This window comes from Abrus precatorius, unplaced genomic scaffold, assembly GCF_003935025.1.
Source record: "Abrus precatorius isolate BTA unplaced genomic scaffold, Abrus_2018 Scaffold3, whole genome shotgun sequence".
NCBI classification, from domain to species: Eukaryota; Viridiplantae; Streptophyta; class Magnoliopsida; order Fabales; family Fabaceae; genus Abrus; species Abrus precatorius.
The window spans coordinates 31,459,299-31,530,817 of record NW_020874373.1 but is presented as its reverse complement, the minus strand read 5'-3'; the positions used below and the strand labels follow the sequence as shown (position 1 = coordinate 31,530,817).

The 71,519-nt window shown below is 28.5% G+C and overlaps 7 protein-coding genes across 12 annotated transcripts; 4 read left to right on the top strand and 3 right to left on the bottom strand.

The window, feature by feature from the left end:
• Window positions 1-3,854: 3,854 nt before the first annotated feature.
• Window positions 3,855-7,099, top strand: LOC113862793 (ubiquitin-conjugating enzyme E2-23 kDa). Its single transcript, XM_027495996.1, has 6 exons — window positions 3,855-4,024; window positions 4,131-4,210; window positions 4,830-4,944; window positions 5,061-5,113; window positions 5,221-5,349; window positions 6,845-7,099. The coding sequence occupies exons 1-6, from the start codon at window positions 3,981-3,983 to the stop codon at window positions 6,973-6,975; spliced, it is 552 nt and encodes a 183-aa protein (XP_027351797.1). The 5' UTR covers window positions 3,855-3,980; the 3' UTR covers window positions 6,976-7,099.
• A 3,101-nt stretch (window positions 7,100-10,200) lies between these two features.
• Window positions 10,201-22,387, bottom strand: LOC113860595 (ATP-dependent helicase BRM). 2 transcript variants are annotated; one of them, XM_027493015.1, is made up of 15 exons: window positions 22,028-22,387; window positions 21,723-21,913; window positions 19,006-20,319; window positions 17,545-18,858; window positions 17,322-17,434; window positions 16,994-17,081; window positions 16,819-16,905; window positions 16,509-16,601; window positions 16,334-16,417; window positions 16,037-16,240; window positions 14,698-14,940; window positions 13,091-14,629; window positions 12,450-12,992; window positions 11,838-12,089; window positions 10,201-11,240 (listed from the first exon to the last, which is right to left on the bottom strand). In XM_027493015.1, exons 2-15 carry the CDS (start codon window positions 21,888-21,890, stop codon window positions 10,596-10,598), a joined length of 6,687 nt encoding a protein of 2,228 aa, XP_027348816.1. In that variant the 5' UTR covers window positions 21,891-21,913; window positions 22,028-22,387; the 3' UTR covers window positions 10,201-10,595. The 2 variants fall into 2 exon arrangements, with proteins under 2 accessions (XP_027348816.1, XP_027348817.1); XM_027493016.1 differs by lacking the exon at window positions 22,028-22,387 and having other exon boundaries at window positions 16,037-16,237; window positions 21,723-21,890.
• Window positions 22,388-32,733: 10,346 nt separating this feature from the next.
• Window positions 32,734-36,673, bottom strand: LOC113860583 (bifunctional L-3-cyanoalanine synthase/cysteine synthase 1, mitochondrial). The gene is made up of 10 exons (XM_027492990.1): window positions 36,287-36,673; window positions 35,205-35,314; window positions 35,006-35,063; window positions 34,661-34,924; window positions 34,334-34,471; window positions 34,187-34,238; window positions 33,784-33,863; window positions 33,644-33,703; window positions 33,366-33,446; window positions 32,734-33,140 (listed from the first exon to the last, which is right to left on the bottom strand). The coding sequence occupies exons 1-10, from the start codon at window positions 36,467-36,469 to the stop codon at window positions 33,042-33,044; spliced, it is 1,125 nt and encodes a 374-aa protein (XP_027348791.1). The 5' UTR covers window positions 36,470-36,673; the 3' UTR covers window positions 32,734-33,041.
• Window positions 36,674-45,168: 8,495 nt separating this feature from the next.
• LOC113863272 (O-acyltransferase WSD1-like) lies at window positions 45,169-49,424 on the top strand. Its single transcript, XM_027496797.1, has 5 exons — window positions 45,169-45,451; window positions 45,599-46,162; window positions 47,797-48,150; window positions 48,677-48,814; window positions 49,089-49,424. The coding sequence occupies exons 1-5, from the start codon at window positions 45,269-45,271 to the stop codon at window positions 49,242-49,244; spliced, it is 1,395 nt and encodes a 464-aa protein (XP_027352598.1). The 5' UTR covers window positions 45,169-45,268; the 3' UTR covers window positions 49,245-49,424.
• A 2,698-nt stretch (window positions 49,425-52,122) lies between these two features.
• LOC113862488 (O-acyltransferase WSD1-like) lies at window positions 52,123-55,910 on the top strand. Its single transcript, XM_027495572.1, has 5 exons — window positions 52,123-52,331; window positions 52,729-53,301; window positions 54,202-54,555; window positions 54,804-54,941; window positions 55,764-55,910. Exons 1-5 carry the CDS (start codon window positions 52,149-52,151, stop codon window positions 55,908-55,910), a joined length of 1,395 nt encoding a protein of 464 aa, XP_027351373.1. The 5' UTR covers window positions 52,123-52,148.
• A 1,339-nt stretch (window positions 55,911-57,249) lies between these two features.
• LOC113863399 lies at window positions 57,250-59,368 on the top strand. Its single transcript, XM_027496966.1, has 3 exons — window positions 57,250-57,718; window positions 58,400-58,528; window positions 58,822-59,368. The coding sequence occupies exons 1-3, from the start codon at window positions 57,437-57,439 to the stop codon at window positions 58,999-59,001; spliced, it is 591 nt and encodes a 196-aa protein (XP_027352767.1). The 5' UTR covers window positions 57,250-57,436; the 3' UTR covers window positions 59,002-59,368.
• A 2,973-nt stretch (window positions 59,369-62,341) lies between these two features.
• LOC113860776 lies at window positions 62,342-65,997 on the bottom strand. 5 transcript variants are annotated; one of them, XM_027493283.1, is made up of 9 exons: window positions 65,859-65,997; window positions 65,553-65,633; window positions 64,816-64,905; window positions 64,464-64,630; window positions 63,901-63,970; window positions 63,624-63,703; window positions 63,207-63,269; window positions 63,001-63,077; window positions 62,342-62,865 (listed from the first exon to the last, which is right to left on the bottom strand). In XM_027493283.1, the coding sequence occupies exons 1-9, from the start codon at window positions 65,934-65,936 to the stop codon at window positions 62,765-62,767; spliced, it is 807 nt and encodes a 268-aa protein (XP_027349084.1). In that variant the 5' UTR covers window positions 65,937-65,997; the 3' UTR covers window positions 62,342-62,764. The 5 variants fall into 5 exon arrangements, with proteins under 5 accessions (XP_027349084.1, XP_027349083.1, XP_027349086.1 ...); XM_027493282.1 differs by having other exon boundaries at window positions 62,389-62,865; window positions 62,998-63,077; window positions 65,859-65,978; XM_027493284.1 differs by having other exon boundaries at window positions 62,641-62,865; window positions 64,816-64,918; window positions 65,859-65,984.
• Between the last annotated feature and the right edge of the window lie 5,522 nt (window positions 65,998-71,519).

Genomic DNA, 71,519 nt, shown 5'->3' with positions numbered 1-71,519 from the left:
AATTAAGAGTGTAACTTAATTAATTTTTAAACAAATTTTAATTAATAATAAATAATATATTTAAAAAACATTGAATAATATTTTTTTATAAAAATAAATTTAATTTGTTTTGGATAAAAAAACAAATGCTTTAGTATACGACCGATACACTCATACTAAGGTTCACACAAGAAAACAAATTCCGATGTATTGTTTGATCGATTAAATTCAATGATTCTTTCTAGAAAGAGTCTAATATATAATAAAATAACATTATCACTGTCAATTATTTATTTATTTTTATCATATTTCTTCTTAGAATAATAAATTAAATAAGCATTAGGTGTAACAAACATTTCCTTTCTAATAACCCTTGAAACGATCAATCAGTGGACGATGCCTACAATTTTCAATCCTCTTTGATTTTCATAACAAAACGTTAATAGATCGATTCCTACCTGAATAGTTGAATTCTTGAATATTCCATGTTCTAAAATTGAACATTAATATTAATTCTCCGTCATCTTGTATTATTATTATTATTATTATTTGCAAACGTACAAACGAAGGAAAATAAATGTTGGTTTATTGAACAGTTAACCTCTAACATCAACATCACATCTTAAATTCTCAATTTTTGAAGATATGAGTCAATAATTGGATCTATAATTCAACCACATTAATGAATTTAAGAGTTAAATTAAGAGATTAAAATAACATAACAACTTTTAAGTTTACTCGTATAATATAATTAAGATATAATACGAATAAAATATACTGTTAATAGTATTATATTTTTTAATAAAATTTAAATTTATAAAAAAGAAATCTATGAATGTTAGGTCATTATTTATATTATATTATACTAGTCAAGTTAGATGTTATGTAAATATATATTTAAAAAGGAAATTATTAATAAAGGGATCATATATAAAAATAATTTTTAAAAGAATTATTTAAAAATTAAAAAAAAAAGATATAATAAAATCGTAGAGATCAAGACCTCTTATTTAAGCCATTCATCTAAATATAATTTAAAATTCTTCATGTAAGTTCAAGTAGATTGTGGTTAGTGCTAGACTTTAAATCGATTCTTGAAATTAAAATCATATTTTAATTTTTGTGACTTTTATCATATACTTCTAAGTGAAAGGTACACCTGTAACCCAAAATAAATAAATAAATAAATAAAGTGAAGGGTACACTAATACTTTTTGCAGTTGTCACTAAAATATATTGGTGAGTTGACTAAATAAATAAATAATGAATTAGGTTACAAAATGCATCTCACTTTCTTTAGATGACTTATTTCAACTATTCTTGCATAACTAAGAAAATAATACTTTTAATATAATCTATTTTACTGTTTTTGTTTTATTTTATATATTTTTTATTTTCAATTAAATTGACTAATTAACTCATCCTAAAACTCAGTATATTAATTTTTTAAACCAATTTTATAAAATAAAATAATTTGTCTTGCCTATTTTTGGATTGACCAATGAGGAGTTAAATGGGTTAAGCTTTTAAAAGTTATTTTATTTTGGTATGGTCACTGACAATAGAATATATGTGTAGAAGCATTTACAACAACAGTCCATGTTTAATCATTCTTAGTCTTGTGGAATATACAGGTGTAATTGGGTCAGGTTAGATATTAAAAATATACAAATATAATCAAGATCAACACTTAATTAAAATTTATTGATATGCTAATTTATAATTAAAAATAATAAAAAATATTATTAGTATTATAAAAAAATTACAAAAAATATTATTAACAAAAATAAAGGAAAAGCCATATATTGAGTTGTGTCAAGCTGGTTTTAATTTTTAAGTGAAGAGTCCACACAATATTAATCGGATTTAACATAAAACAATTTATCCATCCAAACTGATTTTTTTCACACTAAATATTTTTAAATTTTAAATATAAAATAAAGATATTTTTTCAGATGTATTAATTAATATTTTTTTATATTTATATTTATTGTAAGATTTGATTGACGAAATATTCACTTTTTATTTATAAAAATAAATATATTTATTTGTTTAATATATAATACATTAATTTAATCATTTAATATTATAAGTATTTTTGGATAGAAAATAAAATTATTGCGTTAAATTATTATATATATATATATATATATGTATAATGTAATTTTATGAAATCTAAGAATGAAGTCTGAAATTTAATAAATGAATATAAATAAGAAGATTTTAAAATAAGAATGAAAAACATAATAATTCTTTAAATTAAATATTATTGAAAACTTCATAAATTATTTGTTTTATTTGAATTTAACAATATTTTATAATTAAAATTAAAATAAATATAATTCAATTATATTTTTTAATTTATTTACTTTTAAAATAAGATCGGATTTGCCTTGATTTTAAGTATCTTTATATTTTTTTATTAAAAAAATAAGGAATTCAAAAAGAGAAAATGTTCTGATGGCAAATTAAGTTCGAGAAAACTACTTTTTATTTCTTATTAATAATAATAAAAATATTTCATTCTTTTTACATTTTTTCTTTAAATATAGATGAAATAATAAGTATTATTTTATATATTTTAATACAAAATAACAAATTATTAATTGTTTTAATAAAATATCAAATATTTTCTCAAATTAAATATGAATAATTTTTTTTTACCGTATACAACATCATTAATACAAATATTTATTTTGAAAATGAATAGAGAATGATTACAAACAATTGCTAATTTGCTATAGGGTTATGAGGGATTCGAGGTACACAATCTTTATTAGTTTTTGAGAATTTTAGTTTTCAGAATATTAAAAGTATATTTTATACGTGTTAAATATTTTTAAAAATATTATATTTATTTCAACTCTATTTATAAGAAATAATTATTATTTTTTAGTAAATTATAAAAAGTAAGGATTTATTTTAGATATATTAGTTCCTTGCTTTTTATACCCTTACTTATAATGTGATTTGTGTTAATAAAATATTTATCCATTACCTAAGTTGATATATTCATTTGTTTAGAGTCTATTTATAAGAGTGTATGAATAATTTATGAAAAATAAATTATTACTGTATTATTAGGTTATTTAAATAAAAATTTTTTGTATAACTTATGAAATAAGTTATTTTTAATTTATTTTAATAATTTTTATCATTAAATTTAAGATATTTAAAAAAATTATTAAACAAGTATTTAAATAAGTAATTGTTCAAATGCACTCTTAATTAATTTAACCATTTATTATTATGAGTATTTTTAAAATATATTGTAATTTTATGATATATAACTATTTTTTATTAATCTTAATTTTTTTTCAAAAGAAATTGGAGAGAATATAATATTTTCTAGGAGTGTTTTAATATTGAGTTTAATTAAATTTTATTATTTAAAAATATTAATATTTATTTTAAAAATAATTTTTTAAAATTCCTTTACTCATAATGATAATTAAATTTTATTTATTTGAAAATTTAATTAAAACCAGTGTTAGGAATGTTAATATATACTTAATTAAACTTAAGTTAACTAAGTTTATACTTAAGAATGCTAAATTTTTCAGTTTAGAATATTAGATTTTTAACTAAATGAGAATTTAATATTCTAAATTAAAAAATTTTGAGAGCTCAAAAAAATCTCTTTATCAAACATTTCTTAACAGTAATATTTATTAAAAAAATTAATAAAAAATTTTTTTATAAAAAAATTATTTAAAATATTTTAATCAATATCCAATACCCCGTTAAATACTCCTTAACATTTTCCATTATTATATGTTCCCTGGCGTAACTGGAAATCTACCAGAGCATGTTATTATTATTATTATTATTATTATTATTATTATTATTATCTTGTAGTGGTGCTGGTTGCTGTCTGAACCAAATTTTACTTCCTATGCTGCACACACACGAGTCTCCAATCCCAACTCTCTGTCTCTCTCTCTCCACTTGCTGGAACAAAGGCCAAAGCAAAGCAAGGAACCAAAAATACACACAAAAACATGTCTTCCCCAAGCAAGCGCCGAGAGATGGACTTGATGAAACTGTTAATCCTTTCTCTCTCATTCTTTTAAAGCTTCAGTTTTTTCTAATGTTTTTGTTTATTATTATTGTTTTCATGCTTTTGATTAGATTTTTTTATTTTTTGCTAGGATGATGAGTGATTACAAGGTGGAGATGATTAATGATGGAATGCAAGAGTTTTATGTGCATTTCCATGGACCCGATGACAGTGAGTTCCCTTTTTTTTCCCCTCTTTCTCTGCTCTTGTTTTGGTGCTTCTCATGAACTTATAGTTTTTCTTTTGTGTCTCTGTGTCTTTATTTGCTGTTTCTCTCTGTATATGCTGGTGATAGCTATTTGACTGCTTTGGATTTAGATTTGGGTAGCAACAAGATCACACCTCTCTTGTTTATTGTATTGATTGCTCTGTTAATATCTCTTAGAATTTGGTTTTTGATTTAGCTCAGTAGCAGCTGATCTCACCTAATGGGATAAGCCTATTGTTATTAATGTTGTTGTATTGGTTTCTCTGTGCTTTCTACAAATAGATTTGGGAAAGATGTTGTTTTTGTTTTGGTTCATTTAGATATTACAAAGAAAATTTTGTTACTTCTCTTGTTGATTTCCCTTTTGCTTTTTATGGAGTTCTTAACCTGAATATGAAACTGATATATCTAGCCAGAAAGGGTTTTGTAGGAGCTAAATTTTTGTTGTTTTTTAGTTGTAAAAAAAAATCTAGCATGAAAGCTACTGATTTTCCTTTGATTGTGGTTTTGTCATGGTTATCAATCTTGCTGTATTGTGCACCTTCCTTTGCAACATTTTTTTCATGTGATGGCTTCTGGCAGGTCCTTATCATGGTGGTGTGTGGAAAGTGAGAGTTGAGTTGCCAGAAGCTTATCCTTATAAATCTCCTTCCATTGGATTTGTCAATAAGATCTATCACCCAAATGTTGATGAGATGTAAGCACATAGTAGTATTGCACAGAAAATTGTCTGTTTTGGGTAGTTTAGCTGTGTATTAGTTCTAAGAATAATTACAGGTCTGATCAGATCATCTTGGATAACAATAATTTCAGGTCTGGATCAGTTTGTCTGGATGTTATCAATCAAACCTGGAGCCCCATGTTTGGTAATTAAATTCGTTAAATTTTCTTAGAAACATTGTGGTTTGGTGCAACATTCTGCATTTGACTATTTATGTTCATTTTTTATGTCTCAAAATCTATTTTCTTCCAGATCTTGTCAATGTGTTTGAGGTGTTTCTACCCCAACTTCTTCTGTATCCCAATCCATCAGACCCCTTGAATGGAGAAGCTGCAGCTTTAATGATGCGTGACCGAGCTTTTTATGAACAAAGGGTTAAAGGTGTTCATCCTTTCTGAATTTTAATTTCTTGGTTTTTACTTTTTATGCATTCATCCTGCGTCACAGACTTGCTATGTTTTGCAGTTTTTTATTTTGTTCCTCCTAATTTCATACACAATCAAAATCGAAATCAGGGGGATGCTTGAGTTAACATGTTAGACCTCTGGGTAGTGGATGTAGAGTACCATCAATACCCTACAAATCAGATATACACAACTATTCGGATGTGGCTGTGTGCACATGCACATATACTCCAAAAAGCAGTTTGAAGAACTTCATTCTTGATAATTATTATCCTCATTTGATTATATCTTTATCAAAACAAGCTCTTTTTCTATTGATTGCATGAGTTCTAATCTGCTAATAGAACTGACTTCATTGTCATCTGCTACCAGTATCATTTAACTGCCTTCTATGATGCCATCAAATCCAAAACATAAAATTAGAAAAGTAAGTAATAAAGCATGAAAGGTTGGATTGGAGTACGACAATCTGTTGTTCTACAAGAACATGAGGAAGCTGCTTTAATAGTGATGATATAAAAAATGTTAATATATGAAATGATAGACATTCTGATCTCTGGAAAATGTTAGTATTATAGTTTTAATATTTTCATTTGGAAATTTCAATCTACACCAAGTTTTCCTGGAGTTTGTTTCTCTAGATTTGTATACTTATTGTAGCTAAGATCATCTTTGGGATTGTTTACTAATACATTATCTGGGAAAACTTTGCAGCTTAACCCTTTTCAGAGATGGTGAAACTTGAAATGTAAATTGAACTTTCGGTCTTGTAGTTAGTGAAATTTATAATAGACTAATTTGTTTTGTACTCTTATCACTTTTACTTTCAATTTACATTCCTAGACTGATTTTCTTCTCCTATTCCTTTTCTAGTTTTCGCGAAATTAGATCTATATCAACAATTACAGTAGACTTGTCAAAACGGGCCACGCTAAAATGCATTTAAAAAAATAGGCTGAAATTACGATATTTGGGGTCTTTTTTTCCCTCATGCTATATGCCCTATCATTTAAATATAACAAACTATCAGTTGTCTGCTTTCTTGTGTTCTCAGAAGTTGGGACATTGGAATTAGGGCCATCTCTGTTGACTCTGGCTATCTTTGGACTAATGGAAAGGGATGAAATACAGTGGAATGGAATGGAACGATACTAGGATTCATTGTTTGGGTTGTTTAGAATAGGATTGAATGAAAGGCTGAACCTGATGGCATGCATTTCATTTCATTACATCCAACACCACTCTTTTTCTTCCCCTCCTAATCCAATTTTGGGTATGGAATGAAACTTTTTTTTTGTTCCATCATACAAATATACAAACAATGAAATGTTAACTTCATTATTAGATATCTAAACATAGCCTTTCTTTATCTGACTGGTTTTACAGTATGATTTTGATTTTATTTTTCCAAAACAATTAAATTCCTTTTATTTATTAGAACTTAACTGAAATGTCATTGACTTCAATGTCAGAGTACTGTGAGAAGTATGCTAAACCTGAAGACATTGGAGATGCCACAGAAGAGAAATCCAGTGATGAGGAGATGAGTGAAGATGAATATGATTCTAGTGATGAACAGGTGGCTGGTAAAGCAGATCCTTAGCTTTGCATGCATATCCTGTTCTTAACTTAGTATTTTATTTGTACATGATGTTCTAGTTCTGTTAATTCACCTCACCACATGAACTTATTGTGGAGAAGGGGGAAAATTCCCCTTCCTGTTAGTTTCCTGTCACTGTAAATAAAGTACCATTGATTTCCTGAAGCAATATTATCTCTTGTTTAGCACTTTCATGTGCATGGATTGTGTTGTTTGGCATTCACTTAAGAATGCTGGCACCCGCCATCTGACATGCCTTATATTGAGGAATAATTCTAAGCTTTCCAATCTTTTATTACTCGCTAAATTATTAAATGAAGAAAGTATTTAATATTCTCTCCAATTCTTTTTATAAGGACTTTTTACTAAATTTTGTTAATCCTTAATATAAGACCTTTTACAAAATTTTTGGAGTATTTATTTATTTTTCTTTTGCATATTTGTCCTTTATTTTTGAATTTTTTGAACTTCTAAACAATTAATATATAACCGTTTTTTTTCTTTTTTACATAGTTTGACTTTAATTAGAGGTAACTTGGGATTTTTTTTTCAAAGATAAATACATAACTACTCTAATTTTTCTTAATATATGTGATTTTAGATAAAATTTTCTTATAAAAAGGATTTGAGAGAGTTTTTTTTTTTTAATGTTTTTAAGATAATGAATATATGTATTTTTTATTTATGATATTGTTTTATAAAATAGGAGGGATTATTAAAAAAAATTGTTAATATCAGTTTGAGTTTAAGTATTTATATCTAGAAAGTTTTTATGAAAAATGTATGCATTTATTATATTAAAGTTATAAAAGTATAATAAGTATTTTTTTTAATAAAATTTTAGTTGTTTATGGACTGAATTTAATATTTTCATATAAAAAAAATATGATGGAGAATATACCATAATTCTATATTGAGTTGTTCGTGTGAGTTTTATTAACATTTTTAGGATATTGGTTAAGGAATTGGAAAATTTAGAGTCTTAAAGAATCAATAAGCAAAGTTTTTATTATTATTATTAAAAATTACATTGAGAGTGTATTAAAAATCAAGAGGAAATTGCAATATTATACTTTCCAATAAAAAAAATCACCCTTGATTCTTTGATGACCTTGGTATGCATTGGTCATATTTTTATTAAAAATGCAACATTTAATGTCGTGATTTTAATAATATCTTAATGAGTTGCTTTTTTCACTTTTTTCTATAGTTTAGTAATTTATTTATTTATTATCATTTTATAAATATTTTATTTTTCTTTAACAATTATTAGTTATTTAATAAAAATAAAAAATAAGAAAAATATTAATTAATATAATACTTACACTTAATCTGAGTCTTTATATTTAACAATCAATGAAATAATAAATTATAATCTGTTAAATGTAAGTTAAATAAAAGATTAAGATTAAGTATAAGAATTTTAAAATTTACATTAATGTATATATATATATATATATATATATATATATATATAATATCAATTATTTTTTAAAAATTTCTGTACAAAATTTTAGACATCAAAAATGAAAATAGATGGAGTAGCTCTTTTATCCATAAGACATTCGGTGGTAAGATCCCTAAGAAAAAATAGCTTAAAAGATGGGTTACTAGCATTCCTTTGTAAAATTATAATTTATTGAATATTTAATTTTTAAAAAAATTATTTTTTCTTGTACTTATATATATATATATAAATTTTAAATACTCTTTCAGTTTTATTAGCAAGACATTTTAACTTTTTTTAATGATATACAATAAGACTTTTGACAATGTCTTAAAAATATTAATTATTTTTTATATTTATCCTTTATAAATATTAAACCTTTCTACTTTTTATCATTAATATGTTAGAGTTTTAATTTAAATATGGATATACATAAAACATTATAATTAATTTTTAAAATTATTCAATGACAACGATTCTTGTTCTTTTCTCTCTAAATTATTCATAGTCCGGTGACTTTTGCAGAAGGTTTAGTGTTGAGTGGTGAATACAAATTTGGGTAGAACCTTTTGAAACTGAGCAGGAAATAGTCTAAATCCAAATCCAATTCACGAGGCACTGTTTGTGTCAATATAATTAATTAACAAGGTCTCGTGCCCCATCAAGTTAATTCACAATGGCAAGGGTAACAACTCTTATAATGTTGTCCTCAATAAAAGCGATTTCCCATTACTTTTGGACGCGTGACATTACAATAATTGTAGCAACAATGAACGAAAAGAATTGGTAATTAACATTTTAGTTTATTATCAAGCTTAAGACAATATGTAATATAATTTTCATACTAATTTACTAATAAAATTTACTTCAAATTAATAGATAATTGTAATAGAGTTTGTCAAGTGACAACATTAATGGATAATTTAGATAGTGGCAGTAATCAAAGGTATTCAGTATAATATTAACAATGATAAGAGTTTTGGAAATAACAATAGCATTAAACAAAGGTCGGAGCATTATTTATTTATATTCTCTCTTGTTATAGTGAGAACTAAATTGAGAATTAGATTGAACTTCACAACTAGAGAGATTCAGATATCAAGCAATAAGTTAACTCCCTCTTAAGATAACATTTATAATACATAGCAAGATAAACTTATATTTTTTATTTGGTTAACAAATATTAAATTGAAATAGGATAAAATAATTCCCACCGGCGATCCAAAATTTTTGTATGATTCAAATACTAACATAAATCGAAGCTACATACAATCAAAGTTTGTCACACTTAATATTATCAACTGGACTCGTCAATCTATAATAGATAAAACTTTCAGCTTGTTATTCCAATGCAATGTTCATAACTTCAACTTTTATCAATCCATCATAATGTTAATTTTTAACCATTTCTTGTATAATGTAAAATATTCAAAATAACTTGTATTATACTTCCCTCCCCTAAGTTTAATTCACACTATCTTTTTTTTTTTTTTTACTATTATCCTTTATCTACTTAAATACTAAAATCAATATTCCGGGTAGCAATCGAACACCTGTCGTGAAGAATAAGATATGCTTAAGGGATTATAATTACTCATCACCTCTAATACTTGCATTAAAATAAATTAAAGTGTAGTACATGCTAATATGTTAGAAAAGATAAGTTTAATTTTCAAAACAAGAAAGGAATAAAATCCAGATCTCTCTCTCTCTCTATCTCTGAGTATAATTTACTCTTTAAAATAATAAAGAAAATAAAAATAAAAAAGCAATTTTTTATTGTCAATATCATCCTCATTATTATTATTTGGTTCCTTTTGTTGTTTCCAGCTTAGACGCAAGCCACCAAAGGTTCATAGCTTATGCATTGATATAATCATGACCTTATAGAGATTAATCCTTGAATGGACCAATAATATGAACCAAGAAGTTGCTATACAACAGATTCAACAGCTATCTAAAGAAAAGCAATTCCTGCAAGATACAGCTTCCCAAACAAAAAAATTGGAGACCATTGTTATTTAACGCATTGAGGTAGAAGTAAATACAATGGAGGACCTAACTCTATATTAACAGTATGGGCTAAACTCTACCAAAGGTAAGGGCCACTAAAACTGTTCCTGAAACTAGTTCCAATATTTCCATTATATACCATTCTTTTGTCCCCTTGAAAAATCTACATATGGCTTGGTCTCCTCTTCCCAGAATCTGTTCTTAGGCGCTTCACAGGGTTTGCCCAACCAACTAACCCACCAGACCCATTTGATGGTTGAGATGGTTGGCCACCCCATCCTTGTGCATGAGGAGCTTGTTGAGCCATTCTAACATCCTTTGGAGTTGAACCTGACCCTGGACTTCTCATAGCACTAGGTGGTGAAACAGGACCAACTGATCCAGTCCTAGGCTTCACCAAAGATTTTTCCCTGTCATTTCTTTTCTTCTTGCATACAACAAGTTCACCTGGATGAGTAGGCAGTGAAGGATTATCCTGCTGAAGTTGCTCGCGCGCGCTGCTGCCACCACTTCCAGTTCTTGATTCCTTCTGTGGAAGATGGCCTTTGATCCTGGCACTTTCGCTGTTAGAAGCTGATGTGCGTTGTGGTGGCTTTTGAGAAGGGACTGGATCAGTTTCCATGTCATTTATCACTCTGTGCCTCTTGCCTGTGCCAACTGCCACTTGCCTTGGTGATGCTACAGTATTGGCGGGAATTTGGCTAGAGAAAGATAGTGCACTTCTTGCTTCTCCAAAGTCTGTATCCGGAAATGCAATTTTTAAGATATCAAAAAAGAGACCATGAACCTTCCTCGCTTCAGATCTTACCTGCACAAATAATGACATTCAGAACCTTTAACATATACAAAAATGGAGAACATATAAACAATCCTAGTCTCATTATCAATTTAACAACATTCAACAGCCATCATGAGGGAAAAATCACTTTGGCATAGTGCAACACATTTCTGGCTAGACTTTTTTTATGTGCAAGTTGGATTTGTACTTACGTAGATAGAGGCATGTTGGTAATCAACGGAACCATGGGTTAGCATTTCAACAGATTTTTCATCTATGCTGAAATAATATCATGCCTAAATTCCAATGAACCAATAATATAAAGGTTTGTAGATAGATATCTCTTCGGATCAAATGATGAAATGTATTCATTACGAAACAATATAATTAAAAATAAGTCTTCAAAAGAAATGATTTCTTCCAAGGGTATTATATGGGTTCCAGACATACATATATACAAGATAATACAATGTCAGGTCCTTTGAACAGAAAATGAAACATGCTACATACCTAAAAGTATGCTAACTTGTCTTTGGACACCAATAGTTTCATCCCCAAAAGAGGACACAAATACAATAAGTCAGTGTGTGTTTCCATTTTATATAATAACATGAATAAGAATCTTACCTCATACGAGTTTCCATAGAAATGCATTGCACTCCTCAACATGAACTGCACATCAAACACAAGCTCCATTACCCCACTATAATCCATTCTATCAATCCGCTGGTCAATCTTCCGTAAATCCAACAGACTGTTCCCAGATCCAGCTGCATACCCAGAATTCTCAATCCTCTTCCACAAATCTGTTAGCAAAGGTACGATTTGATGGCCTTCCTTGTCTATTCTCCTTTGGAGCTTGCTAATTACATTTTTGCACTGCAAGCCAATAAGTTGTGAATGTTCATATACTAATAATAAATGAGCAGGCAGACAAAAAACTAGGAAACATCTCCAATATGAATCATTTAACACGAAATGGAGGTGAGATTAAATTCACATAGCCAACAGATAGTTTCGATGAAAAACAGAACTAACATTTTCAGGATTGCAGCTGGTAAAAATTCCTTCAGCAGCTACCTAAGAACTTTATCCTGTTGTCTTATATCAATATTAATATTTTATAATAATTAAGCTACCTAAGTCCTTATTGCAGTGCGATCCACTCCATTCAGGAAAAACATATAACAATCACAGGCAGAACAGAAGACACAGCATTGATTACTTAAAGACACGTACCCCTCTCTGGATGATTTCAGTCATCTTAGTGCCATGAGCTGAAGATTCACTTGGATTGATAGGCTTCCCCTCCCAACTCTCTCTAGAGTGTTGACCACCATCCTCTATAGGAGCAGTTGTGCAATTCAAGCGACTAGATTTAGGTGACCCATGTAACTTGGATGTATTAGCTACTTTCCTCGAAGGTAAATTTCGCTTATTTTTTAATGATGATTCATTCTTATCATGCTTGCTGCTGGCATTGGGATCTCCAAATGATTTTGATTCAGGATCAGTCCTTGCTTGCACTTGATATTTATAATCTGATAAAAGAGATGATTCTCCCCGTTGAAGAGATACCATCTCATTGCCAAATTTGTCCTCAGGCCTTTCTGTGGCATGACGGGGACGGACACGGAGACTTCGTTTACGCTTAATCTTGGGTTGCTGCAACACTTGTTCATCCTCACCTTCATCACGATCATGAATCCAACTTCCCGACTGTTGATGATCCATGTGAGAATCACCGGATACTGCAATTTCCCCTTCCTCTAACTCATCTGCCTGGCAAAAGTTATCAAAAGATATTTAATCAGAATTAAATAGAAGAAAGCCACCAAACGAAGCAACAAAATATTCAAGATACAAAAACATCGACATACCATCCGTTTTGAAATAGAGTTTGGCCTGGCATCCAATGCAGAGAGGGAACCAAATTTCTGAGCAGAAACTGATGGTGACACTGTCTGTGTCAATCTTTGACTGTCAGAGGAAGATCCTGAGGAACCAGCTTCTTCAACCACATGATTATCTCTAGCATGTTCCGAAGACCGAGGGAATTCATATCCAGCATCAGAAGGTGCAGCATCTTCTTCCAATCGATTTCCATCAGCCCCACTATAACCATCATCTTCAGACTCTCCAATTTCCCCTTCTTCCTGTCCAGAATATCCATTTCTGTCTTCGGAGCTTGCTTCAGAATATTCACCATTTTCATCTTCCAATTCTTTATAACAAGGATGCTTTTTTCCCTTGGGCCGACCCCTTCTCCTTTCTGAACCTGCTTCACTGGATTCCACGCCAATACTACTGCTCAATAAAGTGTTCTTTGATGGTCTTTTGGATAAAGCAGCAATAGCAGCATTCACTTCTTTTGTACTGGCTCGAAGCCACTCAGGCACCTCATCATACCGGATCATCTCCCCAGCCCAATCCAGTTCTTCGTCCATTTGATCAAACAATTCAACTTCCTCTTTGCTCCTAGCAATCATGCGATTTACCTCCTGCAGTGAAGGAACATCATGGACAGTTTCTTGATACCTTTCTTCATCATGTAATAATGTCTCCAAAGTCAAACGTCTCTCTTCATGTGTTGTCCGTTGATCAAAACGTCCAGCATTAATAACCTCATCAGCCATATCTATCTTATATTGTTGAATATTGTTCCTTATGAGGCTCTCAATGGATCCGATATAGCGATCCTTACCAGCAAGTTCATCCTCCATATCAACAGTGCCTCCACTTCTCAATTCATCCTCCTTCTGATGGCTAGAGATTTTGTCTACAACAGCTTCCATGTAAATAACTCTGACTTCTCTTGTCTGTCCTATACGATGAGCTCTGGCCACAGCCTGCTCCTCATTTTTCGGGTTTGGATCAGGATCATAAATGACAACTGTGTCAGCAGACTGGAGATTAAGACCTCTCCCAGCAGCTCGAATACTGAGCAAGAAGATGAAACAGTCTGAATCAGGGCCATTAAATTCCACTATAGCTGATTCACGGTCTTCCAAACTAGTTGTCCCATCAATTCTTCTGTACACAAGTCTTCGCCATATCAGATAATCTTCCAAGATGTCTAGGAGTTTTGTCATGGTACTAAACAGCAGAACTCGATGACCAGTTCTTTGAAGTTTGATAAGGATCCTATCCAGGATCCACAATTTTCCACAAGTTTGTACCATTACTTCTTTAGGTATGTCATTAAACATTGGGTAATTAAGCATGGGATGATTGCAAGTTTTTCGTAGCTCCATACATCTGTTATTTAAAGTTTTATACTGTTTTGGCTGGTAGAGTGGATTTTTTTGAATCTTGGATTTCTCACCCTCAGGATCAAGACGAAGGGTACCGGTTGATTTGATCCAGTCATAAATGGCACTCTGGAAGGGTGACATCTTGCATCGTAAAACTATAGAGACCTGCAATGCAGCACAGATATTAGGTTGTGCCAACAGATACAGTAAAAGTTTAAGAGTCATAATAAAACCTTTGGGGGTAGCGAGCCCTCAACATCTTCAACACGACGCCTGAGCATGAAAGGCTCAAGAATCTGATGAAGTCGATGGATGATGATAACTTTCTTCTCTGTCTCAAGCCAATCATCCTCTGTATTTTGAGTGGGACCTTCCTTTTGAAATGGCTTTGAGAACCAGTCATTAAAAGCTTTCTTATTGTCAAAAACCTCAGGAAGAAGTAAATTTAAAAGTGACCACAGTTCCTTCAAATCATTCTGCAGAGATATTTACACCATTAAAATTTTTTATCAAGATATGTATTGCATCATGTATCTAATGATTTTTCAATTGAAAACATGACATCTACATGAAGTTAACATATAGAACAAGAGTCAATATACTATAAACAAATTTATGTATTTTACCAAGAAAGACATGAATTACTAGTCAAAGAACTTTGACTACTTTCCAGCAATGACTAAACAACCACAGCTAGCATAATATGATATATACTTAACCAAAGGTTATGGTTACAACACAAGAGGTCTGATTCAAGATTCTGACTCATAATTGAATTAACATTCAAGCTTCAAAAGAAAGTCTTGGAGTATTTATCTTTGTCATAGTAGTTTATGACTCTAAACTAAATGATTTGTGGATAAATGTTACTTGGCTCTAACCCCAACTTAGCATCAGCCATAAGCCAGGCATGATTGGACTAGGCTTTGAGCCCTGTTAGATCTGAATCTAGCCTTATCAGGTAATTTTGACTCTGACTTGAAAAGGAACCAACAAATTAAAACCATTCATATAAATGGGTCTGATGGAGGTAGGTAGCCCAACAAGTTAAACGGCTCCGCCATACTCATGCACAGAATTATTTTATTAGTGTCTTTGCAAATATTAAAAATGTCAATGAACAAAGAAAATTCAGCTACTGTCAAACACTACTCCTAAAAGCTAAAGGTATTAGGGGCAAACATATGAATGATTTTAATTTCTTTAACACTCCCCCTCATAAAAGAGTTTGGACTCACAGTATAGATATTATTATGCAAACCCCAACTCTACCTGAACAGAGGTTCAATTTTATTTAGAATGGAGGTTGCAAAGATCATATCTACGACCAATTGATCATAAAGAATATAATACAAGCATCATGGACAATTCTCCAAAAAGCTCAAGTTAGGTGAGGTCACATGATTGATTTTAATATCTCTATTAGTTACCAAAGGACGATACAAGCTGTGCAGCAAAATAGGAAACTGCTAACTTCAAGAAATGGTGATGTTTCGTTCAATTAGGTCATAAGAGACATTAAAAGTACACAAGAAACTACAGCAGCAATGTATATTCTATGGCATAATAGACCTGTAAAGGAGTTCCTGTCAGAAGCAGGCGTCTATGACAACGATATTTATCAAGATCACGAGCTAGAACAGAATCTCTATCCTTCATTCTCTGCGCTTCATCAATTATGATATACTTCCAATCAATTTTTGAAAGCTTTGACCGGTCATACATGATGAACTCATAAGTAGTCACAAGGACATTAAATTTCATAGCCATAATCTCCTGCAAATATAACACAAAAGAAAGCTCAGCATTGAACATTAAATTACTTGAAAGTTTGAAACAGTACAAGTCAATAAGCTGTGGCACACTTACTTGAGAAAATACTTTTGACCGGTAATCCTTCCCTCCAGCATAAAAAATGCACGACACAGATGGTAGCCAAGTATACAACTCACTCTGCATGGCGAACAAAAAATTGTGAGCATGCACACACAACACAATCACAAAGAAAAGGAATATTGTTGAAATGAAAGAGTTGGAAGCTCACCTTCCAGTTAACTAAAACAGCATTTGGCACTATTATAAGATGTGGGCCATAGTTTCCTTTAAACTCCATCAAGTAGGCAATTAACGCCATAACCTGAACAGAGAAGAAATGTTTAAGTTTTCCAAAGTATCACATAACCATCTCAGTAACTATGTACTACGTTTGAAATTAAAAGAGAGTAATCTTCTTACATCTCCTATGTATGACGTAACAAAATTTAATATGAAGTGTGAAATCACTCAACTGGAGAAAAAACATTGTATATTTTGTTCCTGTTTTAAGCATAGACATAGCAAAACATAACACTAACCTGCACAGTTTTGCCAAGACCCATCTCATCCGCCAAAATTCCATTTAATTTGTTATTATACAAAGAAAGCATCCATTGCAAACCAACCTTCACAAATAACATGTCAAATCCTTAAAAGCTTACTCTAAAAGACGACAACAAATTATAGATAATTTCATCAAACTTAGCAACCTACAAGTTGATAGTCTCTTAGTGTTCCAGCCCTTAACATTGATGGTTGACTTACAACCCTCTCAGTCACAGCATGAGCAAGGCTGTAATACCTGGTATGTGGCCAATAATGGTAAACATCAGGTATCTGATGCATTATTATGCAATCACTAAATTGTACTAAAACCATCATTTAGATAAACAATATCAGAGCATTAAAAATTACAATAAATATGACTATTAGCACATTTTGAGCCAACACCTGGCACTAAAGATGAACCTGACCTCAAGCATCATTAGACCACAAGCCCAAAACTCGAAATACACAATAAACAAAAATTTACAACACTCACTTGCTGACAGACGAACTGTCTCGAGGAGCATTCATCTCCATAAAACGGTTTCTAATCATCACTTCCTCTCCAGCGCAAGCTGCTGCCACTCTAACTTCTTCTTCAGAAAGACCCTTTAGTCATAAAATACAAAATGGATCAATGAATGAACTCATAAAACATCTTCACTGGATTTTTCTTGTTTTTTTTTCTTTTAATAAGAGAGGATATTAGTGAAGCATGCCTGCAATCGTGCAGCAGCTGCAGCAGATTTTGCTGCCTCCTCCACTTCCTGTTGATTCTTGGCAGCAGTTATCTTACTTCCTAATTTTTGGAGATACTCTTCAGTCTGGGTTAAGAAAGTTGAAAGAACAGCATATCTCTCTGCAGCGTCGCCTGGGATGCTAGTCTGCTGCTCCAGCAACATCTCCCTATATCTGTCAACATCATTGTTTTTTAGGGCTTCCATCCTTTTGTTTCTGTCATCGTCTTTACGTTTTGAGAACTCTCTCAACATCTTTTCATGATATTTGGCCACCCCCCTGTTGCGAGCAGTACGGGCATCACGAATGGCCCAGTGTGTTTCAAGAAGCTTTTTGCGCCACTGAAATATAGATTTCAGTTGCTTCTCCCTTAAAGCTCTCTGAGATGCCTGCACTTGCCTAGTGAGCTCCATCCGCTGACGTTCACATAGCCTAACAAATTTGCGGTATGGCCTATCTGGCATTGCCATTATCTCCTGTTGTTGTTGATCAATCTCATCCCTTAAACGTGCCTGAAGATCTAAAAGCCGAAGCTTTTTCTCTTCAATTTGCAACCTTAACACAATATCTGGCCTAATTCTTTTCCTCTCTAAGTTTACTGCCAGTAAACCTTCAATCTTCTTTAAATTTTCTGTCCTTCTCTTGTTAAGGACTTCCACGCCTTCCTCAAAAAGTAGCTCTTTCACATCATATGCCAATGACAAATTATTGTTGTTTACCATCATTGATGACCCAAAGGAATCATGTTTCCTAGTGAAGAAAGGAAAATCAAATAGGGGTCCATGATATTTTCTTGCAGATCCCACATCGTTTGGCTGGGCAACAGTGCTTGCTTGTGCAGGTTTATTAATTTGGATTGCGTCAGTTACAGATGCGGGGGTTGCAACAGCCTTTCCCTTATCTAATGCCAACTCACTTCTAACAGGAGGTCTGCTAATTCCATGTTCACTTTCCTGATCTGACTTGGCAGAGCATACAACAGACTGCTGCTCTTCCTTTCCAGAAGATTCTTTTGTCATAGGAGGTGTGCCTTGCATATGAACTGCTGTCGCAGTGGATTTTTCATCTCTGACAAAGCCTTCCTGCTTTGAAGAGTTTTTCCCATTAATAGAGGGGATAGGTTGTGAATCATTGGCATTGGACTCATTCTGCTTTGGGTGTTCTGCTACAATATTTACAGCAGATTTGTCTTGATTTTGTGCTCCTGCAGAATGACTTGGCTGCTGCTCTTGTGAATCAAGAGGTGGTGGAGCGATGGCCCGAAGAAGTTCTTGGGGGAGCGCACCTTCTCCTTTCTATCAACCAACAGAAAAAATAATAACAATGAGCATAATCCCTGCTAAATATTATGCAGTACATCTTCATTAGGCCTAAATAAATAGAAACACAAAAGGTAACAGACAGACACAGTGTCACACAAAATGAGAAAGTAGAGATTAAACCTTCAGCCGCCTAAATGCTAATATTTGTGCTTTAAGAACATGAAGCTGTTGTTTGGTAAAACCGCTTCGTTGCTGAAGCATCTGAGATGGTGCCACTTGAGGTTTGGTGTAATTTCCTGATCCACCTTCATTTATCAGACCTCCAGCCTGAGAAGCAGATTGGTTTAATTGCCTGATGTACTGCATTTTAGCCAGTTCTGGTCCAGATGATGAATTTTTAGCATTCAAAGGATGATCTGCACCTAAGTTCATGTTTGCAGAAGACTGTTGTGGATGCACAGAAGGCATTCCATTTCCAATTATAATTGATTGCCTCAAAGATCCTTGAGCATCTCTGCCATGAAGATTGAATTGCTGTGTCGCCATGTCACTAGAGTTCCCAGATATACCAGTACTAATTGGTGGACTCAAATGGCTGGATGGAGCTGTCTGCCTGGCTTTTGCAGAACCTGACTGTGCAGACACATCACTAGATGAATTAGCATGTGCTGAACCCTCACTTGCAACTGCTGGAGAAGTAACCTGCTGGCTTGAAGCAGGGACAGGCGATGACTGCACACCTAAGTTAGTATCATTTGCCGTTGGTGGTTGAACCATCCTTGATTGCATCAGAGGAATGATCTGAGCCATTAAGTTAGCATTTGCAGGATGTGATAGATCAATATTTCGTTCTTGTGCCCATGCCTGCATGGCCCGTAATTGAGCAGACACAGTAATCTGGTTGTTCATAGCATTTGGGATGCTCTGCTGAGTTGACAATGCTTGCACAGGTCTTATAATATTTCCAGGCATTAAGTTTCCAATGGCCGGTCCTTGGATTGAAGTCTTTCCTTCACTCTTCTGACTAGGGGCTAGCTGTTGCCCTTGCTCTAACCGCTTTTCCCCATGAGTAAAATGCTCAGATGAATTCCTAGATGATGATGCATGGGCTTGACTCGCTGCCTGCATGGACATAAGGTCCTGCACTTTCAAATTTCCCATTCGCATTTCCTGATCTTTCACAGATGAAGGACCCAGCATTCCCATTTTCGGTTGCTGCTGTGATTGCATTGCTAAAGCAGATTTTTGTTGAGAAGCCTGCAGAGCATATTGAAAGTACGCATGCTGTGCTGGACTTAGCATTTGCTGCTCAATGCCTTGGCCTTGGTTGGAGCCATGCTGAGCTAAATCAACAAATTTTCGAGACTGCTGCGGCAGCTGCATGGAACTAGGAGATGAGAAATTGTTACTCCCAAATGCTCCTTGAAGACCTGCTTGGTATGCCAAAAATGCTTCACCCCCTTCAGATTTTCTAAGCAGTTGCTGTTGAAATGACTGCATATGTATATAGTTGAAAAAAAGTCATCATTCCATAAGACAAATGACATGGTTAAAGGTTAAATAAAAAAATTTCCAAAACAACATCAATAATTGTTATAAGATCACAATGCAAATTTCATAGATATCAAGACACACACAGGTACTCAGATACTTGCCGTGGTATAACATATGCTAAAATGGTTCCCAAGATCTACATCCCCACTTTTGACTTCATGTCTTAAAAGTACCACAGAAATTTGATAAGATTTATGCAGGCCACTATTAAAATAAAATACAAAGGAAAACACAAACTGTGCCTCCACTGAAGTAACATAACCATGAAAACATAAACGAGAACATAGTTGTAAGTTATGACAGATTCTTAAGTATCACTACCATATATCATAAAGAAATTCAGTCATGTACTAATCATCACACCATTTTGAGAAACAACTTGATACGAAGATAAATTTCCCATTAAGACCATGTTTGATAGAAAATCACAAGTCAACAAGAAAAAGACGATTTCAATCATTGACATAACACATCTTTTGCAAATAATGACAGAAATAACAAAACAGAGAAGCAGCATGAACGGTTAACACAAATTGACAATATACAGAAGTTGACGAAATAACACTTTTAGCACGTTGCAACTGTAGCTTGTTTGCTTACAATCCACAATTTATCAATGTATTTAAACTAATACAATTTACTTAAAAGAAAAAGAAAGGGCAAAGGGAGAAACCATAATCCAAAGTTAATCAACTTGTATAAATTTCAACAATAGCACATGAAGAGAGAGAAAGAGAGGGGAGAGGGGGTTCATTAAACCAAAACAGGAACTCCAAGTTTTGTTACCCTGATGCTTCATTATCATCATCAACCTCGAAAAGGCAAATCGCTACAAAAGTGCAGAAAAGAAATAACATATGCAGAATAGTCAAATTTTCCTATCATTGAACATCACATATGAACTGAAAATCAGACCAATTAGTAAAAAAAACTCAAAGTAAACAGAAGGGTGCATGCTGTTATGTGATGAAAAGGAAGCTAGACTGGAACTGACAACAGCAGTAGCAAAAAACTGCATCCAGTCATTTTCAGATTCAATGATTTCATCAGTTTCCATATTCTACTGCTTGAATGCCTGAAAATCAATTGGTCCAAAAAAGAAACACAACACACACTCAACCAATTAAGACAATCTCTGGTAACTAAAGCTCAGCACCCAGTGCATTAAATGCAAATTCAACAACCCATTTTTCCAACAAGCACCACACTCCCATGTGTTCCAAAATCAAACAACACTGAATTACCAACACAACCAGGTACCACACTTCCAAGAACCTGTCATCAAGAGCATACATGCAACCAAATTATCACAGAAATTCAGCTAAACCAATCAAAATCCACACCTGCCTAGAACCTATCTTCTGTTGATGCTGCTGCTGCAATGAGTCCAATCCCAAATGAGAGGCCGCCGAAGACGAAGACGACGGCGAAGCTGCCGCTGACGACGTAGACGCCGCCCTCCCTGCCGGATTCCGGCCAGGCCCACCACCGGCGCCGCCGCCAGCCTGCATGCAACCACCCCAGAATTCACCACCTACACCACAAGTGCCAAAAAAACCAAGATCACCAAAATTTCACATCACTTCCACTGATCAATCCAAAAAAATAATAAAAAAAAAATTCAAGCTTTGGAAAAAAACAAAAATACCCACAAATGCCAGAACCTCAGAATCCCTCCAAATTTGAAGAAAAGCCCATTTTTTCCCTCCGATCCCAACGTTCAAAAAAAATAAATTTTCTCTCTCTAGCTGCTGCTACTGACGCCCACTTTCTCTCTCTAGAATCCACAACTTTCGGGGCAATTGGGGACAGATCTTCCCCCGCAGAGAACCGAACTTGACGGAATCGGTGATTCTACTATTTGGGCCACACACGATTTCGCAATTCACAGTCCAACCCTAAGGAAAAAAAATTCAACCTTCATTTTTCTTTTTCATTTTTTATATGAAAAAAAGAAAAGAAAAGAAAAGAAAAGAAATGGTGTTTATGTTTATTTCTTTTTCTGTTTTTTTTTTTTTCCTTCCTCAGGTGGGTGCAAAGCTTTCTTTCTCTTTCTCTGTTTCTTCACTGTATGCCATTTATATACTGAAACAACTACGGTTACAGATTTACGGAAAGTTGCAATTCAGAATGCCTCTTGTTCTCCTCAAAATTACATAAAAACCTAAACCCCGTAACGGTTTTACATTTTCGTAAAATTAATTTTTAATAAATAATTCATAATTAAGAATAATATTTAAAATAAATATTAGAGAAATTAATTTTATATTTTAAACAAAATGTAAGTATTTTAAAAAAAGATTTATAAATCACATATAAATATAAATTTATTTTAAAGTCACTTATTTTATTATTTTCATAAAATTTAATACTGCATTAAATAATTCTTTATTTATGTAAATTAAATAATTTAAAAAAAAAATGCATTGATTTACATAGTTTGTACATTATTGCCGTATTTATGTGAGATCCATTTTGTTCCGATATGATGAGCCATTGCCCAAGTTTAGGAAAAATTCTTAACTTTGAACTTTCTATATTAAAAGAATATATTTATAATTAACTAATATTATTATTAAAGCAAACAAATAAATAAAGATGTAGTTTTATTAATTTTCATCAAATTAAGATCATAATATTCTTTTAAGTTATATAAACAATATGTACATCGTTAATTATTCGATTTAAGAGTCTATGATAATATTTTATCAAAAAAATTAATAAATATCACTCCCCGGTTAATATGCATTTCACATTTTCTTTAAAATATATTACATATTTTAGAGAAGTCACATTTATTCTTTAAACTATTAACTCAACGTTTCTAATAAAAAAAAATGCGATATAAAATTTTATCATAAATAATTATCTTTGGCCTTAAGATCAAATTTATCATAAATAAATAGTATGAATAATTTTATTAATTTTTGGCATACGTAAACTTAATCATCTATGTATACTTATTAGGCCTTCAATTAAAACATTATATCAGTGTTAATTGTCAAGTTTATATATATTAAAAAGATTATAAAAAAAATAATATGACATTTGAAGAGATAGATAAATTTTTAAGTTACAAGTAAAGAAACATGAATTTTTAAACTGTGAACTCAATAATTTTAATAAAAATTTTAAAGTATAATGAGGACACATATATTAGAGAAATTTTTCTAGTAACATATTTTTTTAAACATATTATTATTTATTAGGTAAAATTTATTAAAAATTACAAAAAAAATGTAAATCACTCTTAATTTAATAAATTTTTTCTTAAGTTAATTAATGTCATATAATTTGTTTATTTTTGATAAATTTTGACAAATAATTAACAATGTGTTCCTATCATTCTTTTTATATTTGGGATTTACCTCAATTTGTCGGGTTTATACATACGTCCAAAAAAAAACTCAGGAAAATTTAATGCAGCTCTTTGAATAGATAAATAAATTCAAGCTACTGAGTTGTATTGATAAGAATCTTTGAACGGTCAAGTTGATGATTTCAATAAAGATATTAATATGAAACAATCAAGCATATAAATTTTTGAATTAAATTTATGCATTTGCTTGTAAAATCAATTTAATTATAAATGAATTTTAAAATGATTTTTTTAATTAAAAGTTGAAATGGTTTAATATTAAGGCCAAGTTATATGTAATAAGAAATAAGCAGAAAACTCCTTGACTAATTGTTTCTTGGCTATAGAGATAAGAGCCTTTAAACTACCATCTCAATAGTTACCATTTGACTTGTACTAACCCTTTAATTGAATATTATATTTTTTAGTATATTTATTAATGTTGTAATCTGGTTTGTATGGACCAATAAATCCAAGTTGTTGAACCCTACATTGATTCAATATAAGCTATTGCAACTTCAACGTTCATTTGAGTTGTTGTACTATGATTGCAATGTTTACCAAATAACTAAGAATGTGTTTGTAACATTCTTTTTACATTCTTCTTGTCAATTTTATTATGAATGAATTTTAAAATTAATTTTAAGATTGAGATTCAACATGCGACAAAAATAATTTCAAATTATTTAATTTTAAATATACTTATATTGTTTTTATTTGTGAGTTTCATACATATATATAAAAAAAACTAAGAAAAGTTAATGCAAAATTTTAGATAAATAGATAAATCTAAACTATTGATTTGTATAGATAAAAAATTTTAATCTATCAAATCGATAATTTCAATAAAGATATTAACGTAAAATAATAAAAGTATATGAATTTTTAGATTAAATTATTTAATTAAAGCATAATATTACTTTTATTACTCTCATTTGTCGGGTTCATACATATATCTAAAAATAAACTCAGAAAAATTAATCCAACTCTTTGAATGGATCGATAAATCCAAACTGTTGAGTTGTCCAAATAAAAATCTTTGACATGTCAAATTGATAATTTCAATAAAAATATTAACATGAAACAATAAAACATATGCATATTTAGATTAAACTATTTAATTAAATCATGATATTACTTGTATTACTCTTATTTGTCAGGTTCATACATATATAAAAAAAATTAAAAAAAAAACTCAGGAAAGTTAATGCGACTCTTTGAATAGATCGATAAATCCAAACTATTGAGTTGTATAAATAAATATCTTTGAGCTATCAAATCAATAATTTTAATGAAGATATTAATGTGAAACAATAAAGCATATGTATTTTTATATTAAACTATTTAATTAAACCTTAAAATTACCTGTATTACCCTTATTTGTCCAGTTCACGCATATATCTAAAAGAAATTTTTAAAAAAAATTAATGTAGAATTCTTTGAATAGATAAATAAATTCAAGATACCAAATTGTACTTGTACATATAAAAAATTCGTGAGGTATCAAGTCCATAATTTCAATCAAGATATTTACATAAATCCATAAAGCAGATGAATTTTTAAATTAAACTTTTACATTTGACCATAAGATCAATTTTTTTATTAATGAATTTTAAAATTATATTTTAAATTTTAGTATTAAACAAAGTTGAAAAACAATGAACTGAAATAATTTAATATTAAGACTAAGTTATATGTAACAAGAATTAAACACGAAACTCCTTAACTAATTGCCCCTCGGCTATAGAGTTATAGAGATGAGAACTTCTAAACTACTGACTCAATAATTTTACTAAAGATATTAATATAATAAAGCATCTAAACTGTCAAGTTGAATTTTTATGTCAAACCTTAAGATCAATTTCATTATGAATGGATATTAAATTTATTTCTCAATTTAGATTAAAAAAATACAGACAAAAATAATTTAAAATGATTTAATACTGACATTTTTTAATTAAAACATAATATTTATCTTATTTGTCGAGTTCATATATATCCAAAAAATCGTTAGTAAATAGTAATAGCATACTAACATATAGCGTTAAGTGATATATGTGATTGATTACGTTATAATAATGATACTATATGTAGTATGATGTATGTTTTTATTTCATTTTAGTCCTTGAGATTTTTACTTATTTGACATTTTAATCCATGAGATTATCACTAACAAATATTTTAATCCTTGATTCTTAAAATATTTTATCAGAAACTATACCCTAAACCCTAAACCTTAAACTACACCTGTCAATCACTATCTGCATACTTTGTTGGTGACAAAGTCGTTACTTGCTAATATTGTTACCCACATCTTGATTAGTGTTTGCCTTTAGGTTATAAACAATAATTTTATAAGAAACTTAGAATTGAAACCTTTAATTTTTCAATATTTTATCATTCTTTATATGTCCCTCAATTATTTTCTTCTCATTCTCTTCTTTTAAATTAACAATACAAGAAAAACTTGGGTCATGTACTATAAAATTCACTTGTTACTTCTAATTTTATTAGCAAGAAAGACATTGTCAATTTCATAACTCTAATGATATTACTTATAAACTTCTGTTTATTTTTAAACTTCTCTTTTTTGTGAAATTTGTTTAGGGCAAAGAAGTATTGACAATGACAAAGTCACCTACTTCATTTTCTCGAAGCCAAGAGTTTTTTTTTAAATCTTTTTCTAAGGAATTTGCAATAGTGTAATGATAATTTTTGGTGATAGAGAATGAAAAAGAAGGATGAGTAGAAAGGTTTTAAGAAACAAAAATTAAAATGTTTATTGGTAACAATCTCATAAACTAAAATATCGAAGAGTTACAATCTCAATGACAAAAATAAAATAAAAACATATATTATATTATATACGATATTATTTTTGTCACATAATTAATCATATATGTTATCTATTATAACATGTCAACATTTTGTTATTATCTATTAATGATATTTAAGTCTAGAAACTAAAATATTTAACGGAGATAAAAATTAAGAACTAACATGACATTTTAAAATTTTAGATATTAAAGTGTATTTCAAAGGCCAAAATAAGGATTCAATAATCAAAAAGTGAGAAGAATACTTACGATCTACCAAGACAAATAACAAATGAATAAAAAAATAAAATAAAAACTTAAAAGTTTTGAAGTAATTATAAAAAGTAGCAATTGTAACTTTCAAATAAAATAAACTAAGAAAAATGTTATATTATTTAAAGTTAATGGTTTCCAAACATAGTTAATTTTTATATTTTTAGAATTGTTACTTGACTCTTAAAATTATAATTTAATCCAAAGTTATAGTTTATCCTATCTTTACATTATAAATTTTTATCTTAAAAGAAACAGTGGGTTAAATATAATTTAGATAAGATAATTTTTTTATTTTATTCTTTTTCATACCCCATATCTCTCTTTAATATTTCATTAAAATAAATGATTATTTATTGAATTAATTTTAATAATTTTATAAAAATTATTATATTAATATTATTTTTAATAAAAAAATTTAAATTTATTTTTATCAAGCATATTTTACTCATTTTATAAAATATAATTTAATGTTTTATTAATTTTTTGTTTTGGTTAAAATTTATTATAAAAAAATTTCTAAGAAAATTATTATAATTTAATATTAATTTTCAATATTATTTTCTTACAAAATTAGTTTTTAATTTTAAATAATTTTCATATTTGTTAATACCTATCTATATTTCTATTGAAAAGTAAAAAATTAAAGTAAAAATTAATTTTTTAAATTATATTATCTTTATAAAAGGGTATATTTTATTATTTCAATATAACTTCTATCTTAATTTTTATTTATTTTAAATATTATATAGAATGGAAAAATGCTATCTGGTTTTTATTTTATTTAATGTGCATTAAATATAAGATAAGACATGAATTTACCATACTCTTATCATATTTCATCTTTATGTATCTTTTTTATTTTATTTTATTTTATCTTATCATTTTGTTTACTAATAACTCTAAATTATTAACTAAGATGTATTACACTATGGTGAAACATACTATAATCTGGTATAATATGGTGATAAAACCTAAATTACTGACCCTTGTTAATATTAATAACCTTAACTATGCAACTAAGCACTCTAAGGTTTATGACTTAACTATTGAAAAACTTTGGGATCTTTAAAATTCTTAAGGGCTTTGTGATTTTAAGATTTTGTAGAGATATTTGTCCAAATAAACATTAAAATTGCCCACCTATGCATGTTTTGGGGAGTAATTTCTCTCTTGTACATCACACCATTTAATTTCCAGAAATTATTCATTATAATTTCTCAAAATAATTAAAATTTGTATTTTTTTAAAAAAATTCTGATTAAAAAAACTTACTCAAATAGTTTAAAACATTCTAAAAGTATTGATTTACAAAAAAGGCTTAAGCAACCCCCCTAAATATATAAAATAAGACCAACATATTTTATGATCTTTGGTCTTGGATGTAGTTTCAACAGATTTATTTATTTATTTGTTGTCAGTGGCTAAAGTGATAAGTGGGACAAATAAAGACACATTAGTTTAACCAAAGTGATTGGTGATAATATTGTGATCCTAAGGAAATTTGAATACTCAAGCAGCAATGTATGACTCATAAATTCCACAAAATAAGCAAAGGATTTCATCTGTTGAAGAAAAATAACATTCATCGAAGGCAAGAGTATAGTTCAATAGTTTTTTTATGATTCAGTTGGTTGTTTCTTGGACAAACACGGTTCCTCTCATGGCCATCCAACGTCACTATCTCTAAGGGCTTCACCTGCTATTCCTTCAATTCAGACATGTCCTAATCATAAACAATTTCAGCTGGCATAGTGAAATCATTTTACCTTAAAAAGACACTAATATAAAATCATGTCAATGTTAAAAAAAGCGACATATAAGTGCAAGGTTACATTTTTTTTTATTTCTTAGTAAAATTTGTCTAATTAATTAAATTTTTTTAACCTATGTATCATTTATTACTATCAATATATTAAACTAAGTTGAACTCTATAATTTTTAACAAAAAATTATTATATATAAATTTTTATTATGTACATTATTATTATTATTATTATTATTATTATTATTATTATATTCAAAGAGAGTCACATTGGTGTGTGTGTGTGTATATATATATTATTACAGATTTCAGGTAATAAAATGCTGCACATATGTTTCATGAACAAATTTTGATTGGTAGTAAAATTTAAGGTAATATGCCACATTTAAAGTTAATTTCCTTGCTTGCACACATGTGAATAAAATTAGCAAAGAACACACCGTAAAAAATAAATGCACTAGTGATGATGGGACTTTCCATGTACCTCAGTGGAACTGCAAAAGCTTCCAAGTAATTGATTTTATATAACTGCACATGAAAATGATAAGTTAAGTGACATATTACAACAATTATTTAACAAAATGCTGAAGGTGGCATAAGATATGTAAAGATAGCAAGTTGTTGTGGCTGATAAGTTGAAACCATAAAAGGACAATAACTAAAAATAAGTGAGCAATTGCTGCTACTTCACGTGGAAGCAGGGTGTGTAGAATGGTCCCTCTTGGAGATTGTGATTCCTTTCTTAAGAGCATAATGTGATCATGTAGGGTAAGATGGGCCAGCTGCATTATCTCACATTCCAACAAGAAAAATCATACTTTATTTTATTTTTTAAAAGAAAAATATTTTATTCTTAAGTTTAACAAGAAAAATTCTGTGTCGGGAAGAAAGGGGGATACATTTTCAGTGCCATGTGTCTCCTGAAGGTGAAAGTTGAGTACAGTAAATTCATGCAATTAATCAAACTTGCATATTATTAAAAGGGACAACTTTGGATACAATGATAGCACAGATACCTTTGGTTAAATTTATATTTTAATCAAGGAGTTGCATACTTTAACGTGTGAAAGCTTAAGTGCAAACCCAGATAATAGTTGTTTCAATTAACAAGTGATTTGCTTAGTATTTTTTTCTTAGTGACTATTAAAACTAACCGTTGATTTATTGCATCTTGCTAAGGATTTATGTTAAGTGGTTAAAATTTGACTTAAGTGTAATCACTAGTTATGCCTAGACTTAGTTGAAAAAGGAATCTATACACTGAACCATTTCATCAACAAGCCAAAACAATTTATTAGAGGAACACCTTGTAAGGTTGAGCAACATCAACAAAAATGATATCTACCATACCAACTAGAATTTGGTAACTACTAGAATGTCTTTGTATCTACCACTTACAGATAAATTCAATTGTATAAGCAAGTCAACCCAAAAAAGAATTGCATATGCAAAAAGTATATTCCATCAACTTCCAAATTAAAGAGAAGCCTTGAAAGTATTTACTCTCTTTCTTCTTAAATTTTAACCAAACTAGAAACAACTAGCACACTTTCTGGCTCAACACTGATATATGAGAGGTTGATGTTCTTGATGCAGCTCCACAGTGAAAAACATGTGATCCAAGTAAATCAAGTATAGGTACCCCTATAGCTAACCTAAGAAACTAGAAAGCTAAATTTTGAGTAAATACTCAATTCACTCTTGTAAAAAATTGCTTAACTCAAATTGGTTCCTATAAAAATGAAAAACAAAATACTAAATAGTCTTTCAGGATTAAAAATTAGATACTTTAGTGTTCAGACTTTTTCTTTTTTTTTTTTACTTTGACTAAATTAGATCCAATAATAATTTTCAAGGATTGAATTGAATATTTTCTCTTGAATTTTTTAGCCTAAATGGAGGTTAGGTTGGTCTTTTAATAAGTTGTTAATTAGACTATAAATTTATATTAAAAAATATCATGTTAATATAAAAAATTATAAATAACTATAATTAATTTGCTTAAAAAATTCATATACTTTTGCATAATTTACTAAAAAATAGGAATAAGTAGAGTAATTATGAGTTTTAAAATATTTAAAGAAATTTCTTTTATAAGTATTACATATTATTATAAGATCTAGATTTAGTCCAGCTAACGCAGAAATTGGATGTCCAGTTTTATTTTTGTTTAAACAAAAATGGACTCGCTTAAGTGAAAATGTAGAAAATGACAAAAAAATTTATGTAAAATTAGCTTAAGCGAAATTTGTGCACTTAAGGATATGAAAGCTAGGTGTAGGAGAAAGAGAAGACTAAGGATAGATGGAGGATAAGGAGAGCGGTGACATAGGGGTGATTGTGAAGGGAGAGGAGGGTAAAGAGTTGATGATGGAGCAAAGAAGGAGATATAGGTATGAAATATGGTGAGAGTGAAAAAAAGAAGAAAGGAATTGGACAATTGATGGAAGGAAGAGAGAAATAGAGGAGTTGAATATGAAAGAAGAAAGAAAATTACATTAAAGAGGATTAAATATGAAAATTAAAGAGAGAGTGTGTTGGGCATGAGGAAGAGAAGAGAAAATTAAGAGAAAAGACGCAAAATTCGTTTAAAGAATCTACAAAATTCACTTAAACTAATTTTGTATAAAAAATTTATAATTTTAAATTTTTTATATTTTTGCTTAAGTGACTTTATTTTTTCTTAAGTAAAAATAAAATTGAATGTTTAGTTCTCGTGTAAATTGCACTAAATCCGTATTCATTATTATAATTAAACATCCAAAAATAATTTGAATAAATGTGAAAAAAAGCATATAATTAATTATGAATAAAGAATCGTTACTAAATAAAGTTACCTTCTTAAGGAAAATATTTTGACATCAGAAGTGACACAAATGTCACAATCAAGTGAATATATTATATCTAAATATAGTGTCTATCGTATGCTGTCCTGTGACCTTGATCACTTTGTTGATGCAAGTAAGTCTCTCGACTCTCAATGATTGCTCAAGTGATTAAAATATGGGACATGCATGAAGATTACTGAGATTTGACAGACAAAATATTTTTCATTTTCCCTCACCCCCGGGACCCAAAAAATACACACCAAATAATTATCCAATTTAAAAGTGTATTGATTAAAATAAATAATAACAGGCAATGTAAAAACCGAGATATATATAATATTAAAATTAGATAATATTATGTGCTAAATTTAATAAAATGGTACCTTCGATAATTGTTATGATATAATATAATAGTTAATTATTGTAATAATATGGTAAAGATTATGCATATAATTTTTCACAATTTAAACATTTATAAATATATAATATAACGATAACTATTTACATATGTTTTAAAAAGTATATCATTAATTAACATATATTAGAGCAATAATATATTAATTAGTATCATTGTGTACATGAATTAACTAATAAAGATTGTTTGAGTTTAATTCGCTCTATCAAGCTTAAATTTAAGTGAATGCAATTATATGATAAATATTTAAAAAAAGATCTTTATGTGTGTTACATGTTCAGAAACTCATTGTAAACATATTTGGCTCGAACTCCAGAGATACCTTTGGTCTAAAAAAAACAATGTATTAATCAGTATTTAAGCCGTTCAAAATTTTATATAAAAATTAAATTGAAGGATTAAATCGATAGAATTTACTTTAAATAAAAATTATTTAAAAATGTCGTTTTAAAGTTTGACGCTAAGTTTTTTATCCAAGTATAGAAAAAGAGTCACGCATCCTCTAAATATACAGTAAAGTTTATTGGATACAACTATTCTTATTTAAAAGAAAATGAGTTGGTCTCTTGGGCCTTGCGACATTAACACATAAAAGGCTATAAACATTCTTGTTTAGTATGTTTTGCTTTTTTACCCAAAAAAATTTGTTGGTTTGTTTACTTTTGCGTTTAAAACCCCACACGACAACTTTGCCCATTATTTTTGCTTTCACCACCCACCTTTCAAATTCACGCTTCTAACATCCTATATAAGACAAAGGAAAGTTCCCTACGCAAGGGTCATTTGGAGCTACATATCTAACCATTTTCCTTTGTTAAGATTTATTAAATTGTTGTTATCTGCATTAAGACAAAGTGGCTTGGTACCTAATTTTACTTTTTTCGAAGGTAGAAATTTGCAATGCTTACAACTTGGAGTATTCTTGTTTTAAGAAGAAATTGAACACACACATTATATGCCAAAATTAGATACAATTTACCCGTAATAGGATTTTAATCCTATAATTATGGTTATTTAAACTTTTAAAGGCACTTTTACTTTATAACATTTCCAATTAAAAATGAAACAAAACAATACAGAGCATTAAGATAGGACTATTGTAAGCTGACGTTGGCAATTTTTGCTACAACAGGATTATAACAGCTAGGTTGCTCCATGTAAACTCCACAACAAAGCTTTCTACTTGTATCAAAGGTTATGGAAGACATTAATCAACTGACACTGGCTGCATGTTTTCAGCTTCATTGCGAAGCTGTTGGAAGAGGACAGATGATAGGTATCGTTCCCCGAAACTTGGATGAACAGTCTGAGATTCAAGTCATCAATGGTCATCAAAACATCAGAGCAACAAAGAGAGAATTTTGCTGTCTAAAATCATAGTACTAAGCATTCTTTTACAAAATTGATTGAAAAAATTGTGTAGATGATTGCATAGTGTTGGTGCTTTTTGTGAATTTAGATAATGAGGCTATTGACACATTAGGCCTTAGCCTTTTTTAGCTTGATGTTATTTAAAGAAAATTGTTCTTACCACAATAAGTTTGCCTTTGTTTTCAGGCAGACTAGCCAATCTGAGTGCTGCAACTGTGTTAGCTCCAGATGATATTCCTACCTTGAAAAGTTAGAAAGAAAAAAATAGTTGCAATTTCAGAATTTCATTTACAATATAGAAATAGTATATTGCCTGTTTCTAAGGATTCATATGCAGGTCTTAGGGTGAAATCCATGGTTAAAAGAATGAATCTTAGAAATTCTCATGCAATCTTGTTTTAGGATAGAAAGTCTACAGAATTGTCATTTGAAGATTACCATGAGTCCTTCCTTCAAAGCCAACACTCTAGCCATGTTAACTGCATCTTCACTGCTAACCTACCACATAAGTGATAGTTAGAAGAAAAAAGAAGAAGAAGCTAAATCTATATCAAGAAGAAAGTAATATCTACACTTACTTCAAGAACTTTTTCCATTACATTCATGTCCAATATGTCTGGTTTGAATCCAACTCCATTGCCGGTTATATGATGTGGGCCTATACATAAAAGGGCAACATTAGAGTTTGCAATCTGTAAATAGAAGAATTTGCTTCGGAATATCACAGACCATAGTAACTATTTTTGTTACTTTAGATCTATATTTGAAGTCCCATTTGCTTTGATATTATGTTTGCCACTACACAAATGCCAGAAATGGCCATCAATGCAAACGTTTTAGAGACTTGCACAATTATCCATTTTCATTTTATCTTATGTGCCTTGGAAGACTGACAAACATTAAAGAAGGCAATATATAAAAAATTATCATGTAAAGGTAAGAGAATGTTCAAAAACTGAAAAAAAAACGCATGATCTTTACCAGGTTTACCACCATTCAGCACATTACTTTCACTTGGCTCCACTCCATAAATCTAACATGATAAAAAACAATTCAAGTGATTTAATGAGCACATCTAACAGAAAACTGTTCATTTTGTAATTTAAATTCTGATCTGAAAAGCTTCACCTTAACATTAGGATTTTTGGATTTAAGATATTGTCCAACCCCAGAGACTGTACCTCCACTACCAATTCCCATAACAAATATGTCAACCTGTCCATTTGTATCCTCCCATATCTCAGGACCAGTTGTTTCAAAATGCACCTGTTTCCCAATATGAAGTCAATTATAAATACATTCACCACTACAAATGCCAAAGATTTTCAGAACTATATCTAGTATTAAATTTAAGTGCAACCAAGCATTACACAAGTATATCATAGGCATAGTTTTACATATTTTCATTCTTAGTAAAATATTTCAAACTGAAGTAGTAATCTAGTTTCAGGTAACCTGAGTATTGGCTGGGTTTGAAAACTGTTGCAACATGAATGCATTTGGTGTGGATTCCAAAAGATCATAAGCCTTCTTTACTGTCCCTCCCATTCCCTTTGTTGGATCAGTGAGGATTAATTCAGCTCCAAATGCTCTCATGGTTACCCTTCTTTCCAAGCTTGTGTAAGAGGGCATGGTCAAAACCATCTTATATCCCTTCATGGCAGCTATAAATGCCATGCTAATACCCATATTGCCTGATGTAGGTTCTATCAGAGTTGTCTACACATCAATTAAGCTAAATGTGAGCATCTACATGTGAAAAACAGAACAAAATTGGTGCCTGTAATAAAATAAACTAACCTTTCCAGGAGATATAAGATTCTTTTTCTCAGCATCTTCAATCATTGCAAGTGCTGGTCTGCAAATACTCAAGAAAAATCACATAAGTTCTGTAAGAACATTAACTCTGATAACTATTAAGAATAGTGTGAAATCTCATCAAATTCAAAGTAAAAACAAAAGGGTACTCAAATTGGATTTGAAATAGAAAGGGGTTGACCTGTCTTTGATGCTGGCAGTGGGTTGCATCATCTCTTGCTTCACAGCAACATATGCTCCACATCCTTCAGTGACTTTGTTAAGATAAACCAGTGGAGTCCTTCCAATTAGCTGAAAAATGAATTGTTCTACTTCAGGTAAGCATTGAATAAGCGGCACTGTAATACATCCTCCAATAAACAAAATAGTTGTAAAAATAAAAACAAAAAAGTGAATTATTCTGCAAAATGGTTTCTTCTTCAACTTTTATTTTATTTCCTAGAAAAGGAAAAGGAAAACATAAAAATTAATAAATTGGTAGAAGAAAAATAGTTTTCTGTGTCTACAATTCTATGACTATCATATAGAAGAATAAAAAAAAAAAAAAGTGTTAACATCATAGTTTAAACAACTAATAATAACAAAGGTTTGTTAAAAAAAGAAAAATATTTATTACACTTTAGCATCTTTAACGTAATATAATATAACAAATGTTTCTTTTTCTAATAAAAATTTACTATGCTTAACAAAACTATATAAAAAAGGTTTCAACCAAATTCAAAACAGAAGAACTGCATTTTATGACAATAATCACGATTTTGCTGAAACAAATTAAAGCTGGTGTTGACATAGCACAATATCATGTCCAGATTTCTTTTCATTAGTTTAGTAGATTCTCTAGACTTTATTGACATTAAGTTGTAATTAATTGTGTTCTCTTGAATTTCAAATTTACTGTGTTTATCATAATTAAAAAACTCGTTATCATAGACAATAAATCAATTGAATTCAGTCCTTGAATCTCTATATAATTATCCCAAGATCTATACTAAGAATTCCAGATACCAGAGAGCTTCACGAACCAACTCCACATAAAAAGAAGAAAAAAAGAATCTTAAAAATTTCATTCCAAAATTCTTTTGCACTTTTGGCAGATGATGAAATGATAGAATTGTACACGTGGCATAATTTGAGTGAACAGAAGCAAACAGCCGCTGAAAAACAATTACAGCCATTCGGTTGAAGCTAACACCAACCCAGGTCGCATGTTCTCTCATAATGAAAAATAGAGAGAGAGAGAGAGAGAGAGAGAGAGAGAGTTACCTGGGTAACATGCTTCTTGATGTTGGTTCCAGGAAGATCCTTAGGCAAATCTCTGATTCTCTGAGCAAAAGAAGGAGAATCAACGATGGTTTCTGCGGAAAAGAACCTCCTCATCATGGGGTGGTGACATGCAACACCATATGAAGAACACTTTTGCTTGAGGAAGCTCCTGAGTGAAGCCATTGGTGAAGAACTTGGGTTGAATTGTGAATTGAAGATCTCAAGGTGGAAGGAAGAGTCCAACTTAGATTTGAATGGGTGTGACTAAAGATGACCACATTTGATTCATCTGAAGGAAATGCTGTCATTTGTTCAATATAATATATGTGTATCACTGTGTGGTGGTGTGCTACTAATACAATATAATAGGCAATTTCTATTTTGATTCATGTTCTTTAAATCATTAGTCAATTGTTTATAACTTTATATCTAATATATAATAATATATTACTTCCAATGTCACACCCAATTCAGAAATTGTAGAGTCATTTGGGCGAATTATTTCTTATATGTGTGCATAAAAAAAGTTATTAAGAGCAAAATAATAATTTATATATTTTAAAAGATATTGTTTTTTGTTTATTAATTGAAAAATATTTTGAATACACACCATCTATCTATTAATTTTTTAATAATAAAATAATGCTAAACCACGGAATATAACATTATTATTAAGTAAATACAAATATATTAAAGATGAAAAATAAATATTTAAAATGTATTAATATTAATATAATTAAATTAAATAAATACTAAAGCTAAAATTGAAATTAAATTCTAATTTTTTATCTTTCATCTTTTTTGTTGTTTTGATATGTTTTTCTTCTTCACACTTTTTCTTACAATATACGTATGGTTTCAATTCTTCACTCTTTACTTTTAGATATATTAACATGTCACAATTTTTCTTAATCTTCAAGTTAGTGGAAGAAATTTTTTTGTTTTAATAAATCATTTTTCTAAATCTCATTGTCAATCATGATGCATCCCATTTTACAATAAAAGAAACAATTGACGACAGGAATTAAGAGTCAATCGGATTTCCTAGTTTGATTTATTCGTTATAAAATCGGAGTGTCAATTATCACTATTGACTATTGAGGATATTTTTTATCATTAATTTCCCAGTTTTGATGCTTCTAATCTAATGGGAATATTTTTGGTCTTCAATTCAGTTTTATAATTTTTAGTTTTAATTGTGTATATTTAGTTTTTTAATTGTTTAAATTAAGTTTTTTTATTTCAAAATTTTGTATAATAATTAATAAGAATATGATACATATGTGATATATTATTTATTTTATAAATTAATAAAAATGTTTTAAAATATAATAAAGATATTTCATTAATTATTTTATATTTTAAACAATTAAAAACTAAAAGAATTAAATATGAACAATTAAAAGTTCACATAAACTATATAATGAGGCTAAAAAGTGTAAATAAGTCTAACAAAAAGGAATTAAGCCTTCTAATATCATTTTATTATTTTTCCATTTCGCTCAACATGTATTAACGCTGTGCATTTTCCTTTTTAGATTCACTGTTTCTATTTCTATTAAGTAATTTAGAGGTTTTCTAAAAAAAAAAATATTTTTCTAAAAATTATAAACATGGTTGATAAACAATTTCTTTGCTAAATGAAGACATATTCGAAATAATATTTGTTTTTACTTATTTATTTTTAGTAAATCTATATTTATTTACTAATAATATGGCATCTGTTGCTTCAACATCACACTATTATAAATTAAGTCGACGTTCTTTTGTATTTTTATTTTATTTTATCGTACTTCGATAATTAAAAATATTATTTCTTATGGCTTTTGGATTTCATATTCAAAATTACAATAAATAAACATGGTAATAAATTGATTTAATATAGTCTTTTGGTTTTTTATTTATCATTTTAAGAAATTGAAACAAAAATTAAAAAAAAAATTAGTAATTTTATATAAAAATAATATATTTAATAAAAAATTAAAATTACTGTTGAATTAATAAATCTCATGTTTTATAAAAGAAAGTTATTAAAATAATGTAAATGTGGAAAGTATGAGATTTGAAGAGACGGTGACATTTTTATATCGCATAGGAAGTGGAGATGAAAAGGAGGCGTCATAGGAGGCTGCGCAACTAACGTGTGGTTCAGTGGATGTGACCATTGGCTTCGAAGAAGAGTCAAAATAAACTATCACCTTATGTCATCAAATATTCCCTTTTAACCAAAAAAAATCTAGTTTCGTCGCTTTCATTTGTAAATATTACAATATTATAAGTTGGATCAAGAATGTGGTTAATTCATGACTCTTGGATCAAGTGATTTGTCATCGGAAGTGATGACTTTCATGGTTGAAGACATAACAACATGTTTCAAACTTGGCTTTTGAAGTTGCTATTCAATGTTTTACTTCTACTTTCACCAACACCATTTTGATTTGGTGAGTCAGGTATGGTGCATTGGGCCACAATACCAGCATCATGAAGAAACTTCACAATGGAGTATGAGGTACCTGTCCACCCACACACTATTTGCCATAAAATTTGTTAAGCATCTAAACTTTATCTTTATTATGAAGTAAGTAATGAGTGATAAACTTTGTATAATCATCTATAAAAGATATTATGTATTTTTTACTATGTAAGAAGACCATGTTAGAAACACAAGAAATGTAGCACACACGAAGTGCTTCAAGCCTTAATCCCTAAATCAGTAGCTCACATTTTATAGCCATACACATCATCAACACAATAATTTTATCATGCCAAAGGAAAAAAAAATAGTACCAATTAACAATCTTGTTTGTTAATGGGCCTAGCAAGTATCACATGCAATTATTAGAATGAAATTTAAGTCAGGTTCTCCGACTAAACTTGTTAAAATATAAAATTTAAGCTTTAAATTGTTTGGCATACTTTATTTAATTTTTTTCTTTAATCGTATTTAAGTTAGTTTATTCTATTTAGGTGTAAAATATGAATTTGAATCTTATTTTATGGTCCAAATAAAAAAAACATACTCTTTTACCTAAATTCATGAAACCTTATCCTTGAATCGAATGGAGTAACTATTTTTTCAACTCTAATAATAATTAAAGTAGCAGTAATCTAACCAATGCAATTTAAACAATATAGACAAAGTAAAAAAAAAAAAACAAATGAATGCTAAAAAAGAATTAAATGATAGATTTATCCCTTAATCCAACCTTTTACATATTTTTCAAATTAAAATGCATTCACACATGAGGAATGGTTGAGTTAAACAACCTCAGTTTTAGTTAGTGTAAAAAATATTACAGTACCATCTAACAACATAGTATCTTATTATTTGAGTTTGATAATTTACACATATCATTAAATTCATTGAATAGTATTTGCTCATTTCTTTTGTAACATAGACAAAATCATTGACTAGTACCATTAGTTATTATTAAATGATAATACAAACATTTAATATTGATAATTAATATAAAGTTAATTCTAATAAAATTTAATGTCTTTTATGCTTGTAAATATTAGTCGATTTTTTAAAAAAATAAAAATAATTGAAATAAATTGTTATTGTTTTGCCATTCCATCAATCTCGTAAAAGCTCATATTTTCTAGTTTTTTCACAAGTCTATTTTTTTAAGAGAAATTATTTTTATATAAATTTTTTTGTAAAAGCATTATTCAACAAAAAAAAAAAAAAAACAAGAATATACTGAGGTGGAGATATATTTGTCATATTCTATGTAAATATTTGAGGAATCATTGCATTTTAGATTAGGAGTTTATTTTTAAACTTTAGATGACAGAATTTAGTAAAAAATTGATAAAATTTAAAAGATTTTATAAGCCGGGAGAATAGGATTTGAAGATAAGAAAAATTATTTTTTAGCTAAAATTTAATATTTGGGTTGACAAATTTTAAGTAAAATAAGTTTTAAAAAGTTGATATAAATTATTTTAAACAAAAGTTTAGTAAAACATAAGAATGTAAAGTTTTTAATTAGATAAAGTTGACAATAAAATTAAATATCCTTGATTTAAATATGATTTTAAATTTCCTTAATTTAAATTGAAAACAATAATATAATTAAATCAATAGTATATATGTTTATATATGATTTTTGAATATTAACTCTTGAATAAAAATGTTTTTAGAAGTCTTAAAACAGGAAGTTTTTATGTGTTGTGTTGAATATTTACTATATATCCCTACATATAATGTACGAGGGTTAATTTTAAATAATAGTATTTTATAAATCATTTTAAAGCACTTTTAGGTATTAGTTTACTTCCTCGTTATACCACATGAATTTCCATGCATTGAACATTTAATATTTTTAATTTAATTTAATTTAATTTTTTTAAATTATTTTTTGTTCAGCCTAACTTAATATAATAAAATATTTATTATTAATAATTAACATAATATAATAAATTAATAAATAATTATAAAATATATTTTAATTAAAATTTATTTTAATTTAGTAATATTTATATAAGAGTAGCAACTTTGACAATAGTTACTTTAGATAAATCAAACATTTATAAATATGTAATTTTATAATCAATATTTACTTGAATTTAAAAAATGTATATTAAATATTAAAATAAATTTGTTTAATGAATTGTTAATTTTCTTATGAATTTTCATAGATTTAATTTGTCTAAGAAAATATTTTAATTGAATAGTTAAATTAACAAAATTCAATGGTTACAAAAAGTTGTTAAGTAGGTAATTTTTGTTAGAATTATTCTTGAAATAATTTGATTTCCGCTTTTTGTACAACGTAAGAAACTTATTTGCTCTAATTTTTATTTTTATTTTTATTTTTGGCAAAACGGATGAAATGATTGTTATTGAATATATTAAAAAGAAAAATTATCTTCATTTAAAGGATAATATATTTTAATTTTCATTAATGAAAAATAACTTACACAAAAAAAAAAAAAAACTATAAACAGACATGCAAATAACCTGTAGGATTACCTAAGACCATAAGATTTAGGCAAAACACTGTGGTCTTAAGTATAAAAATAAATTATTCTAATTTAACATATAACTCTGATTTTTTTTTTTGTTAATATGTAACTTTGAATTTGAATCTTATAAATGTAGTTATATTAGATATTTAAATAAAATTTTTTATTGCTTTTATTAACTATAATGGTCTTAAGTATAAAAATACTTCCATATTATATTAATCTTTAAAATTATTTTAATTTTAAAATTTATAAATTTTAATCATCTTATTTTTATATTTTCATTAACTAAAACATTTTTAATAATTTAAAAAATTAGATTATTAATATTCATAATTTTAAATACTAATTTAATCCATTACTTATATATAAAAAAAAAGGTTGAATACATTGCTGTTTATTAAAATTATCTCGAGAGAACAAGCTTTATAAATATATATATATAGAGACAAAAAAGGTTGAATACATTGCTTTATTAATTGAGAAGAATTTGAAACATTTAGACAAAAAACACTGTGGCGTTAAGAGTGTTTGGAGAACCATCCAATCTATCGTGTCAACTCACATTTATAGAGGTACAACAATTAGTTGGTCGCTACCGATATTATATTTAAACTAAATTAAATAACTTAAGAAAAATTTATTAAAAATATTAATTAGATATAAACCAAAAGAATATATTCCACAAAACAAAAATTTTTGTGATTATTTAAAAAATAAAATACTAACAAATATATTAATATTACTCTCAAAATACCACTAAATAGGTGGATTAATTAACAACGATAAAAAAAATGAAATATGAAAGATGTAAATAAAAATAAAATAGAGTAGAAATGATGTATTATTTAGATAAATAAATAATATAAAAATATATTTATAATATTTAAAAAAATATATATAATTTTAAAATTTTGTTATTTTATTAGATATTCTTGTGTTAGTATAAAATTATTAATTATTTTTTACAAATTTATTGCTATAAAATATTAATTTTACTTTTTAATAAATTAAATAAAAGTAAAAAAGATTGCACCTGGTCAGCCGCTGCATTTCATGCTTAAATAGAAGAAAAATGCTTAGACATGAAAATATCTTTTTGTTATGTGTCCATTTCAGTTAAATCAAACCAGTAAAATGATAAAAGCACTCTATTTTAACTCTTACAGTTTCAATTCCATTAGGGACAATTTACTTAAGCTTAATATTTGAAGTTTTGATATCAATATTCATACATAGTCAATATTTGACATTTTATGATGGCACTAGGTGGGTTTGGAATGTTAGTTGGCGAAGAGGACTCTTTCAACATAATCTCAAGCTTTAATCTTTTGTTAGAGTTTGTAGATAAAGTTTCTATTAAGTTACTACAAAAAGATAAATAGGTATGGAAGGCAGATTCTTCAGGTTGTTATTCAGTACAATCTGTGTATTCATGACTATTTGAATTTTTTGGTGGTCCTAATAGTGTAGATCAGTGTATGGCAGATGCCTTGCAAAGGCTATGGAGAGGAAATGTCCCTCTTAAGTGTTTGGTATTTTCTTAGCAATTGTTGCTGAATGCACTTCTTTGTAAGGGTTTGCTGATTGATTGAGGTATTCAAATTGATGATATAACTTGTTGTTTTTGTCATAGTTTGGAGGAACTTCCAACTCATTTATTTTTAACGTGTTCAGTTTCATCTCAAATCTGGTACTTTACTGCGTGTTACTTGGATTCTCACTGGTTTTGCCTTCAAATATATCGACTCATTTGCTTTCTTGGATTGATGTTGACTGTAGTAAAAGAGAAGGGATATGCTTATTAATTGTTTGGGTAAGTATAGTGTGGTCTTTGTGGTTACATAGAAATAAAATTGTATTTTCTAATGGTGTTTTGGATGAGAGGAAAGTTTTAGATTCTATTATTCTGAGGTCCTGGAAATGACTATCACTTGTTAGTACGTGAGAAGCTATTTTGTTAGCTGATTGGTATTTGAACCTACAAAATTGCATCCGTCTTAACTTTGTATAAGTATATTTTTGCTTTTTATTTCTCTGAGTTAGTAATTTTTTTTCTGTGTATATAAGTTTTGAGTTCTCCTTGAACTCTCTCTAATAATATATGTTTTGCCTATAAAAAAATGTCAATATTTGTGTTTGCCAACTCAATATTTCGTACACATTCAACCATATTATATTAGTCAGTTATGCCTATGATCGCATTTTTTTGACAAAAATGGATATACTATTCATCACTCACACTCATGCTATCATTTTATTTAATAAGGTATATCATTTATTTCTTATTATTACTCTATTAGTAAAATTATAATATTTAATATTGATAAATTATTATTTTGTCACTTTGTTAGTAAAATTTCAGTCTATTTTATAACAATTTTTATTTTATTTTTTAAATTAGTTTTATCATTTTTGGATAATCCTACTCTCATTCTTACCACCTACATTGGAAGAGACTAGATAACATTATTCAATAAAATTTATTCTATGTGTATTATTACTCAGATTATTCATATTTTATTTTTTATAATTCATTTTTTATCTCATTATATACTTTTCATTTCTGTTTTCTTATCTTTTTATGCATCAATCAATGCAAATCTAAAACGATTGCTGTTGTCCGCAATTGGGAGGACCACCAATTTACTCATACACATACCTCTCTGTGATCTCAAAAGTTGTGGACACAATTTTTTTGTTCCTCACAGCAACTATGAAGATTTTAATTTTTTGCAATTTAAAAAGGTTTTTTAATCATTATTTTATTACTTTTTAAATGTGTTGTGTAATATTATTAATTAATGTATTAAATTTTATTATTTATAATAACAATTATAGCCCGTAATCTTTTGCCAAAACAAGGTGGTGGGATCTTCGTTGGTTGTGTGTATTCAGTAAATTGTAGAATATTAACAATATATTTTTTCAAACACTTTTCTAAATTATTTAAAATTCATTAAAAATTATGAAATTATATTTTATATTTAACAAGTCTCAATCACAATTATGTACTTTTTAGATAAAAATAATATTTTTTTATACAAATGTGTAAAAATAATATGTGATGTCCACTCCTCATCTATCAAATCTAATCCCATTTATGGAGCTAGAAGAATTAGTTGGACCGTACCCGACAATCTTACCAATTGGCTAACATTTCGAACGTACTCGTAGTTATAAATACAAAAATTAAATAAATAAAATTATTTAGTTAATTAAATTTTATTTTAATGATGTTTTATAAATATAATTCTCCTAGCTAATACTTGTATTACAGTTTTAGTCTTTTTCATGTATATGTTAGAATTACTTAAGATAAAATTATATTACTTTTTAGGTTTAATCGTAGTTCTAATTTTTATACTTTAATCAATGTGTAATTTTTGTTTTCATATTCAAACAATGTATTCCATTTTAAATTTTGATTCAATAACCAATTAAAAATATAATATATCATCTATTTATAAAATTTGAAAACAAAAAAGTATAAAAAATAATTAAATAAAATTTTTTAATTATAATTTACTCATTTTATATACTATAATTATTTAATGTTTCCACATATGATTTCGAAATTAATATATTCATCGTCTCTAGTTGATTATTATACCTCAAAAACAAAAGATCAGAAAGATGCAAGACCCGGAAATTTCTCTCCTCATTGTATGGTACAGTCCCATGTGAGAGAACGAATTCATGTTCCTGAATTTTATTTTTGGGTTGAAATTACTCTCATTCAAAGAAGGGTTTACTTTTTAGAAAAATATGTCATGAACATGTAAATAGATATCTAAAAGTGTATCTTACCTTGTAGAGATGATATTTTATGGAAAGAGTGTATATATATAAACCTAGAGATAAGTATAATTATACATGGCGCATATACAGTACTAATTTTTATTAGTTTTAAATAATGAAACTGTTACCCTTTTATATAGCAAAAACATTAAACTATACAATCTTCGTGTATATATATCTATAGTTTTGGAAACTCTTAAGCTCAGAGCAATGGAGCATTCTAAAGAGGAGTTGACAGAGCCAGTGAGTCCCCTTGGACAATGCTTTGACAGCAAGTATCTATCTTTGTATCTTCTGGTTGTCTTTGAATTTGAAGTCCCAATCCATGGCTTACAAGTTGCGTCCCTCGCCAAGGATGCCCTTCTCTCCATCCCTCGCTTCTCCTCCATAATGGTTCTCTTTCCAACACATAATCAACTTTATCTTATAAATTATTTTATATATAATAATATGATTGTCCACATATATATATAGCCTTATTTTCACCATATTCATGCATGTTTTTATTATAATCATTAATTTGAATGATTGAGATCACAGGTTTGTGATGGAGGAGTGAAAAGATGGAAACAAGTTCATGTGAAATTGGAGGAACATATCATTGAGCCTACATTCATAGAAGGCATGTCGATGGATTCATATGAAAAGGCTTTTGATGAGTACTTTTCAAGAATAGCAATGGAGAAGCTACCACAAACAAAGCCATTATGGCAATTGCATGTGATCAAATACCCAACAACCAATTCTGCTGGAACCTTAATAATCAAATTTCACCATGCAATTGGAGATGGTTACACTCTGATGGGTCTCCTTCTTTCTTCTCTACAAAGAGCCAAAGACCCATCTCTACCTTTGTCTTTTCCATCACGCAAATCATCTAAAGAGACAAGAAAAATTTTCTTGCGGAGAGTGCCTAAGTGTGTCTCCACGGCCTTCAATACCGTGCAAGAATTTGGATGGAGCCTTATGAAAAGTACTTTGCTTGAAGATGATAGAACACCAATAAGGTCTGGAGCTGATGCAGTTGAATTTCGCCCAGTTGTGGTATCACACATCACATTTTCGATTGAACATATCAAAGAAATCAAGTCTAACCTTGGAGTGGTAAGATTAATTTATCGGTTTTTTTATGTTTATTCTATTGCTTAGATATATTATTAATTTGTTTGTAAATTATTCACTAAAATTAATTTTTTAATTTGTCTAAAATTAAAGCTTTAGTTCATATTCATCCAATTTTTTTTCCGAGAGAGAGAGAGAGAGAGAGAGGAGTACTTTTTATCCTTGTCATTATTCTTAACTAATGAAGTAATTAATAGAGTTTTGATGAGTCAAACAACTTGTCAACTCAATTTTATTGTAGGTCTCATATCATTTACGAAATATGTACTACATTATGGTTCTCGCTTCCTCTAGAGTTTGGGTTTGGCATTTATCTAAAAAGCAAGCACTTTATTCCTATAATATCCCCATTTTTCCAATCAACTTTCCTCCCTTTCTCAGAAGAAATTTATTGTATTTGTAACATATTTTTTTAATAATTTTTTAATGTGTAATCAATAACATATTATAAAAATTTATTATAATAAAATATTACAAGATTCAATCTATTAATAATACCAACATTATAATTTTTAATAAAAAATTATTATTTATTTATTTTTATTGTATGCCATTGATTATTGAACACACGTTAAAAAAATCATTCTTTTAAAAAAAATTATTAACTTTAATTTTTAGAGTTGAGTTTAAGAAACTAATAGCAAAAATATTTATTATATTTTAATATTAATAAATGTGTTCTTTATTCATTTTGAATAAAAAATTATTATTTTTAAATGTTTAAGGTTGAAATTAACTAAACCTTTTTTTAAACAGATTTTTTATAATTAAAAATATTATATGAAGCTTATTAAATGACATGGAGTGATTTCACTCTTATTTAATAAGACTTGCTACCTCTTTTTATTTATCCGTCCAAAGAAAAAAAATTTACATAGATCAACCAATTCAATAGTTAAAATTATTTGTTAAGTTTAGTAATTTACTTTTTATTATTGAATTCATGCTTGACTCTTAAACTACTCAAACATTATACTCAAATTCTTTAAGATAAACATCAAACTATTTTTTTTTAATATAAAAAGTGTAACTAAATAGGTCCTCTTAAAAAAATTGAATTATCAAATTAGTCTTTCAAAAATTTAAATTGTTATCAAAATAATGTTTTAAAAATTTTGTCACAAAATTATTCTTTCAAAGACTTAATTTATCATCAAATTAATTCTTCGAAAAACTAAAATGTCATCACACATATTAATCCTTATAAGGATTAAAGAGGTAGAAACAAATTATCTTTAAAAATTTATCTTGATAATAAATTTAATCTTTAAAGAAAAATTTGAATTTTCATAAATATTTATATAAAACTAAAATAGTGATATAAAATTAATTTGGTAAAAAATTTAAAAGAAGTTAACATATTAATGATTTAAAATTTAAAAAGTTAATTAAGTGACTTAAATATTTACTCAACCTACCATTTGGTTACGCTTTCGCGAGAGAATTAACGTTTTTTTTTTCTTCCAAATTCTTTATTACGGAGAAAAGATGATCTGCTACGGATCAAGACTAGATCCAAATTTAAAATTCAAAACAAAACATGATATTAATTATTTTTCCATTGTGTTTGTCGTTATTGTATAAAAAGTAAATATATATCAATGTACGTATTGCAGACTCTAAATGATGTGATTACTGGAATAATCTTCTACGGGCTTCGGCTTTACATGCAAGATGTTGACTATAGAGCAAGAGCACTGAAGTCCACTGCATTGATAACAGTGAACACAAGAAATGTTAAAGATTACAACAAAGTGCAGGATATGCTAAAGACTAATGCAAAGGGTGCTTGGGGTAACCAAATTGCTTGCTTGCATGTGTCAATACCCAAATTAGGAGACACCCCAATTTCAAATCCACTCTATTTTGTAAGGAAAGCACACAATTCAATCAACAAGAAGAGACATTCTTTTGCCACTCATTTGACTGGCATGCTTCTATTGATGAAGAATACGCTCAAAGGCCCTGAGGTGAGTTACAAAATGGATTATTTGGCAAGGATATATATATTTTCTCTTCTTTTACTTGCTTGTGCTTATTACTTAAATTAATAGTTTTTAACACACTTAACATGTAGCTGTTTAATTATTAGATGATGTAAATGCTAATTAGACTGTAGTTATTTTTCTTGGAGTCAAGTTTTCTATTATCATCCTTAAAATCACTACACAAAAAGGTTATTTATTAATAAAAAAAAAGTTAAATATTAAAATTGCATCATGATATAATTTTTACCTAGTAAAATTTTTGTTGATAAAAATAGTGTGGCTCAGCCTTAATAATACGGTGCACTGTAGTAATATTTGATTTATTAATAATGTATCAGTTTCTTGTAATACTTATAGTTTAATTTTTATGTTCAATAAAGATTATACTGATAAAAGTTAATTTAATACTAAATTGTTGATATATAATTTTTTAGTGAATATTTCCACCATGTATTACAAAAGAAGATTTTGCTTTGGTTAAATGATTATTGTTGTAATGATGTTACAGGCCATGGCTAAACATATGTACAAGACAATAAGAAATTCTAGCATAACGATCTCAAATATGATTGGACCACTTGAGCAAATGGCCTTGGGAAATCATCCCATAAAGGGCTTCTTCTTTACGGGATCAGGCAATCCTACGGTAACTTAACTCTTTATATCTTCTTCTAACAAGTACAAAACTTGATCTACAGTAATTAAAAATGGAGTATATGTTAATATATATGATACTATGAACACACTCTTAAGAGTTAATCGTATAAAACACTTTTAATTATTGAGTTAATCTTGTGTGAGCCTCATTAATAAAACGGGACCCAACCCTTGCCTCCTTGCTACAAAAGTATATATAAATATTTCTGCAATGCTCTCTTGCATGTTGGAAAAAATAAACACTATATATCTTCTTGTTTCAGAGTCTAAAAATTTCAATTATGAGCTATATGGGGATGCTAAGGGTGACCACTACAACAGAAAAAGGATACATAGATGAACAAAAGTTAGTGGGGTACCTGAACAATGCCTTTGAGACACTACGTCGCCAAGCAGCTAAGGAGAATATTCCCAGTTGAAACAATTTTAGAATATCAAAACCATTGTCAAAGTATTTGGGAAAAAGATATATTCTTTGCATCCTTTGGGATGTAGAGAGGAGTAGAGAGGGAAATAGAGTTAAAAGGTGATGAATAATGCAATATATATGTGTGTGTGTAAAAGAAATGTTGAAAGAATAATAGAGAAAGAGGGAGAGAAATGTAAAAAAAAAATGTCTGTGGCTGTGTGAGAATATCATCATAAATTAAATATTTGTAAGAAGGATCATGTAAGCATCTGGTTATCATAGGTTCTCACATTATGTATAATGTGTATGTCATGATTGAACTATTTTTAGAAATTATGTTAATATAATTGATTATAAGTATAATTAACTATTGTTATAGTTAATTACATGAAATAATTTTTATATTTGAATATGTTAAGTGAAATTGAGGAAATTAATTTTAATATATTTTATAAATAAAAAATAATAAATATGTTATTGTAATGATTAAAATTACGTTAAAGATATAAAATTTTAAAAGAAAAAAATTATTTTAAGTCGAGCTAAAAAAATATTTAATATTTATAAAAAAGTTACATGACGTAACAAGAAAAGGAGAATAACTCCTACAATTAAAGATAACTTCTAAAAACAAGCATTCAATTATATATGACTGAAATATCAATTTTATTCAAGTGAAACTTTACATTCAAATTTTTTGCATAAAAAATAATTATAAAATTTTATTTCTTAATTTAAGTCATTTGACATTATTTAATATCTATGTTCATTTAAGAGATAAAGGTATAGATTTAATTTTTTTTCAGATAAATTCCTATCTTTAAGTTTTGTGAATTAAAAAAGTGTATTAAGATGATTTTAATTTTTACAAAAACTCATTAATCGATTTAAATTATTGGTGACATAAAATAAGTTTGAAAGATGAATTACACATCCCTATTTCTCCCAAATTTCAAAGATGCCTTTTTAGACATCCATGAGTGTATTGGGGTTTGAATGGAAAATAAGTAAATATATCCTACTAATTGTCACCTAGAAAAATGAATAGAGCATTTGAAAACATGCATAGTCTAAAATGCTCATGCACAATCACAGTCAGAGAATTTCTTTGCTTGAAGGAGATTGTTGAGTCAATGGGTCAATTATTGGTCCAATCTGATGAACCTTCTATATTATAATAAATAACCAATTATTTTTAAATGTATTTATTTTAACAATTTCTCTATATCTTTATTTACTATAAAATTTAAATTAATAACACACTCACTTGTTATTGATATAAATGGATCAACTTAATCATTTATTATTACAATATTTTGAAAATATGCTATTAAGTTATGATGTATAATTATTTTTTTTAAAAAAAGAAGAGAGTTAATGATAAGGTGTGAGGATAGGAACGGTGGTGGGTTGGTGTTGTATGGCTGCTCCATCGAATTCCGACGCACTTCAACAAAATTAATTAATACACTGTCCGTCTGCCCCCTACTCTCTTACTTTATATACTAAACATTCAATTAGAGCAATTTAACAATATTTTTTCTTTTTTATTTTTCTTAATTAATTTAAATTTTTTTATGCCATATCTATTTTTTTTCATTTTTACTCAATCAAATACATTTTTTTAATATATACATAATTTTTTCATATTAGTATAAATTTTAAAAAAATTATATTTATTTAAATTTTTTATTTAATTTATATTTAAAAAATTTTATACTCAATCTAAATCTTATATTTAATTTATATTTGATATATATATATATATATATATATAAATATATAAAAGTTTGATATAATTAATATATTACTGTGTCTTTCAGGTAAACTAACTGGTATTCTATTAACAGTGTGTACAAAAGTAACTTCAAATTTTCACATGAATCGTCTTTGTCGTCTTTGTAACTTAAAAGGAATAATTTTTAACTATCAATTAAAAGATACCCTTAACGTGCACGAAAATAAAAAACTAACATCCATCTAATCGTTTAATTTTAAAGTCTTATAAAATATATTTTAGTGAGTAATAAATCATTTAAAATAAAAAACAACTAATATATACACAAATGATTAAATTATGTAATTTTTATGATAATATTACAATAATTAATGATTAGATGGATCAAAATCTAACTCCATTGATTTATAGGGCATTAAGAAATTGGTTGGTCCGTACCCATTACCATCGCGCGTTGAAGAATTAGAAAAAAAGAAGAATGGATCATTTCAAGTCTTAATAACTTATGACTGTAGCAAGCGTTACGTGTATCATATAAATAGTTATAAATATAGATATAAAGTTAAGAATGCATTAATATTAATTTTAAAAAAATTCTGAAATTAGCGGGACAAATATTTATTAATAATAAAAATATAAATTAAAATGCATGAAATGCAGATCTTTGAAATATTTCTTTTAATTAAATAATAAAAATTAAACTATAAATATTGTTTTGATTGGGTTTTATAAATACTCAACTCTGTTTATTGATTAAAGACATTTAAAAATTAATTAAATATGATTTTTAATCATATAAATAATTTAAAATGTTAATTTAATTTGATATAAAAATATCAAACAAAAATGACAGTATAAACACGTGCGATTATTTAAGGAAAAAAAATCAGTAGTCATTTTAAAGTATATGATTATTCAATTTATTATAGAGGGTGTATACTGCTTATAAAAGATCAAATAACGAAGATTTCTGATTAAAATCAAATACGTGTACCAATTGATGAGGAATTTACTTATGATTCGAAAAATTGTTTGCATTCATTTATTTCAAGTAGGATAGAAAAGTTAAAAAAAAAAAACATTAATTAAAGACAGTAAATTATCTTCTATATATATGTTCGTCCAGAAGCATAAACATCATAGAAACTACATAGTATCTAATAAGCTTATAGCGTAATGGTGCATTTTAGAGATGAGTTGAGAGAGCCAGTGAGTCCTTTGGGACAGTGCCTTGACAGCAATATTCTGTGCGTTTATATTCTTGCTGTCTTAGAATTTGATGTTCCAATCCATAACTTGCAAATTGCGTCTTTGCTTAGAGATGCTTTTCTTTCCATCCCTCGCTTCACCTCTATAATGGTTCTCTCTTTCCCCTTACACTCCATGCACACCATGGTAGTTTCATGAAGCTATACGTTTCAATATCCATGCACATATCATCCAAAAATATATCACTTTTACATGTTTATTGTCATTTTTATTTAAATATTTTTGGTTTAAAATATCTCTATTATTAATATGGCTATAATATGCATTTTTTTATTGAGTGAGTTTTTGAAAGAACTTGCAGAGAGTTTGTGAAAATAACTCATGACTTGCACTGCATAACTTGTCAAAATTATCTCTTTTAATTTATTTTTTTCAATAAATTTTATAATTAAATTGATACCATAAAAATTAATTAAATTTGAATACGTATATACTTAATAAAATCTCCTTACTCAAATGCAGTCTAATTATATATGCTTGAGAACAGGTTCTGGATCAAAAAGGAGTGAAAAGGTGGAAGCAAGTTGAAGTGAAGTTGGAGGAACACATCACTGAGCCCACATTCATAGATGGCATGTCGATGGATTCATATGACAAGGCTTTTGGTGACTACTTATCAAGGATAACAATGGAGAAGCTACCACAAACAAAGCCATTATGGCAAGTGCATGTAATCAAATACCCAACAAGCAATGCTGCGGGAACATTGGTATTCAAAGTTCACCATGCAGTTGGAGATGGTTACACCCTAATGGGTCTTCTTCTTTCTTACCTACAAAGAGCCGATGATCCATCTCTCCCTTTATCTTTTCCATCACGCAAATCATCCAAAATTACTAGCAATTGCTTTGATCAGCTTCAAAAAGTGCCTAAGTTTCTCTCTACAATCTTCAATTCCGTGTCAGATTTTGGATGGAGCCTTATGAAAAGTACTTTGCTTGAAGATGATAAAACACCAATAAGATCCGGAGCTGATGCAGTTGAATTTCGGCCACCTGTGGTATCAAACATCTCATTTTCGATTGACCATATCAAAGAAATTAAATCTAAGCTTGGAGTGGTAAGATTGACCAGTTTTTTATTTATTTCGTTTATAAGGTTAAATATGCTGTTGGATCCTATGAAGTACTACACTAAATTTGGTTATTTTTCGATTATCTTTTCTTTTTCTTTTGTAACAGTTCACGTACCTCTTCATAAATGTGAAAATGAAGTCATACCTCACGATAGACCCATCATCATCATCATCATTGAATTATTTATTAGAGACATGGCAGTTAATATGCATTGATACATAGAGAGTTCATCATCTAAATTAGGACCAAGAAAATACTTTTTATTTATTATTTTTATAATTAAGATTTATTAAAATTATTTTTTTATTATAATATTTTATTATGATATAGTAATATATTAAATGAGATAGTTTTTTCATGAGAGTAAAAGAAATAAATATTAATTAGTAAATATTATCATAAATAAGATTAAAAATACATAAGTATTGTGATTTTTAAAAGAAAGGTTTTAATTTGAGTTACAGAGATAAATTTTAACCATGAAATATAATTATAAATATTTAAGATTATAATGTTACATTTTAAAATTGTCATAAAACCATTAAAAATATCTTAATTTTGTCAAATAACTGTATGATAAAATTTTATTCCTTTCATCTCTTGTATAATTTTTTTTTCCTATCACTAGATATGTCGATTAAAGGGTTCCGACATGATTACCCAAATTTTGATAAAAGCAACATATATTTAAATAATGTATTAAAAAAATAAAAGATAGAGAGAGAATATTTGATGGAAACCACACAAGTATTGTCTTAATTAGTTTTCGTGCAAACACGAATTTATAATACGTATCATTATCCATAATAAGATGCGCAAAATAAATGACATTATTTTGCATTAGTTTATAGCAAAAAAATTAAAAAAAATATCATCCTTTGCAGACTGTAAATGATGTGATTACTGGAATAATCTTCTACGGGATTCGACTTTACATGCAAGATAATGACTATAGATCAAGAACACTGAAGTCCACTGCTATGGTAACAGTGAACAGAAGGAATGTTAAAGATTACCAGAAAGTGCAGGATATGCTAAAGACTAATGCAAAGGGTGCTTGGGGTAACCAAATTACTTACTTGCATGTGTCAATGCCGAAATTAAAAGACACCCAAATTTCGAATCCACTCCAATTTGTCAAGACAGTACACACTTCAATCAAGAGGAAGAAACATTCTTTTGCTACTGTTTTGATTCACAAGCTTCTACTACTGAAGAATAAGCTCGAAGGCTCTGAGGTGAGTTACAAATTTGCCATTTTATGAGGATAATTTTTCTTCATCACTTGTATGTGCTAATCAATTAAATTATTTTGACACAGTTGAATAAAAATGTAACTGTTTATTAGGTTAAGTAAATAGTTTTTAGAATAAACTAGTTATGTTCTAGGAGTTAAATTTTCTACCATGAGCACTTGTTTCAACAAATTATGCATGCTTTTATTGGTTTATTGTTATTGCTTTTCAATTTTTTAATGATGTTATAGGCAACGGCTGAACATATCCATAGGACACTCAGAAATTCAAGCTTGGTGATGTCAAACATGATTGGACCACTTGAGCAAATGGCTTTTGGAAATCATCCCATAAGAAGCTTCTTCTTTACGCTGTCTAGTCTTCCTCAGGTAACTTTCTTGTTTATTTTCTTCTAATTATTAAATACCAAGTTTGATCGATAATAACAAAAGAATTACTTTAATGAAGCAAAATTTCTCTGCAATTTATATTTCTATATAAAGTAGCATTAAACACTTTTAAATATATTATGGATCTTTTAGCAAAAAAAAATATATATATATATATTATGGATCCTGTTAATCAATATTAAAAATTTAATAAACAAAAAATAATAAAAAATAATGTTAAACATGCATTAAAATCATGACATATGTACATTGGTATACTATCAAATAATTCTTTTTAATTCTTTAATCAGTACTCTTTCAAGACATTAATTATTGGTCAACATTTGTAATTTATTTTTAAGAAATTTAATGTAAATTTCATTAAAAAAATCATTTATCACTCTTTTTTTAGTAGTATTCATTAAATAATAAAAACTATATTAAAAATTTGGGTTAAGAAAGTTTATGTACATTATGTATATACGTTTGCCATTTATTAAATAAAGAAAGAGAAAGAGAGAGAGAGAGAGAAGGGAAACTTAAGGAAGATACAAACATTTTATTTATGCCATTAACTATGGTTCAGGCAATGTGAATCTTAATTTATATTCAAGGACTCAGATTAGAAAACAATAATGATATTTATAACTAAATTATTCTTTTCTCTTTTAAAAAGAACTTGTTTTTCTTCTTTTCTTTCATATTATCACTTGTCATCTCTCTCTCTCTATTCTTTTTTCTACACCTCTAAAGTTAGGCGTACATAGTGCAACTATTCTCTCTCTTGCTTGTTGAAAAAATGTTCTATCTTTATTGTTGCAGAGTCTTTTAATTACAATTATGAGCTATATGGGAACGTTAAGAGTGACAATTGCAACTGAAAAAGGATTCATAGATGAGCAAAAGTTAGTGGGGTACCTAAACCATGCCTTTGAGATATTACGCCATGAAGCAGCCAATAAAGTGTAGACACTTTGGTAACAATATTTGGAAGAGGAATCACATATATGCATTTGGTATTATGGATTCTCTCTTTTAGTCATAAGAAACCTTTCTACCTTTAAACTATAAAATAAAATAAAATATTGATTATGACATAATTGTTTCCCAGGAAATTGTGCTTACGATAATACGATGGAAGTGATTTGATCTTTCTGGACAATGCTCCTTCCTACATTGGATATAATTTGGTTCTCCATCTTCTTAGCCAACTCTATGTAGCTAGGCTCTTTATTTTATGTTTTTCTTTTTCTTTTTCCCTTTTAATTGTCTGTCACATTTCTATTATGTTCTTATTAATTATTTGTTGAAACATTGTAAGAGGCTTAATTATAACAGTTAAGAATTATGAAAATTAAATGTGAGTAATTGAAATTAAACAGAACAAAATTACACAAAAATTAAAGTGTGAGAATTAAAAGTACAACTAAGATAATAATTTTTCCTTTTTAAAGTTTGCAATGGCATGCTTATCGGATATTTTAAATAATAAACATTAAAAATATTGTATGCAGAAAACACAATTGTTCCCCGTTTAATTAATAGAAAATATGATGATTCAAATGATAACTCTGTTAGCCATTCAATCATATTCGTCAACGTAGTTTTTAATCCAATGCCTCAATTCTGGAATGTCTTTTATTTTATTACTGATTGCTCGAGGTAAATTATATAATTAATGAATTATTAAATAAAATTACTTTGTCCAATAAAATAAGGTTATGTTTGGTTGAAAGAAATGTTTTTGATTCTTCTAAAATTAGACTAGCAAATAAATTAAAGAAGACACTAATTTATTTAATATTATATGATAAACTATATGAATAAGAAAAACTATATAATATATTTCACAAGATAAAAAGCGATGGTAATAGTAGCTAAATTGATAAATGAAGATATAAGTGAAAATTATTATTATTATTATTATAAAATATATCAATTTAAATATAATCTAACAAGTAGTATAATAAAGAATGTAAATTAAAGTAAGTAAAGAGTGATGGTGGAATAGAGGAACAACATGTTTTAATGGCTGAAAGGTTTTTATTTTTGCCAAAACTGAAAGGCAAGTGAAAATGTCCTCTATGGGCCTTGTTTGTACCTTAAACCTTTTGGTCAAGTGATCAAACAACATGTGAGGTTCAACATGAACTCTATCAAGTCCAGTTCACTTCACGACCTAAACAAAAGAACCTAAATTTACATAATCTTAAGAATAAAAAACGTAATTAATTAAAAAAATCACACAAGCCAAACAAATAATCTCAGCTAAAAAAGTTATGATTCTGAAGTCTGATGTGTTACTTAATGCAACTGAAAATATAAAAAAATATATATTTTTTAAATATTTAGCCCATGCAAAGAGGCAACGAATTCACCAACTAACCATAGCAAAGTCACAAACTCGAAGCATATCTCATTCACAAATCAAAGCACGCAATTGTTACTTGTTGTTCATTGCATTGCATCATATTGTGAATTCGATCCTCTTCTTCATGAACTTCAAAGCCCTTCTTTTTCTCCTCCTTCTGTGCGCAAATTCCTATTTTGCCCTCGCCGGAAAGCGCAAGGTTCACATCACCGACGACTTAGACGACGTCTACGACGACGAGGAGGACGATGCGTGGAAGGATTGGGGCAAGAAACCCACTCCCTCCTTCCCTCCTTCAGATTTCTCCAAGATGGATCCCTCTCAGATCCAAGATGAGATGATGAAGCACCACACCGGACCCGCCATCGGGTTCGTCAAGCTCCGATTAGGGGTTCCCCGGACTCCGGTGAGAAGATTTGTGTTCAAAGTTGTCATTTTTGTTAATGGGTTTTGGTGGGAAAGTTAGCTAGTGCCCATTTCTTATTATGGTTATTAGTTTTTTAATTTGAGTTAAATTTGTGATTTTTAGCTCGTTTTGCATAATGGGTTTGATTTTAGGTTATGGTTTTTGTTGATGGGTGATGAGAAAGTTAGCGTGTGCCCATTTGTTATTATGGTTTTTAGTTTTTTAATTTGAGTTAAATTTGTGATTTTAGCTCGTTCTGCATCATGGTTTTGACTATTTGAGTTGAAGTTGATTTTTCTTACATAGTTACACCCATTTCGATTTTTGAAGCTCGAGTTTTAATTGAAGCTGTAGTTTTTGGTTGCGATGAATATGATTAATAGGTTTTACTGGATTGGGGAGTGTGAAATCGCTTTTTTACATACCCTTTTATTTTTTTCTGTTTTATTTTGAATATGAGTTCGAACTTGTGGTTTTTTGCTTTTGCTTGGTGGATTTTGGATTGGCACCGTGGGGTTTGGGGTTTGCTTCAATTGTTTTGCGATCTTGAAGTGAATAGAGTGAGGGTAATGGTTTGTTGAATTCTTAGCGATTGAGTTCACTATTGATGTTCTATTGTTCTATTATTTGTTTTCTGATGTAGAGAGGTGTACCTTGACCATTTTCCATGTCTTATTTTAGGACTCGGTTGCTGAAATTGCCATGAAATGGACACAAGTTCTGAGAACTGGAGCAGTTGGAGTAAGGTTTATGGCTGTTGATCTGAATACGATCATGTTCAACTTGGAAAGCATCAAAGACTTGGAGGAGGTAATGCTTCCGTTCCTTTTCTCCTTTTTGAATATGAAAAATGTAAAATAAAAGAACTGGTTTGGCCTAATGATTTTGACAACCGACAATCTGCTATTATATTGTTCACCTATCTCTCCTGTTTAAAGTAAATGATATTGAATTTGAATCGATGAACTTTGCATTTTGTTTCTCCCTTGTCTATTGAAAAACTAGCTGTAGATTCATCCTCGAGGAACTAATAAATTTATCATGTCCTTAGTCTATGATGCTTTCTATTGATACTGTCTCATACTCATATCACATGTCATCAGTTGAAGGAATTTGTCTTGGACCAATCAGAGACATATGAAATTAAAATGGGGGATCAATTTTTTCGAAGACCAGGAGATCCACCTCTAGATGAAGTTATTCAGAGGCTCAATAGTGAGAAAGACAAAGCAGATAATGTTGATCCAGAGGAAATTGATGAAAATTTGAAGACAGAGTTGTAATTAAACTGTATAGATACAATTTTCTAGAAGTTGAGATAAAGCAATGTGTGCCACTTCTTTTCGAAGATTTGCTTCAAGTTTTGTTAATTTTGTAGTCGTCACTCGCAACTTTTTCTTCCTTCTCTTTCAATCAAGATGATAAAACTGCTTTTAAATGCTAGTGAAGTAGTAATCACCTTTACTGCATTTAGGAAGACTACGAGAACACTTCTCAATGGGAGAAATTTTGAATAGAAAGACATTGAAATTCTTAAGACTTCACTTGATGGGAGCTTCAAGCACTAGGCTGCCATTTATGACCAAACTAACATTACCAATAGTGAATGCTTTGTAACCAATCAACCTTCATATGGCCACAATTTTCTGTTGCTTTTCCATTGATGGTGGTTGATCGATGTCGTATTCAGTAAAGTTAAAACCAATTTAAATACATTAACTAGGAGATAAACTTAGGTTGTTTTTCCGAGAACCTCGCTTATAATTGTCAAAAATGAAAGACAAAATTAGAAGTTTTGAATGCAATATCGTAATCAATAAATTAAAACACAAAGAATTTAATAAATCAAAAGCGATTAACTTATGATTTACGATTTTTACGTTGTAAAACAAATTTGATTTTGAATGAATTTCTATCAAATTTTTGAATTTAAATTAAAGAACACGAATCTTTAATTTGAATTCCTTGAACGTTTGTTAAATATATATCTTTGATTGATTTGATATAGTTTTTCTCAATCTAATTTTGAAAGTCTAAATTATAAGAATAAATGTTTCAAAATTACACAAGTAATAAATTTGAAATGTGTAACTTATCTGAAAATATATTAACGTGATCCAAGATTGAATTAAAGGTATTTATAATAGAAATAAGAATGTAAGAAGTAAGGTTTCAAATCGGATTGAAGTAAAAAATGTTACCTCATCACTTGGCAAGATCGAATTTGTAGTTCAGTTTATAAAATTATTTTTCTATCACAATTGTAAATACAAACACAGGTCTATGGGTAATTATTATGAAAAGCTAAAACAAATTTGTAAGAAGGAAGAGAATAAACAAAAAAAAAAAATCAAATTAACTCCAAATCAAAAAATGACAAAAACATGAAAAGGAAGAATGTCAAAAAAATGTGATTCTTCTAACTTCTCTCTCTTTTATGGAAATTAATTAACCCTAAACAAAACTTAAGCTAATAAGTTCAGAAAGTAAAATGGATCACAAAGTCTAATTAAATGCAAATACTAATTGCACACTACTAATAGACACTTAATTCTTCTAATAATATAAGGGGGCCAATTTCAAATGTCTTTAACTTTCATCTCAAAATTCTAAATCTAACCAATAATGTGTTAAATAAAAGCTGTTTTGAATTAATTTCTCAACGCAATCACAATCACTAAAAAAATCTACCAACATCAAAAATTATGACGAAAATAATAATTAAAAGTCAAAAGTACTAAAATGTAAGAAATATGTAGGATTACTAATTAAGATCCAAACAAATAAAACTAGTTTAAAATAGTGAAGTAATCATAGAAATAATATAAAAAGTAGTACTAAAGATAATAAGGTATTAATATAATATGATTCATCAGTAGTTTTTAAATAAAAAGAGTCATTAATAATGTTAAAGAACACAAGTTGTCCTTGATTTGCTTTTCAAATAAAGTAATTCCTTCTAACATAAAAATGTATGAAAAATAAACTCATCATGTAATTTACATAAGATTTTATTCACATATTTGAGTTTATTCCTCTCTTTGAAATATTTCAGTAGTATAGCAGTACCAAATCCCTATTTTTCGGACAAGATCTGAGCCATAATTTCTTTCTCAAACTAGTTCTATGAATCATCCAATAGTCCATGTTCACATTAATGATGCCACAATTTAGGTATTTAGAAAAAAATCTACATAACAGGTTTCTAGTGACAACTTTTCATGTTGCTTGTGAGGAAATAAAAATAAGAGCTGCAGGGTTTACATCTAATGGTAGTTTTGTAGTGCTCTAAATGTGACTTGCTACCAAAACTACCTTACCATGGACTATAGGGACACCTACAACAAATAATGTTTTGAGATAGACACTGCCATGAATTTCTCTTATCTTTACTTCCAATTCTCATGTACGACATAAATAAATGTTGTTAATAAGAAAGAAATCAATGTAGTCCATGGTAAGTTAAGGTAGTTATTGACCAAAAAAACGAAAACAAAAGAAAGAAATTAAAAAAAAAAAACCTTGTGATTGTTGCAATTACAATAGTAATATATGAATGAGATGGAAGAAAAGATTTAATTCAACGAAGACGGTACAATTTCAGTTTGGTACTGAAAGTCAAAGAGTTCAAGAACTTAAAAGAAACTGAAAGAAACAAATAAAAAAGAGTTTAGAGGCCGCAATGAGATAGAGGGAAGAATTATACCTAGAAACAAATTCCATTTATCTAACTCGGGCTCTTTTGGTAAAGCATCAGCAAAGCGGCTCTGAAGCCAGAGAAGGTATACGACAGTGTGTGATGCAAAGGGATAGAGGCATGGTTAACAAACAGTGCGTGTTTGGTTTGAGAAACGTTTTTACCGTTTGTACAAATCTTTGAAAATAGAAAACTAAATGAAAAAATGTGACAAGCCTTTGAACATGTCATTTGATATGAACCAAGTGAGAACATGAATTTTGAAGTGTCTACATGTGATTTAGTTTTCTCTTGATCCCCTATACTCAATTTATTAGTTTATGAATCGATTGTTATTCAACTATGTGTTACAATTACATTGGGTCATTTGCATGTAATTTCAAAGTTGATTTACATAACTAAGGATAATTATTAGATGTTTGAATTACTGGAAATTAAAATCATTAGTTTAAAGGATGATTTGTTGGCATTTGAACAAATTTTGACTTTTGGATTAACATTTGGAGTATTTTTTCTCACGAGTTATATACTGTAGTCTTTTAAATACACCAACAGCATGCATTTCGTGATCTGCCAAAAAATTGTCAGCACTACACTAGAACAAATTTATGGCTAAGAAAACTCCACCGGACAAAGGAAAAAGCCTTACTTCTGTAGTTTAAATACGTTTGTTTAGCTTTTTTCATATAAAAAATACTTTTTTTTCTATAAAATTACTTTTTAAAAATTTGTGTGTATTTGTTCAAGCTTTTGGGGGAAAAAAATCAAAATTCAAAACAAATAAGTTTTCTGATTATTTAAAAAACAAATTGTTTTAAATAACATCACAAAAATGCTAAAATTGCAACTAACTTTTAAAATAAAAAGTTCTTTTTATAATTGTAACAAAACATAAAACAAGTTCTACTTTTTTTCATAAAATATCTAAAAATTAACATTTTTGTTTTTCAAAAAAGCTTAAACTAATAGACTCGTATTACATCCATGAATCATTGCCAAGTGTAACTTGTGGTTCCCCAGAATTTCAGCAGCTTATGACAGAATGAGAGGAAGAATAGACTACTTGGTTCTACAGATAGCTTACTTATCAGGTGTAATCGTGTTGCTGCTAAAGAAACCTTACTTGTGACTATGAACATTTGTAAAGAATTTGTCTTAACACTTACCAAGAATTACAGCAATTCTCACTTCTTCTAAGAGGGTTGCAAATTACTGCAGTTTAACAATGTGTAAAGGAGGAAATTCTAGGTAGAAAGATCATGTTCACTAGAAATTTGTTATTGTTTATAAAATAGTTCGAAAAAAATAAATATCTAGTTCAATGATTGACAACAATCCAATAAAGCCTCCTATTTCAACTTCTTGCTGAAGTCAGAGAGCCCGAGAACATGAATTCTGGGGATAGCTGCAGCTTCCTCTCTTTCTTTCTGGGTGTTGTAACCCCAATTCCCTGGTCCAAACAATGATCTTTATCCAGTACACTCAACAATTGAAGGAAAATACAAAAGAATGCAAGAATACCCAACATGGGAATTGAAACAAAATGAGGGGGTTGCAGAAATTATAAACAGGCAGAGATAACTACCAAGATACAAATTCCATCGGTCTAACTCGGGCTCTTTGATGACATTTTTTAAGGTAGCAAGCCGATCCTCAACAAAGCTGGTTAAGGTTAAAGTTAACTGGACTTAGTTTCTTGTGATCTTTAATACATGCAAGGACAGTGGTCTATCCATAAAAACAGTCATAACCAAAATGACATAAATTATAGCTAATAGCACAATATCTTACTGTAGTGTCAGCCCTTGGTGCTCTGGTTTCTTTTGAAGCTGCTTCAGAACTTCTACCTTAGGACTGTAAGTAAAATTAAAGATAGTCCCGGAAAAATAAATTTATCATCAAAATAAAGCAATAAATCGAGAAGAGACAGTGATATAAACATAAATTCAATTTTTCTATCACATGCACAGGTGCATTAGTTAAGGAAACAAAAATAGAAAGTTTTAATCAGAAAAGGAAGTATTTATTATGTTGGGAGACACAAAAAGCATTTAGTACTTTTTTTTAAGTAATAGAAAGCATTCCCTTAACTTTGCATTTGATATATATAATAGAAAAATCGATATAAATATTTCTCAGCATTATTTTGGTAAAATATATCAAATACTGACAAGTTCTCTAACCAAAAAATAAAGAAACAAAACTAACCCAGTTCCAAGGCCATATATTCTTTCAGGTGGTATGGTCACTCCAGCAAGCTCTCTAAGTAAAGCATCAGCAAAACGGCTCTAAAATAAGAGAAACAAGGAGATGGGGGAGTAGAAAACACAAAGGGAAAAGAGCATGATGAGAAATTCATAAAAGTGCACTGTCATGGTATTGGGACAATTAACCAATTATCTTCGTCGTTTTCCTTAATACTAAAAGTAAAGTTATCCATTTTTAGGATTATTGTCCCCTTGCCAGGACAACAAGCAAAAATTACCTGTTTTGTGGTGACAATGTACACTCTTGAGCTTGCAAATTTTAATGCATCAGAGACACCAGGATATAATCTACAAAGCATTGCCAATTAATAACAGGAAATCTCATTCATTGCATGTGTAAAAAATAAAAGAAAAATATTAATTCATAAAATGATTTATAAGATGCAAACATTCACTCTACAGGAATACTTCAAGATCACAATATGCTTAATGTAAAAACATTATCTACCCTGAAGCATAACTAGAATACCAAGTCTAACATAAACTGATTACTTCTGGAATACTATATGTAAAGGGACATCCATGACCAGAAGGAAAAATTGTCATTTAAAACCCGCACACATAATGTCCTACTCCCCTAAATCCCCAACCTTCTGTCAAGAACCTCACACTCTCGGATCAGTCAGATAGTCAACTAGGGATAACAAACAATTTTTGTATATTGAATGTTCATGTCTTCATGCTTAAGCCATCTCTGCCTAATGCTTTAGATTTCCCATTATGCATCTGTAATAATAAGTATAAAAAACTAGTCCCCCGTCAGCAGGTTTGATTGGACTACCTGTTTGCACCAATCCAAGCAGCAAAATCCTGCTCCAACCATTCATCTCTGACCTTTCCAAAAAGATCTATCAGACCATCCCTATTCTCGCCCCATTCTTCCATAATAATAGGCTTCAACTTGGACCAATTCTCCAATATACCCTCAACTGTGAGCCCCTCTGCAACCTTGAACAAGAATTATGACATTAGTCAACAGGTCTGGAGTCCATTCTAGTTGTTTGAAAGCAGATGCAGTCATGCAGATTCATGGCCACTGGCATCATCATAAACTATGAACCTAGTTACAGTGACATGGTTTTCAATTGCTAATAATGAATGATAAAAATCAGAGCCATAGGCATTTAACTCACCGAAGACTTCCTGATGGAAGGTATTCTGGTCTCAAGCAACAATCTCACAAGTAAAACGTTTTCATATCCAGTTTCCACCACTGGTCGCACCTGAGATGAACAACTACGGAAGTTAATCTTTAAGATGAAAACAAGTCCAACATATTTCCATATGGCAATAGTCTAGGAATTGAAAACGCTCAAAATTACATAAAATTCCATGACATAAAATTGTTTAAAGATCTGACATGGAAATCTACAATTGAGGAAATCAAGCAAATATAATATATTTCAAGACGGGACAGCTAAATCTAAGAAACTATAGTCAATAAGAAAAGTTATGCAAAAAGTTTTTCCCTTTCATAGTATGAGGAAATAAAAAGATCCTACTTTACATCTACATTCAGTCACCAAAAGTACATTGGATTATTGGTCTTTTGATCAAGATTTTCCTTTTCATATTTGCAGACTGTACGATATATTTCCCGTTTCAAATTGCCTTATCACATAACTAGAAGTTGACAAAAATTTGACACTTCATTCAACCCAAAATTCATATCAAATGCCTCCTAAAACACATTAACAAATTATAAAGTCAAACTAAATGAAAATTCAAGCTTAATTCTTGCTCCCTTCATACCATGCTTCCACTAATTATTATTTATTATAAAAAAACTACCAACACAGGTAAACCAAAGTAAATTAGTATAAAATCCAAACAAAAAAAGCTAAGTCAAATAAGTCATAAATTATTTTACTGTATGCATCTGATCAACAATCCAATCTTCTGTGGCTGAATCCACGCCATCAAACAAACCAGGCCATCTCACTTTAGCAGCCTGCAAATTCTCAAACAAATAAAATCATGAACTTAATTTAGTACACTTAGGAATTCCCAGAATAAAAAAATTGAAATAAAAAAGAAAAAAAATATAAATTTAAAACACTTAAATTAAAATAGAAAAAGCCCAAATTTTGGTTTGGATGGAAATGGTCAAAGATTGTGGCTTTTTCCTTCTTTTTTTTTCTGGGAAAGGGAAATGGAATGGAATGAAAAAAGGAACCTTGAGAGCAGAGAGAGAGCTTTCTCCGCAGCTATCACAGATGATTCCATCGAAGTCCAACGCGTAAAGCTCTCCCATTTCACTCTCTTCCTCTTTCGGTTTCGCTGCCAATGTTATCAAAGATTACGTGTTTTTCAGTGCCATCCAAACAGCCCCTTGCGCCTCCTTTGGGGGAAGTCGAAACACGTGTCATGCAGATAGGGCATGGTTCGGTTCATTTTACTTTTTACTTTCACGAATGAAAAAAAAAGCCATTTTTGTGTCAACTTATAAAACAGTAATTTACTTTTAGAGATTATTAAAATTAAAGTTTTTAGGCTTTATATTATTTAAAAGCCATTTTTTAATTTTTATAAAAATTATTTAAAATAATTTAAAAAAATATATAAAATCAAAGTATTAGAGAGTTATTTTTTTTATATTTGTTAATATAAATAATGTTAAAAAGAAAGTAAAGTGATTAAACATAGCAATTTATTCTTGTTAACGTGAAAGTCACAATTTAAGTAGCGTGGGATAAATTAAAATGAAATTAATTTTTGATGTAAACTAAATATATCATCTTATTTATTTTTTTAAAAAATATCTTTTTATACTGATATAACTCTAAAAATTTTTATATTTAATCTAAATTTTTTATTTAATTTAAATTTAATAAATTATAATTTATTAAATTTAAATTAAATAAAAAGTTCAGTTTTTATATTTATAACAGAAGAAGATTATGTCTTTTATTTTTAACTAAAATCATGTATTTGCTTTAGTTTGATTGCATTAAGTTTATTGCTAATGAAAATTAATTTAATTTAATTCAATCAAATTTAATATACATAAAAATGTCACATCTCAGCAATAAATAACTACCGTTTAATCTTATGATTATTGAATGCATGCAAGATAAGAATGAATGAGAGTGTGTCCTGCCTTTGACCTGCAGTAACTTTAATTATCTTTTCTTTGAAAATAAATTCTCAAAATGTATTTTTGAAGTTTAATAAATTGTACTATGTGAATATAAAAATAAAATAAAATACCATGAATATATGAATAAATGGCATATGAACGAAGAGTATATATATATATATAAAGGACGTGATTCTACGCAACACCGATATTCTATTTTATTAGACTATACAGTAAGATCGTCGTCACTGTCTGCTCATTAAATTGTAATTTATCAGAGCAAAGTATGCATTGATAAGAGTTGGGTCTAATGATGGATATTAGTTTTTAATAAAGTGGCAAAACTCTTTATATGTTTTATTTAGAAGATAAGTGAAATAAAAAAAATTAAATAAAAAGAGTAAAACTGATTTATTATTTGAATAATTTGAAATAAAAATAAAAAATATACAATTTTCACTTATTTTGATTAGTAGGAAAAAAGTGCAAAAATAAATTATATAAAAAATTTATAATAATTAAAAATTAATTTAAAAAACAATATAAAACTATTCATTATTTAAAAGATAATGATTTTTAGAATATTTTAAAAAATATGCATCTCTCTTTTTAATTTCTCGTGTATTTTTATCTATCTAAATAATATAGAATAATAGTTTTTTTAAATTTTTTTTGGTCCTATTTGATTACTTTCACTCAAGCACACTGTTAGTGTACAACTATATTTAAGATAAGATTGTGATTTATAGATATGAAAAAAATAAAAGTAGATAAGGAATAGCAAAAGGATTGATTCTTGCACCCTTTCTTCAATCATTGTCACAGCCATTGGATTGAGCTAAGATTCTTTCTAATGAAAGTCAAGTCATTCATGCGTGAAAGTGGAAAAGAACTGTGAGGCCGAATTCAATTAGAGAGAAAAGCACCTGTGGCCCATTCCTACTTTAATTATTCACTAATAACTTTCATTAATAATGTCATAAATGAGTTAATTAAACACCAAAATTAAGTTTTATCCCGTTACATCACCGAAAGTAACATTATTCAACTTATTAAAATCAAATTTTCAATGTTATGTATCATAAAAATATTTTAATATTTTTTCTAAATCTCTTCTAGATTTCTTTCTATTCCTTCTCATTAAATTAAAATTAAGTTTCTAGATTTATTAAGCATTAACTTATTTGGTTGATTTGTGATACTGTCTCAATTGACTCATTTTGAATAAGGTCTCCATGATCTAAAATGAACTCAAATGTTCAGTTTTAAGGTATATTTTATGTAACATTGAGTAAAAAGATAATTGTGCTAGCATGATATCTAAAGTTATTTTTTAAAACAGTAATGCCAACAACATACTCTTTGTAACTCTCTTACTATTATTAGTTAAAATTTATTAAATATTATAAAAAAATTACATGAGTTTTATTTTTTTATTTTTAAACTAATATTTTTTTCTCATACTCTTTTATTTTTTAATAAATTTTAATAAATAATAGAATGTGTTAAAGAGTGTTATTAACATCTTTCTTCTTCTTCTTCTTCTATAAAACACATATTATAACTGTAACAATTATGCTTAATCAATGGACATACATAATATGGTTGCAAGCATACCATGGTAATTATCGAGATACCATATATTTCTTATAAATGAAGCTAGTAAAATAGTATGCGACCTGAATTTGTTGAATAAAATTAAAATTTAAACTTTATATTTTAAGTCTAAATTAAATTCAAAATTTTTAACTTAATTCGTTTAAAATTTAAATATAGATTAAGTCAATAAAAACTTCCACTTAAAATTTATCTCTTTTAAATATATTTTTATAAGTTCATATTAGATTTAAACATTTTCAACCCAATCTATTATAATCTACTGCCTTTGACTTGAATAAGTTGAATAGCTCATTTTATTAGTTCTATTTTTTTTCTAAGTTAACAAAGATGGATCCTTTTATATAATTAAAATAAACATAACCCATAGACAAAGAGAAGTTAAACCTTTTTCAGTAAGTAACTTGTACCATAATAAAAAATAAAAATAAAAAATCAATCAAAATTTCTTTCTAGCTTGAATGTCAGAGTTTCTTGCCACCCTTAAAGGCACAATGAAACTTTATTCACTAACAATAGAAAGCTTAATTATGTTACTGTCACATGTGGTATCAACCTTTGTCTAAAAAAACCACAAATTAGAAAACTAAGAACTATTTTATTTTAAAAAAGTTTCCTGATACACGCATATAAAGTGTGGAAACGCCAAAATAATCGAATTAATAGTTCTTTTTTTTAATAATAATATTATAAAAAAAAAAGGCAATTATCACTTATGATGTTTTTTTGTTCAAAAGATGCTTTTGCATATTCAAGGTTTTACTAAAATGTTTTGTTAGGCCACTGGGTCAACATTTTGCGGCTAATTCAATTGACTAACAGGTTTAAGCTATGCGACTGTTTCATGGAACTTTTTTATTTTCTAATTTTGAAAAATCAATGATAGAAAAAAAATTTCTTTTAGAATATAAAAATTCGATTATAATATTTGAAAATCATGAAATTCAATTTCAGTTTTGAGAAGTTACAGTGAAAGTGGCTTACATTTTCAGGGATAATAAGTTGCCCGCTAAATTTTATGCATGTATTAAAGTGGATTCTTCAAACATTGTTTCGTTTTAAAAATAATAGTCGAAGTTTTTTTTTTTACCTATACATATGATTAGTCCAATCAAATCAATTACCCTTTAAACATTTATACAAATTTTGTTCCCTCTAATTATAATGAAAAGACCATTTTAGCATCAGATTCAAGGTGAGAAAAACATAAACTGAGAAAGTAGAATTAACTCTCCAAGATTGGGCATTAGCTAGCTCTAAGAATTGTGTTCACTGAAAATGATTCGTACGGAATCAATGTATCATCAAATCTTCATTGTCTATTTAAAAAGAACCAAATCTTACAAAGTGTCATTTTGTTTGTTCAAATGGTCAAAAGTTCATAGAATATTATAATTTTATGATTTTCATTAAGTGACCTTATGAATCCTTGTAATTAGAGCACTAAATAGCAAGCTTCTCCACCGTTAATTTAATTTCCAAACCCTAATAAGAATTACATTTGAGAAGGTTCATGATTTGAAATTTACGGCACTTGAATGTTTAGTAAACGTTGAGCATTTTATATTGATGAACAGGTACAGCAGTACTAGTATAATGCTGAATTTTCTGAATTTGAATACACACGAACATCACTGGTACTAACCAATAACAATAGTGTAATTATCCTGCTTTATGAGTTTAGTTATTGTAAACTTCAATTCATAATAAGTTATCACACGAACATGAATTCATAATACTGATTAAATAATCAAAATTATAATTTTTTAATTAATTTTTATGTTAGAACTTAAATTTATAAAAATAAATATATTATTAATAACATTTTCAGACTTTTTTTTATTTTGACTTCTTAACTAATATTCTAAAAATATTAGTTAACATTGGCCATATTTAGTTAGAGTTTTGCAAACTAATAATTAATATCACATTAATTACATGATCGATCAAACAAGTGCGTATATATATAAAGTGTTAAATTTAACTATTTACTTTATTCAATAATTTTTTTATAAAATATAATATTGATTAAATTTACATAACTTTGACATTTGTAAGTATTTATTAAAATAATAAATTCCCTACTAATTATATTTTTAATGAAATTTTATAAAATTAGTCTCTTTAATAAGAATATTTAAATTAATAGTTTGTATTATATGAAAAATTATTCAATGTTGAAATTTGACGTCAATAAATTTCAACTTTTTGCAACCAAAAAAAACTCTAATATAACAATGATTTATAAAATAAATTAATAGAAAATACAAATTCCAATTAAATTGAATAGATCACAAAAATTGATTGGTCGATGGTCAAAACACAGTTTAGTAATCCGTCCTTCTCTCTTTAGATCTTTTACAATTATTTTCATTTTTTTCTCCAAACCATATTAAATTTATTCATTAATTTATTTGCTAGTATTAATAAATAATTATTAACATTTTTTAAAGTATTTTTACATGATTAACATAAATAAAAAACTATTGTATTCATATTTGAAGTAAATAAAAACACAATTGCATTAACTATTAACAATTAATTTCCTTCAGTTCATGCCATGTGTTATTGTACTGAAAAAACTTACAATTCAGGGTTACTTTCATGTTTTTTTTAACCTCACAAAAATGACAAATGAAATGTATCAGTAAAAATAATAAAATTAACACTTAAAAAAGAGTGGCAAAAAAATGAAAAACTAAACTCCTTGTTTACTGTTGTAGTAATTACTTACAGTGATAGTGTGATGTTACAAGTTTTTTGGTTCAGAAACAAAGGGTGCTAACAATCAAATAACTTATTAAATAAAAGCGTTTATTTATTTTGTATTTATATGTGTAGAATGTGAAATAATTAAATATATGTTATTAAAAATTTAAATTATTTAAAATAAATATAAAATATTTTATGGTTTTGGTATATTAAATACACAATAAATATTTTTATTGTGTATTGATAAAAAAAGACTTTAATAACTAAAGCTTAATTTTATTCACACAAAAAATAAATTTACCTTTTTAATCTTTGTACTTCACAATTAATTGTTTTATATTCATAAAATACATATCCCCTTGTTTGTTACTTATTTGCTTCTGATAATTTCGTCTTTATTTTATTTAAAAATAAAAAATATTTATATAA

Excerpts from the sequence above, each read along its gene's own strand:
- LOC113862793 (XM_027495996.1), top strand. The coding sequence starts at position 3,981 with ATGTCTTCCCCAAGCAAGCGCCGAGAGATGGACTTGATGAAACT. Across the intron at positions 4,025-4,130 it reads GAGATGGACTTGATGAAACT|GATGATGAGTGATTACAAGG; the intron begins GTTAATCCTTTC and ends ATTTTTTGCTAG. Across the intron at positions 5,350-6,844 it reads TTATGAACAAAGGGTTAAAG|AGTACTGTGAGAAGTATGCT; the intron begins GTGTTCATCCTT and ends CTTCAATGTCAG.
- LOC113860595 (XM_027493015.1), bottom strand. The coding sequence starts at position 21,890 with ATGCAGGCTGGCGGCGGCGCCGGTGGTGGGCCTGGCCGGAATCCGGCA. Across the intron at positions 16,906-16,993 it reads CACTAAGAGACTATCAACTT|GTTGGTTTGCAATGGATGCT; the intron begins GTAGGTTGCTAA and ends TTATTTGTGAAG. Across the intron at positions 14,630-14,697 it reads AGGGCTCGCTACCCCCAAAG|GTCTCTATAGTTTTACGATG; the intron begins GTTTTATTATGA and ends GCTGCATTGCAG.
- LOC113860583 (XM_027492990.1), bottom strand. The coding sequence starts at position 36,469 with ATGGCTTCACTCAGGAGCTTCCTCAAGCAAAAGTGTTCTTCATATGGT. Across the intron at positions 35,315-36,286 it reads TCAAGAAGCATGTTACCCAG|CTAATTGGAAGGACTCCACT; the intron begins GTAACTCTCTCT and ends TTCATTTTTCAG. Across the intron at positions 35,064-35,204 it reads ACTGCCAGCATCAAAGACAG|ACCAGCACTTGCAATGATTG; the intron begins GTCAACCCCTTT and ends GAGTATTTGCAG.
- LOC113863272 (XM_027496797.1), top strand. The coding sequence starts at position 45,269 with ATGGAGCATTCTAAAGAGGAGTTGACAGAGCCAGTGAGTCCCCTTGGA. Across the intron at positions 45,452-45,598 it reads CTCGCTTCTCCTCCATAATG|GTTTGTGATGGAGGAGTGAA; the intron begins GTTCTCTTTCCA and ends TTGAGATCACAG. Across the intron at positions 48,151-48,676 it reads ATACGCTCAAAGGCCCTGAG|GCCATGGCTAAACATATGTA; the intron begins GTGAGTTACAAA and ends ATGATGTTACAG.
- LOC113862488 (XM_027495572.1), top strand. The coding sequence starts at position 52,149 with ATGGTGCATTTTAGAGATGAGTTGAGAGAGCCAGTGAGTCCTTTGGGA. Across the intron at positions 52,332-52,728 it reads CTCGCTTCACCTCTATAATG|GTTCTGGATCAAAAAGGAGT; the intron begins GTTCTCTCTTTC and ends GCTTGAGAACAG. Across the intron at positions 53,302-54,201 it reads TTAAATCTAAGCTTGGAGTG|ACTGTAAATGATGTGATTAC; the intron begins GTAAGATTGACC and ends CATCCTTTGCAG.
- LOC113863399 (XM_027496966.1), top strand. The coding sequence starts at position 57,437 with ATGAACTTCAAAGCCCTTCTTTTTCTCCTCCTTCTGTGCGCAAATTCC. Across the intron at positions 57,719-58,399 it reads TAGGGGTTCCCCGGACTCCG|GACTCGGTTGCTGAAATTGC; the intron begins GTGAGAAGATTT and ends GTCTTATTTTAG. Across the intron at positions 58,529-58,821 it reads GCATCAAAGACTTGGAGGAG|TTGAAGGAATTTGTCTTGGA; the intron begins GTAATGCTTCCG and ends ACATGTCATCAG.
- LOC113860776 (XM_027493281.1), bottom strand. The coding sequence starts at position 65,936 with ATGGGAGAGCTTTACGCGTTGGACTTCGATGGAATCATCTGTGATAGC. Across the intron at positions 65,634-65,858 it reads GCTCTCTCTCTGCTCTCAAG|GCTGCTAAAGTGAGATGGCC; the intron begins GTTCCTTTTTTC and ends GAGAATTTGCAG. Across the intron at positions 64,906-65,552 it reads TTGTTGATCAGATGCATACA|GTGCGACCAGTGGTGGAAAC; the intron begins GTAAAATAATTT and ends TGTTCATCTCAG.